This window comes from Rhincodon typus, chromosome 11, assembly GCF_021869965.1.
Source record: "Rhincodon typus isolate 14 chromosome 11, sRhiTyp1.1, whole genome shotgun sequence".
In the NCBI taxonomy this organism is placed as follows: domain Eukaryota; kingdom Metazoa; phylum Chordata; class Chondrichthyes; order Orectolobiformes; family Rhincodontidae; genus Rhincodon; species Rhincodon typus.
In genome coordinates this window covers 7,758,423-7,830,511 of record NC_063342.1, presented here as the reverse complement: position 1 = coordinate 7,830,511, position 72,089 = coordinate 7,758,423, and the positions used below count along the sequence as shown (strand labels likewise).

General features: G+C 43.1%; 1 long non-coding RNA gene across 2 annotated transcripts; it reads right to left on the bottom strand.

Moving 5' to 3' along the window:
- Window positions 1-24,889: 24,889 nt before the first annotated feature.
- On the bottom strand, window positions 24,890-64,795 carry LOC125484430. Of its 2 annotated transcripts, none has more exons than XR_007263253.1 (2): window positions 64,694-64,795; window positions 24,890-27,240 (listed from the first exon to the last, which is right to left on the bottom strand). It is a non-coding gene; the product is annotated as an uncharacterized LOC125484430 (long non-coding RNA). The 2 variants fall into 2 exon arrangements; XR_007263252.1 differs by lacking the exon at window positions 64,694-64,795 and adding an exon at window positions 31,937-33,983.
- Window positions 64,796-72,089: the final 7,294 nt, after the last annotated feature.

The following is a 72,089-nucleotide window of genomic DNA, read 5'->3' as shown; positions in this document are numbered from 1 at the left end:
CAGAAGAGGTTTACCAGGATGTTGCCTGGATTGGAGAGTATTAGCTATAAGGAGAGGTTGGACAAACTTGGATTGTTTTTGCTACAGAGTTGCAGACTGAGGGGCGATCTGATAGAAGTATATAAAATAATGAGAGGCATGAACAGGGTAGAACGTTGGAGTCTTTTTCCCAGAGTAGAAATTTCAAATACTGGGGAGAATAGGTTTAAGGTAAGAGGGGAAAAAGTTTAAAGGAGATGTATGATCAAAGTTTTTACACAGTGGATGTTAATGCCTGGAACACACTGCCATTGGAGGTGGTAGAAGCAAGTAGGTTAGCAAAGTTTAAGATGCATTTAGACAGACACATAAACAGGCAAGGAGTGGAAGGATACAGACCATGTGCAGGCAGTTAAGATTAGGTTAGAATGGCATCGTGGTCAGCACAGACCTGGTGGGCCAAAGGGCCTGTTTCTGCACTGTATGGTTCCACGCTCTATGTACAGTCTCTTATTTAGAGAGAGGAGACAGAAAAAGAAGTATTGGAATAGAAGAAGGATCAAAAAAGAAATGGAACATAAACAGGCTTGAAATTGAGGAAAAATTAAGCAAAATAGAATTTAAGAAGCTGGAACTACAATTTCAGGAGACAGAATTCTACCCTCGGGTGACTGTGTCACAGCACCAGAGATCAGGGTTTGATTCCAGCCTTGGGCGACTGTCTGTGTGGAGTTTGCACATTCTCCCCAGGTCTGTGTGGGTTTCTCTGGGTGTTCCGTTTTCCTCCCACAATCACAGAAGTGCAGGTTAGGTTGATTGGCCATGCTAAATTTCCCCATAGTGTCCAGGATAGTGCAGGTTGGGTGGATTAGCCTTGAGAAATGCAGGGTCACAGGCAGGGGGCAGGGGTAGGGGGCAGATCTGCTCTTCAGAGGGTTGGTGTTATTTAAATTTATGCAGGTGCTACCAAACATTGAGGAAAGAGATGTCGAGATTTTCTTTAAATAAAACTGAAAGAACTGCAGATGCTGTAAATCAGAAACAAAAACAGAAATTGCTGAAAAAGCTCAGCAGGTCTGGTACATCTGTGGAGAGAAATCAGAATTAATAACTTGTGTCCAGTGACAGTCACTAGACCCAAAACATTAACTCTGATTTCTCTCCACAGATGCTGCCAGACCTACTTAACTTTTCCAGCAATTTCTGCTTCTGTGTTCAGAATTTCTCTATTATCTTTGTGAAGTTGGCAAAATAAATGAAATGGTCGAACAAAAACAGTTCATGTAGAGCAGGTTGTCAGGAAGAGTACATGCAATTTATGCACCACTTTTCAGAGGAGGCTTACGGCATTGTTAAAAAAAGGTTACTCTAGCTGTGTGTGATATAATTCCTGAGACATACAGGCAGAACTTTTGAAACGTAGGGAAACAGCATGGGCAGAATCTGGAAGGATAAAACGAAGTAATTTTGAGTGTTGGATAAATGCATTAGGAATAAGTGTCATGTACAAAGCTGTGAAATAAATTATTCTCTGAGAAAAAGTTAAAAATTCACTTCCTCTATTTAATGAGCCTGCCTGTTGAAGATCAGAGAGTCAACAGCTAGACAGGCAGCAGAGATGGCTGATGGTTATGAGCTGATCCATAAAATAAAACCTTTTCTCCATAAATCCGAGAAGGATGAAAGGTGGGAGGGTAGAAGGAAGGCATGTAACCAGCTTCAGGATGGGATACCTGTGAATGCCCCAAGAATTCCTCTTCAGACTGGAATGTATTGAGGATGGAAACCCAAAGGCCTAAGTGCTTCTGTTGCAATAAAGTGGTACTTTGTTTTTTTCAGAATGTTCAAAGTTGCATGGGAAACCCATGGGACTTATTGGGGTTTATAAGAGTAATTCCAAAACAGGACCCAGATTAAAAACACAACAGGTCAAATTGCAGCTTTAACTACAACCCTGAGACTGAAGGCAAACACGAAAGTGTGTGCAGGAGTGGTGAATAAGATAGATGAGAAATATAAAGCATGTTTTCAACAGAAAATACCTTATTCCTCAAATGATACAGCTATATTAAGATAACTAGAATGGTAACGATATTAAGTCATACAGAAGATACTCAATATCTTTTGCTGGAAAATTGTAATAGGTTTGGGGAAGAGACTGGGAGGAATGTGAAAGAGTTTCACATCATTGTGAAGCAGACTGGGAGGAGTGTGAAGTAGATCAACATCACTGTGAAGCAGACTGGGAGAGCAGACCTGTGTGAAAAGGGCAGTGGTGGTAGGAGATAAAAATCAATGGCAGAAAATCTCTTTAACCTTTTTCTTCTTGTTAGAGCTGACATTTACATCACAGGAAAGCAGGTAGGCGATTTCTGGGTATTTCATCTGTTTTGATTGGCAAAGTGGTTTAACTCAGGAGACATTATTACAACTTAAGGGTACAGTTAGGAATTTCACTTCTAAAATGGCTAACATCCAAATTAATAAATTAAATTGAATAGAAATGGCTGGAAAACAGATGTGTTGCAGCTCCAGTATGTTGGGTCCGGTGGACACTGATGTGGTCCACAGTGAACACATCTGCAATAAGTGTTGGATGCTCAAGGAACGTTGGCTCAGAGTTGATAAGCTGGAACCTGATCTATGAGCACCACGACACATCAGGGAGGGGGAGAGTTATCTGGACATTGTGTTTCAGGAGACAGTGAAGGTCCTAGAATAATTTCATAAACTTTGGTCCGTGGTTGGGCACAGGAGGGTTTGACTGCAAGTGAGATGATTATTATGTTTTAGAACTTAGCTTTGGAGGTTTTTTCAGCCAGTGTCCTTGTTCAAAAGGCATGATGTTCCTGTTCCTAATGTGGACAAAGACTGCAGGGAGAATGAATAAACTGACCACAGCACCATGGTCCCAAGCACCAACTGGGGGTGAAAAGTGAACTTTCTATTTAAACTCCTACAGTGTGGAAGTGGGCAAGTACAAAGCGACTTTCCAAAGATTATCCCACCCAGACACCCTCCTCCACCCTATCCCTCTAACACTATATTTTCCATGGATGATCCACCTAGCCAGCACATCCCTGGACACTTTGGAATGGCCAATCCACCTAACCTGCATATTTTTGGACTGTAGGAGGAAACCAGAGCACCCAGAGGAACCCATACAGACACGGGGAGAATGTGCAAACTCCACACAGACAGTCACCCAAAGGTGGATTTGAACACAGATCCCTGGTGCTGTTTTTTTCTCCTCTTTATTCATTCGCAGGATGAGGGCGTCGCTGGCTAGGCATTTATTGCCCAACCCTTATTGCCCAGAGGGCAGTTAAGAGTCAACCACATTGCTGTGGGTCTGGAGTCACATGTAGACCAGACAAGGTAAGGATGGCAGTTTCCTTCCCTAAAGGACATTAGTAAATCAGATGGGGTTTTCCAATAATCGGCAATGGATTCAAGGTCATCATTGGATTCTTAATTCCAGATATTTATTGAATTCAAATATTACCATCTACCATGGCGGGATTCGAAATCAGGTTCCCAGAACATTTTCTGGGTCTCTGAATTAACAGTCCAGCGATAATACCATTAGGCCATTGCCTACCCCTAGGTAGCAGGGCTAACCACTGAGCTACCATGTCAGCCTGTGTCTGAAATGGAGCAGAAATAGGGGATAGCACAGTTAGGGGAATACCTACTGTTTTCTGTAACAAAGACAGAGAGCCCTGACGTTTGTGTTGCCTACATAGCACCAAGGCTAAGAACATCTCTAACGGGCTGGAGAGGAACTTGGAAACAGAGCGGAAGGCTTTGGTTGCTGTGGTTCCATGTCAGTACCAGATAGAAATAGAAAATAAGTTCTGCTGAGGGATTACAAGCAGCTCCGGGATCAATAAAAAAGGCTTAACATAAACGTATAGAAAGGTATCAGGCAGACTAGAGAGGGAGGTAAAAGGGGTGGAGGAATTGCATTACTGGTCAAAGAGGATATCACAGCTGTGCTGAAGGAGGGCACTATGGAGGACTCGAGCAGTGAGGCAGTATGGGCAGAGCTCAGAAATAGGAAGGGTGCGGTGACAATGTTGGGGCTGTAATACAGGCCTCCCAACAGCGAGCGTGAGATAGAGGTACAAATATGTAGACAGATTATGGAAAGATGTAGGAGCAACAGGGTGGTGGTGATGGGAGATTTTAATTTTCCCAGCATTGACTGGGATTCACTTAGTGTTAGGGGTTTAGATGGAGCAAAATTTGTAAGGAGCATCCAGGATGGTTTTCTAGAGCAGTATGTAAATAGTCCAACTCGGGAAGGGGCCACACTGGACCTGGTGTTGGGGAATGAGCCCGGCCAGGTGGTTGAAGTTTCAGTAGGGAATTACTTTGGGAATAGTGATCACAATTCCGTAAGTTTTAGAATACTGATGGACAAAGACGAGAGTGGTCCTAAAAGAAGAGTGCTGAATTGGGGGAAGGCCAACTATAGCAAAATTCGGTAGGAGCTGGGGAATGTGGATTGGGAGCAGCTGTTTGAGGGTAAATCCACATTTGATATGTGAGAGGCTTTTAAAGAGAGGTTGATTAGAGTGCAGGACAGACACGTCCCTGTGAAAATGAGGGATAGAAAGGGCAAGATTAGGGAACCATGGATGACAGGTGAAATTATGAGACTAGCAAAGAGGAAAAAGAAAGCATACATAAGGTCTAGGCGACTGAAAACAGCCGAAGCTTTGGAAGAATATTGGGAAAGTAGAACCAATCTGAAATGAGGAATTAAGACAGCTTAAAGGGGTCACAAAATATCTTTAGCAAACAGGGTTAAGGAAAATCCCAAAGCCTTTTATTCATACATAAGGAGCAAGAGGGTAACTAGAGAAAGGGTTGGCCCACTCAAGGACAAAGGAGGGAAGTTATGCGAGGAGTCAGAAAATGAGTGAGATTCTTAATGAGTACTTTGCGTCAGTATTCACTGAGGAGATGGACATGACGGATGTTAGGTTAGGGATAGATGTTTGATTACTCTAGGTCAAGTCAGCATAAGGAGGGGGGAAGTGTTGGGTATTCTAAAAGGCATTAGGGTGGAGAAGTCCCCAGGTCCAGATGGGATCTATCCCAGGTTGCTGAGGGAAGCGAGAGAGGAAATAGCTGGGGCCTTAACAGATATCTTTGCAGCATCCTTGAGCACGGGTGATGTCCCGGAGGACTGGAGAATTGCTAATGTTGTCCCCTTGTTTAAGAAGGGTAGCAAGGATAATCCAGGTAATTACAGACCGGTGAGCCTGACGTCAGTGGTGGGGAAGCTGCTGGAGAAGGTACTGAGGGATGGGATCTATTTACATTTGGAAGAAAATGGGCTTATTAGTGATAGGCAGCATGGTTTTGTGCAGGGAAGGCCATGTCTTACCAACTTGATAGAATTCTTTGAGGAAGTGAGAAAGTTGATAGTTGAGGGAAGGGCTGTAGATGTCACATGCATGGACTTCAGTAAGGCGTTTGATAAGGTTCCCCATGGTAGGCTGATGGAGAAAGTGAAGTTGCATGGGGTCCAGGGTATACTAGCTAGATGGATAGAGAACTGGCTGGGCAACAGGAGACAGAGAGTTGTAGTGGAAAGTAGTTTCTCAAAATGGAGAACTGTGACCAGTGGTGTTCCACAGGGATCCATGTTGGGACCACTGTTGTTTGTGATATACATAAATGATCTGGAGGAAGGTATAGTTGGTCTGATTAGCAAGTTTGCAGATGACACTAAGATTGGTGGAGTAGCAGATAGTGAAGGGGACTGTCGGAGAATGCAGCAGAATATAGATAGATTAGAGAGTTGCCGGAGAAATGGCAGATGGAGTTCAATCCAGGCAAATGCGAGGTGATGCATTTTGGAAGATCCAATTCAAGAGCGAACTATATGGTAAATGGAAAAGCCCTGGGGAAAATTGATGCACAGAGAGTTCTGGGTGTTCAGGTCCATTGTATCCTGAAGGAGGCAACGCAGGTCGATAGAGTGGTCAAGAAGGCATACAGCATGCTTTCGTTCATCGGACGGGCTATTGAGTACAAGAGTTGGCAGGTCATGTTACAGTTGTATAGGACTTTGGTTCGACCACATTTGGAATACTGCGTACAGTTCTGGTCACCACATTACCAAAAGGATGTGGATGCTTTGGAGAGGGTGCAGAGGAGGTTCACCAGGATGTTGCCTGGTATGGAGGGCGCTAGCTATGAAGAGAGGTTGAGTAGATTAGGATTATTTACATTAGAAAGACGGAGGTTGAGGGGGGACCTGATTGAGGTCTACAAAATCATGAGAGGGATAGACAGGGTGGATAGCAAGAAGCTTTTTCCCAGAGTGGGGGACTTAATTACTAGGGGTCATGATTTCAAGGTGAGAGGGGAAAAGTTTAAGGGAGATATGCGTGGAAAGTTCTTTAAGCAGAGGGTGGTGGGTGCCTGGAACGTGTTGCCAGCGGAGGTGGTAGAGGCGGGCACGATAGCGTCATTTAAGATGTATCTAGACAGATACATGAATGGGCAGGGAGCAGAGGGATACAGATCCTTGGAAAATAGGCGACAGGTTTAGATAGAGGATCTGGATCGGCGCAGGCTTGGAGGGCTGAAGGGCCTGTTCCTGTGCTGTAATTTTCTTTGTTCTTTGTTCTTCGTATTTTTTTTCTTTCATTCATTTACGGCATGAGGGTGTTTCTGGCTAGGCAGCATTTATTGCCCATCCCTAATTTCCCAGAGGCCAGTTAAGAGTCAACCACATTGCTGTGGGTCTGGAGTCACATGCAGGCCAGACCAGGTAAGGATGGCAGTTTCCTTCCCTAAAGGACATTAGTGAACCAGATGAGTTTTTCTGACAATCAACAATGGGTTCATGGTCATCATTAGATTGTTAATTCCAGATATTTACTGAATTCACATTCTACCATCTGCTGTGGTGGGATTTGAACCCAGGCCCCAGAATATTATCTGGGTCTCTGGATTAACAGTCCAGCAATAATACCACGAGGCCATCGCCTCCCCAATCTCAGGACTACTACTTGAGCTATGTATAAAATTGTGGAAGGTAATAAAGATTAGACAGGTAAATATTGGTGTGGGAGAAATGGGTTCTGATTTATGGGGCACTGAGACTAATACTGGGGAAAGAGAAAAATACTTTTCTCTTGTGACGGACTTCAACTGAATCTTGCTGTGTCCTTTGTCTTGGTAAATCATATAAATAAGGTTGTAGATAAGTGCTTTAAATTAATTAATGGTGGGGATGGTACAATTGAAGGGGAGTTTAAAAAATCAAAAAGAAACATAGGAGCAGAGCACAGGATAGTAAAGTGGTGAACAATAATGGAACTGTAACAGGAAGGGACAGAATATAAGTAAACAAGAGCCAAAATAAGTAATAATGTTAAAATGTAAAAACTTAAGGCTCTTTATATAAATGTACACAGTGTTTGTAACAAAATAAATGAGTTGACAACATAAACGGAAATAAATGAATATGTCTTGACAACCTTTACAGAGATGTGGTTGCACAGTGACCAGGATTGGGAACTGAATATTGAAGGCTATTTGATATTCCAGAAGAATAGGCAAAAAGGTAAAAGTGGTGGGGGGGCTTTGTTCATAAATGACAGTATCAACCCAGTGGTGAATAGTGACATGGATGCAATAGATTGTGAAGTGAAATCAGTTTGGATGACATAAAGGAATAACAAGGGAAAGTATCATTTACAGGCTCCCAAAGTGTTGCCTCCCTTTAGGAGAAATTATAAAGCAGGAAAAAAAAGAGGTATATAAGGAGGGCACTCCCGTAGTCATAGATAATTTTAGGGTACATTGGGGAATTTTTCATACAGCAATACTTTGCACAACCTACTCAGGGATAGGCTATTTTCAATCTGGTAATGTATAAGAGGTAGAACTAGTAAGAGATTTTGTGGTTAAGGATCCTCTAGTGGGTAGTGATAACAATATAGTAGGATTTCAAATTCAGTTGTCCAAAGCTGGGGAAATAGACTAAGGGAAGGGCAGTAGATGAGCAGTGGCAGACAGTTAGGTAGCTATTTTGTAATGCTCAGCAAAATTGTATTCTGGTCAAAACGAAAGACTTAATGAGAAAGGTGAACCTCACTATGTTGTTAACTAAAATGGTCAAGGAAAGTATGCAATCAAAAACCAGGGCATACACTTGAAAATTAAAGGTAGGCCAGAGGATTGGGATTTTCTTTCAGGAATCAACAGCAGAGTGAATAAAATCACATAAAAGAAGAAAAAAATGAGTGTCATTATAAGTTGCAATGAAATATAAAAGGTATTCCGAAAGAAAGAAACTAACTAAAGTGAGTGTGGATCCCTCAGAGGATGTGATTGGGAACTGATAATGGGGAATTGGGAATTGGCACATAATTTAAGCCAATATTTTGCATCAGTCTTTACAGTGCAGGACACTAAAAATATATCAAAGATCTTGTAACAGAACCTATCACAAGGGAAAAAGTATTTAACGAACTAATGGAACCAAAGGCAACTAAGTCACCATGATCTGATGGCCTGAATCAAAGAGTTTTGAAGAAAGTGACTGCAAAGATAATGGAGACAATGGTCAAAATATTCCAGATCTCACTGGATTCCAGGAGGTTTCCAGTAGTTTGGAAAATTATTAACGTGGTGCCCCATTCAAGAAAAGAAGGAGACAGAAAGCATAAAACCAAAGGGCAGTTAGCTTAACATGTCTCATTGCGAAAACGCTACAGGCTATTATTAAGGAAGAAATACTGAGACATTTTGCAAAGCTTAACACAAGCAGACAGAATCATGGAATGCCTACAGTGTGGAAGCAAGCCGATCGATCCATCTAGTCCACACTGAACCTCTGAAGAGAATTCCACCCAGCCCCACCCGCCTATTCTATCCCTGTAACCCTGCATTTCCCATGGCTGACCCACCTAGCCTGCACATTGTGGAAACTATGGACAATTTAGCATGGCCAATCCACGTAAACTGCACATCTTTTGGACTTTTGTGAGAGAGTTATTATGTTTGACAAATTTGTTAGACTCCATTGAGGAAGACGCAGAATTGTAAAGGGAAATAATAAATAGAGTGTATTGGCTAATTACGAATGAGCAATAAATGCAACCTCTACACGCTGTGAACAAATGAAAAATAAGACAGCATTGTCATGTGTTTGCAGAAGCAGCCACTAGCAGCTCGTGAAAACCGAAAGAACTGCGGATGCTGTAAATCAGGAACAAAAACAGAAGTTGCTGGAAAAGCTCAGAACTGTTCTGAGGTAGGGTAACCGGGCCGGAAACGTTAACTCTGACTTTTTCTTCACAGATGTTGCCAGACCTGCTGAGCTTTTCCAGCAACATCTGTTCTTGTTACTGGCAGCTTGTGGTTGGGGGAGAGCACTGCAACCACCAATCCTGCTTCTTACACTGAGTCGCAGGGCCTATTTGGTTAACAATGGTAGAGGATGAACCACCCATGAGTCTTAACAAGAAGAGGCATTTTTCTTAATAAGATTTGTACATTGCATGATAGCAAATTGCAAAAGCTACATTGGCTAATTAGACATAATTACTAAAACTATCAGGAGCTAGAAATGACATTCCATCAAAATTGAGAGCTGGACTCCCCCATTCTCTAACCAAGGCTGTGTGACATTATCAGATCAGGGGGAGTCTCATGCAGTTTTCTTCAGTAACTCTTTCATAACCACAAGCTTATATCAAACTTAGAACAAATACAAAAAAATAAAAAACAAAAAAACACAATGCAGGAATGTGTTTCAACCCGGCTCATGTCTACACTTAGCGACAAGCACCACCCAAACTAGAAACTAAGCAAATTGCTTTGAGTGCAGAAAAGCTGTATCAGGTTGAAATACGGAGATGGACACTCAAGATCGTTTATTGATGTACCCAATTCACTCTTTTAGGAACACCATCTTATTGAAGATGTCCTTTACAATCAATTTCAACATCTTGCATTGATATAGTATCTTTATTGTCAGAAAATATTTGAAGGTGCTTCACAAGAGTGTCATTAGTCAGACTTGTCTAAAAGATATGAGATATTAAGGCAGATGACAAAAACTGTGGTCAAAGAGGCAGGTTTAAGAAGGGTTTATAAAGGAAAAAGTAACAGTTACTGAGACACAGAGAGAATTCCAAAGCTTAGGGCCTAGATAACTGTAGAGACGGCTGCCTAGACTGGAACAAAGGAAATGTGTGATGTTACAAGGGCCAAAACTTGAAGAGGATTAACACAATTTGGCATTTTTCAGTGATTCAAATAGACTCTGAGCACTGTTCAAAAAAGAAGCAGTGAGTTCTCCCAATCTCCTGACCCACATTTCATTTGCAGTCAGCTGCATGAAAAATAATAATGAAATTCCATCTACTAATCTTGCAATTGTTTGGCAAACCTCACAGTAACAAAATGCCTGCTGTGTTTACACGCAAGTAGCCTCTCCAAAAATACAGAAGTAAAATACTGTAATGTTTAGTTGTTTGCTGTTTGATTTTGCACGTCTCTTGAATCTTCTCTGTCCTGTGTCTTGGCATGATCACTTAGAAAAATAGAAACAACACAGGCTGCTGAAAGCAAGAAAGAGCAGGTATTCTGAAGTCTGTGTTATAACCGATATTGGGGATTGCACTGTCCCACCATTCCACTCATCATGACACACATTTAACTGCTTTACCCTTGCACCAATATGGCCAATTATATACATTACCTATCTATCTTAAGTTTAGAATTAGTTTTCTTCAATAAACAAACAATTATTGATTTATTATGAAAGCAATGTTACTTGGCAAAGGTGTTTAAGCTGATTAACACATAGTTTGCAATTGGAGAGATTAAATATTTAACCTTCTAAATAAACTCCAACAAACACATGCCAATTCAAATTAATAGAAATAAAGAACTTTCTCTGCAGAGATTAATTTTTAAAACATCACTTTGGCCAATAACTTAGCTTTTGAAGGACGAAAGGATATGTACAAAACATTTAAGATAAAGTTACAAAGATGCTCAATATTTCTTGGATGTCTTAGATTTTGAAGGAAATACCTGTAGTGATTTCTTCAGAATATGTTGTTGAAAGGTCACTGTCAGTATTACAGATTTGTTTTTATAAAAGGCTTCCTTGAAATTACAAGACTGCTAATAACTGCTTCCTTTGCTGTATACCCGTGCTGAAGCTGTTTTGGATGCAGAATGTTTTGGTATCTGAAATTATTGGGAAACGAGAAGCCTATGAGGAATGGCTGCCCGGCTGATCTCTCCTATTTCTGGAAAGAACCCTCTTGTTGAGTTTGGAGTGAAAGCTATTTGGTCTTCTGTAGGAGTGATAGAAGGAACATCTCAATGTTGTATTTCTTGTGCAAGTTGTGTCTTCCAAGAGTAACTGACAGTCATGTTCAATTAGTGACTTGATTACACATGCCAGAACATCAGAATGACAGACTTTGGAACGTTTTATGTCTTGTTCTTTTTATCTTCAAGAGTATCTCATTGGCCAAAGTGTTTTTCTTAAAGCCTATCTTTGTAGAGAAATCTGTATTCTTTTTCTTTTACCTGGTGGGTTTTTTGGAAGTATTCAAGGGATGAAGATGGATACCTTTGTTTTACTATGTATGTTAATCCAATATTGTATCCTTATCGAAAAAGTTTTGTTTTGAAAATACACAAATGATGTGTTTATTGAAGAAAGGTGATCCATAGATTCTTTGTTTAAAATGCGATATAGATAAAGTATTTAATTTGGTATCTTGGTAATGAGGAAAAGCATTTCTATTTTCTCTTGTAACTTTTAGAACAACAGGGATTGTGCATTATTCCAACATTAGACATAATGATGAGTTTCCATTGGTAGTCTGGCACCTGTAGATAGATGTCACTAAAACAGACTGTTGTCACCGGGACTGCGTGGATGCAAAGTCAGGAATTCAGGAATTCAGGAATCATCGTGAATTCAGAGGTTTTTCAGGTTTTGCACCAAATTCTGCAGAAGAAAAGGAAATGATTGCAATGTCCTTTTAGTAACCTCCTTTTTAAAAATAAGTTCAAGTATTTCTTTAGCACTTCAAATGAACGACCGTCCACAATCGTTTGAACATGACATTCGTTAGGCCACTTTTGGAATACTGTGTTCAGTTCTAGTCTCTCTGGTATAGGCAAGATGTTGTTAAATTTGAACGGGTTCAGAAAAGATTTACAAGGACGTTGCCAGGATTGGAGGGAGAGGCTGTATAGGCTGGGACTATTTTCCCTGGATAATCAGAAGCTAAGGGGTTGACCTTATGGAGGTTTATAAAATCATGAGGGGCATGGACAAGGTGAATAGCCAAGGTTTTTTCTCCAGGGTAGGGCAGTCCAAAAAACTAGAGGGCATAGGTTTAAGGCAAAATGGGAAAGATTTGAAGGGGACCTAAGGGGCGGCTTTTTCACACAGAGAGTGGTGAATGTATGGAATGAGCTGCCAGAGGAGGTGGTGGAGGATGGTACAATTACAACATTTAAAAGGATTCTGAATGGGTATATGAATAGGAGGGATTTAGAAGGATATGGGCCTAATGCTGGCAAACGGGACTAACCTAATTTAGGATATCTGGTTGCCATGGACAAGTTGGATTGAAGGATCTGGTTCTGTGCTGTACGGCTCTATGACTCTAGGAAACCTCAAGAAAGAAATGATAAAGCATCTTCAAACCACATTGAACGAGGCTTCTGCTCCGTGCACAGAAGCTGGTGTACAATCTCTTTTTTTTGATACGTAAAACAGAACAATCAGAAATTAAAACAAAAAAGTGCTGAAAATACTCATCAAGTCTGCAGCATTAGCAGAGAGAGAAACAAAGTTAACATTTCACTTCTGTGACCTTTCGTCAGAACACCAAACTACAGATTGGGTAACAGGCTCTTCTTAAATACTAGTACGAGTCATGTTTCACAAACAAGTGTCTTTCATCTTATTGCATTTATGTTAAAATGCATAAGCACTTAAATGAAACAATTTACAGGAGCAGTTACTCATTTCAACTCTGAAGTGACAAATTATTCATGGAAAGTTATTCAAAGATATAATTGATTAAAATTATAAATTAACCCTGAAGTCAAGTGTGAACTGTTCTCTTTGCCCCATTTATCTTCAAGAGCATAAGGATCATGATCTTAATGCATCTGCAAAGCCCTTGAGATCTCTTCATATTTGAAAATTTCTACTTAACTGTAATTTTTTTGTTGACTCTGTTGCAGAGATAGGTGCAAGGACATGACTGACCATGAAAAGGCCTCATCATTAATCCATATAAACTAAATCCCACCCACTCCACCTCACCCTATCTGTGCTTTCTATAATCCTCTTAAATGATCCTTTGACAGCACTTTTCAAACTCACAGCCACTACTATCTAGAAGGACATGGCCAGTGGATACACTAGGGCACCACCATTTACAAGTTTCCCTTCTAAGCCACACACTAGTATAACCTGGAAATATATTGCCATTCCTTCAGTGTCACTGGGCCAAAATCCTGGAACTCCCTTCCTAACAGCACTGAGGGTGTAAACACACCTCATCATTTTGAGGAAGACGCAGAGAGCAGACCTCAGCATGGTGCTCAGTGGTTAGCACTGCTGCCTCTCGGGGACCTGCGTTTGATTCCACCCTCAGGCGACTGTCGGTGTGAAATTTGCACATTCTCCTTGCTTCATGTGGGTTTCCCCCGAGTGCTCTCGTTTCTTCCCTCAGTCCAAAGCTGTGCAAGTTAGGCGAATTGGTGTGGTAAATTGCCCATAGTGTCCAGGGATGTGTAGGCTAGGTGGAATCGCCATGGAAGATGCAAGGTTACAGGGATAGGTTGGGGGGCAGGACTGGTTGGGAAGCTCTTCGATGGATTGAATTGGCTGAATGGCCTGCTTCCACACTGTCGAGATTCTCTGGTCAGTTATCCTTCCATGTGACAAGCCCATGAAAGATCAACATAGTGATGGTCGTTAAAGCATTCCTCATATTGACCCTTATAGATCTGTACATCCAAATACAGCATCTCCAACCATGTGTTAATTTCCATTATTAATACTTATACATTTGTGTACATAATCAGCTTTACTATGCCATTCAGCCCCAAGTCTCATCCTGAATTCAGGTGCTTTGGTGCTTTCACAGTTCTTCCAGACATTGTTTTCTTTGGACTTGGAAGATTCAAACATTGCTGAAGGAGGACATGAAGTTAAAACTTTTCGTCTTACACTCATCTAGACCAGGATGCAAGAAACACATTTGATAAAGGGAACACAATTTCTACAGCACAAGGGAGGGTGTTAATTGATCGGGCTATCATTGGTTTGGAGATGCAGTGAGAACAGTCAACTGTCAATTGTAATTCTCAGATCAAGCAAGTAGATTTTGATTGGTCAGGGTGTGGCATGGAATTCAGCAGTGATCACTAGCTTCCATGGTCCTGTTCTCAATAGAAGATGTCTATATATGCAGAAGCAATTTGTGCATGCATATATAGACAAGGTCCTATGTAGGTTCTAGAATGTGCAAATGTATCACAATGCAAACCTGACTGATTATCTTAGGTTGACTTCTGGTATAAGTTTTACTGCAGTCTAGATTATTTAATAAATGAGGTCCAAGTGCAGAATCACATCAAATAGTGGATATGCTGTCCTGAGGCTTGTAAGCTGATTGAGCATGTTCAACATTGCTGCTCACTACAAATAGTCAGTGGAGCATGTAGGATGTTGTTTCATTGGGACAGAATCCTCTACGTTGACATGCAGAGGGTGTGCAGGGTTAAAAGTGTTGGGGTTTGGGTTAAGTGACAGTGAATGAAGGAAGATGTTGCATTTGCTGGAAAGCGTGGTAGACCATCAGCCTTGCGGTAAATAGGTACAGTAGCAGAGAGAGAGTGATGTGAGCTATCAGACAAAAGATGGTGGCAGTTAAACTGGCAGAGTGGAGGAGATCATTGACATTCTTTCTACAGTGCTGGGCATTTCACTAGATGGCTAAGACTGCACTTACCTGAGTTGTAACATTGTACCAGGCTGGCATGGTCTGCTAATGTGGTCTCCTGAGCTGGTCCTGTGGGAAGAAGATGTCCCATCTCTGTACCAGCCTGTCTAGTAGAACCTTCAGATCACTGCCCACAAGTCAGATGCCAATTTTCCCTTCTTTTCTGTGTCTGGGGCAAATGATAGGAACCGGCTAGAAACTAGGCTCTGATGCCAAGAATATTAGTCTATTCCAGGATATCCTGTCAATGGAGAGTAGCTTCAGGCATGACATGTGATAGAATGGATCTAGAATCAGATATCGGGGCATCAGAGGGGCAGTGGACAGTTAATGAGGTGAGTTTGGTAAGATACAGTGAGAAAACTTGATAGACCTTGCAGGGAGAAACCCTACATATATAAAGCCCTTGTTAGGCCGCATTTAGAGTATTGTGTGCAGTTTTGGTCGCCACATTGCCAGAAGGGTAATGAAAGCTTTGGAGAGAGTGCAGTGAAGGTTCACCAGCGTGTTGCCCGGTCTCGAGAGCATTGATTATGAGGAAAGGTTAAAAAGACTAGGATTGTTTTCACTGGAAAGACGGCGGCTGAGAGGACACCTAATAGAGGTCTACAAAATTATGAGAGGCATAGATAGAGTGGATAGTCAGAGGCTTTTTCCCAGGGTTGAAGTTTCAATTACAAGAGGGCACAAGTTCAAGATGAGAGGGCAAAAGTTTAAGGGAGATGTGCGGGGAAAGTTTATAACGCAGAGAGTAGTAGGAGCCTGGAATGCATTGCCAGAGGAGGTGGTGGAAGCAGGCAGGTTAGTGACATTTAAGAGGCATCTGGATGATTCCATGATTAGGGAGGGACTAGAGGGATACAGACTGAATATGGGCAGAAGGTTTTTTTTCAGTCTAGTCAGGGCATGATAGTCTGCACAGGCTTGGAGAGCTGAAAGGCCTGTTCGTGTGCTGTACATCTCTTTTGTTCTTTGTTCTACATCAAACTCAACAAAAGAAAAACCAAAGAACTCTGAATGCTGAAAAATCCGAACTTAAAACAGAAACTGCTGGAGAAACTCAGCAAGTCTGGCAGCTTCTGTGGGGAGAGAGTTCACATTTCGGGTGCAGTGACCCTTTATTAGAACGGGAACTCGACAAAACTGACACATAAGAACACAAGAAATAGGAGCAGGATTTGGCTATTCAAGCCCTCAAATATGCATCTGGCCACCACCCACCTCCCCCACCACCAACTCTGTAAGGTCCTCACAGGAGTACGAGGCAGCCCAATGCAGTCATCAGTATAGCAGAGGAAGAGGTGAGGAATGGTCCTACAAAGAGGCAGGCATAGCTAAGGGTCTGCACGCAACATCCAACCCAACCTTCCAGTTACCATCCATTTTAATTCCCACTCCCACTCCCCTGATGACATGTCCAGCCTTGGCCTCCTCCACTGTCAGAGGGAGGGCAAACATAACCTTCAGGAACAACACCTGATATTTCGCCTTGGAAGCTTATAGCCCAATGGCCTTAACATTGACTTCACCAGCTTCAAAATCCCTTCACCCCCAGCCTTATCCCATGTCCAGTCTTCCCCCTCCTGACCTGACCCAACTTGTCCATCTTCCTACTCACCTATCTGCTCCACCCTTCCCACAGACCACAAATAACCCTCTACCTAATCTACCTATCACCATCTCTCCTACCCTTCCACCAGCCCCACCCCCTCCGCTCTATTTATTTCTGGGCTCCCCTGCCCCTCCCCAGTCCTGACAAAGGATTTCAGCCCAAAATGTTGACTTTCCTGCTCCTCGGATGCTGTCTGGCCTGCTGTGGTTTTCCAGCCTCTTCTTCAAGATGATGGCCATGAGATTATATTTCTGTCTATCTGAGAAGTTACAAGAAGGCCCATGTGTGGCATTTCATGTGGAAGAGAGCACATAAACACATACGAAATAGGATCAAATGCAGATCATTGGGGACCTTCAACCTACTCTGCCATTCAAGAAAATTTTTAAAATTCATTCGTGGGATGTGGGTGTCACTGGCTGCCAAGCATTTATTGCCCATCCCTAGTTGCCCTCTGAGAAGGCGGCGGTGAGCTTCCTTCTTGAGCCACTGCAGTCCACCTGCTGTGGGTTAACCCATAATGCCCTTAAGGAGGGAATTCCAGGATTTTAACACAGTGACAGTGAAGGAATGGTGATATATTTCCAAGTCAGGATGGTGAGTGACTTGGAGGGTGACTTGCAGTGGCTGCTTTATTCTGGATGGTGTCATGCTTCAAGTGTGTTGTTGGAGCTGCATTTATCCAGGCAAATGGAGAGTATTCCATCACACTCTTGACTTGTGCCTTGTAGATGGTTGATATGCTTTGGGGAGTCAGGAGGTGAGCAAGTTACTCACTGTAAGATTCGTAGTCTCTGACCTGCCCTTGTAACCAAGACAGGAAGACAAATGCAATGTTAGCATTTGTTTCAAGAGGACTAGAATACAAGAGCAGAAAATACTACTGAGTCTGTGTAAGGATCTGGTCAGACCACATTTGGAATATTGTGAGCAGTTTTGGATCCTGTATCTAAGCAAGGATGTGCTGGTATTGGAGGGAGTCCAGATGAGGTTTACAAGAAAGGGTTATCATATGAGGAGCAGTTGAGGGCTCTGGGTCCGTACTCAATGGACTTTGGAAGGATGAAGGGGGATCTGGTTGAAACTTACAGAATATTGAGAGGCCTGGATAGCGTGGTCGTGGAGAGGATTTTTCCACAAGTAGGAGAGACTAGGACCTGAAGGCACAGCCTCAGAGGAAGAGACGACCCTTGAGAATGGAGTTGAAGAGAAATTTCTTCAGCCAGAGGGTGGTTAATCTGTGGAACTCATTGCTGCTGTGGAGGCCAAGTCAGAGTGTGTTTAAGACAGAGATAGGTTCTTGATCAGTAAGGGGGTCAAAGGTTAGGGGGAGAAAAAAAAAAAAGGATGGGGTTGAGAAGAATATCAGCCATGATCAAATGGTGGAGCAGACTCAATGGACTGCATGGCCTAATTCTGTTCCTATATCCTATGGTCTTTTGGTGTTATTTACATGGTGAATCTAGTTCAGTTTCTGGTCAGTGGCTACCACCAGGATTTTGATAGCAAGGGAAGTCAGTGATGGTAACATAATCGAATGTCAAGGGAGGATGGTTAGATTCTGTCTTATTGGAGACAAAAAGCAAAGTAGATGAAGGAAAACATGTAGATGTGGTAAACATGATATCTAAAACGTGTTAATAAGATCAAGAGCACATGGTTTAGGGGAATAATGTATTAACATCTATAAAGGATTGGTTAGCTAACTGGAAGCAGAGATTATGGATAGATGTATCTTTTTTAGGGTTGTAATCCTATAGCTAGTGGAATGCCACAGCAATCGGTGCTGGGGCCTCAAATATTTGCAAACTACATTGATGGCTTCGATGAAAGGGCAGCATGTATGGTTGCTAAATTTCCTGACGGCATAAAAATAGGTTGAAAGGTAAATTGTGAAGAGGACATAAGGAGACTGTCAAGGAATAAAGTCGTAGATAAACTGAATGGACATACATTGGCAGATGCAATATAATGTGAAAAAATGTGGACTTTGCAAAGAAGGATAGAAAGCAGTGTAATATTTAAATGGAGAAGGATTGCAAAACACAGAAATGGAGACAGATTTGGCTGTCCTTGTTGAAGACTTAAAAATGTTAATGCTAAGGTACAGCACATAATTAGGAAAGCAAATAGAATGTTGACATTTAATATAAGGGGAATGCTATATAAAAGGAAGTAAGATTTACTGCAATTGCACAGGGCCTTAAGGAGACCACTCCTATTTCAGGAGTAGGTTTAAGGATCCAAAAGGCCTAATCCTGTTCCTAAATCCTGTGTTCCTATTAATAAAGCTTGGCTTAACAGCTAGCCATTCATCTAACAGCTTCTGTTGGCTTCAGAACAGATCAGAGCAATGGGATATATATCAGGTGAGTGGAACAATTTATAAGTTTATATGTTAGATGATTAGACAGCTTCAATCTTTTTGTAACTAATGTGCTCTAGGAATCTTTGATTGGGACAATGTAGAAGGAGCTCTACTCTTTATCTAACCCTATGCTGTACAGTGTCTGTTAGGGACAGTGTAGAGGGAGCTTTAAACTGTATCTAACCCCATGATGTCCCTGTCCTGAGAGTGGTTGATGGGAAGAGTGTCGAGGAAATTGTACTTTCAGTTTAAAATAGTAAAGGAACCTTTACTTCCCGTTTAAGAGTGTAGAGCTAGCTTTACTCTGTATTTAACTGTAGTAATTGGAATCAGGTGGATCTTGTTGACTATGAGATCCTTGATTGGGATTGTTAACCTGGGCCAATCAGGAAAGCCTGGGCTGATCAATATTAACAGGAGATTTAGCATCCTCTCAGTTCAGGCACTGACTCTGACCTGGCTGGCTATAAGCCAGTGTACTGTGCATGAGTAAATAAAGGGTAACTCAATGATGGGATACCTGCCTCTGTGCAGTTATTTCACTAACCCTGTCCTGGGAGTGTTTGATAAGGACAGTGTCAAGAGAGCTTTAGTTTCAGTTTAAGAGAGTAGAGGAAGCTTTACCCTGTGTCTAACCCCATATTGTGTCTATGCTAGAAGTGTTTGATGGAAACAGTGTACAGAAAGTTTTACTCTGTACCTAACCCTGTGCTTTCCCTTTTAGCGAAAGGGGGTAGCATAGTGGTAATGTCACTAGACTGACAAATGCAATCCCTAGGCTAATGTTCTGGGGACATGGGTTCAAATCTCACAAGAGCAGATGGTGAAGTTTGAATTCAATTTGGGGTACAGATGCTATAGAAGAGAAAGGGGAGTGGAATTTTTGATTAGAGAAAATATCACAGTAGTACTTAGCAAGGATATTCCTGAGGGATCATCCAGTGAGGCTACATGGTTGCAACTGACAAATAAGTTTGATAGATGAAGGAAAAGTGGTAGATGTTGTCTACATCGACTTGGGCAAGATCTTTGATAAGGATTGGTAGACTGGTCAGTAAGGTTAGCTCACATGGGATCCAGGGAAAGCTAGCCAACTGGATACAAAATTGGCTTGATGGTAGGAGACAGAGGGTGGTGGTAGTGGGTTGTTTTTCAGACTGGAGCTTTGTGGCCAATGTTGTGTGCTAGGATTGATGCTAGGTCCACTGTTGGTCATCATCTATGTAAACGATTTGGATGAGAATATAGGAGGCAATAGTTAGTAAGTTTGCAGATGACACCAAAATAGGTGGTATACTGGACAGAGAAGAAGGTTTTCCAAGAGTACAACAGGATCTTGATCAACTGGACCAAAGAATGGCAGATGAAGTTTAATTTAGATAAATGTGAGGTGTTGCATTTTGGTTAAAAACCAAAAGCAGGACTTAGAGAGTTAATGGTAGGGCCCTAGGGAGTGTTGTTGAATGGAAGGATCTAGGGGTGCAGGAACATAGTTCCCTGAAAGTGGCATCATAGGTAGACAGGGCGATGAATGGCACACTTGCCTTCATTGGTGGGGGCATGAGTACAGGAGTTGGGATGTCATGTTACAACTGTACAAGACATTGGTAAGGCCACATTTGGAGTACTGCATTCAATTCTGGCCTCCTTGCTATAAGAAATATGTTATTAAACTGGAAAGGGTGCAAAAAAAAGATTTACAAGTATGTTACCAAGAATGGAAAGTTTGAGTTATAAGGAGGAGCTGGATAGGCTGGCATGTTTTCTCTGGAACGTAGGAGGCTGAGGAGTGACCTTATAGAGGTTTATAAAATCATGAAAGGCATAAATAAGGTTAATAGCCAAGATCTTTCCTCCAGAGTAGGGGAGTCCAAACTACAGGGCATAAGGTGACAGGGGTACGATTTAAAAGGGAGCTGAGGGGCAACATTTTCACACAGAGGGTGGTGTGTATATGGAACGAGCTGCCAGAGGAAATGATAGAAGTGGGTACAATTACAACATTTAAAATACATTTGGACAGCTACATGGATTAGAAAGATTTAGAGGGATAGGGACCAAATGCAGGCAAATGGGACTAGTTCAGTTTAGGAAACCTGGTCAGCATGGATGAGTTGGGCCAAAGGGCCTGCTTCCGTGCTGTATGCCTCTATGCTGTACCTGTCCTCAAGAGTGTTTGATGGGGACAGTGCATGTGAAACTTTATTCTGTATCTAACCTGTGCTGTACCTGTCCTAGAAGTCTTTTATGAGGACAGTATAGAGGGAGCTTTACTCGTACTTAACCCCATGCTGTTCCTGCCCCGCGAGTGTTTGATGGGGACAGTGTAGATGGAAATTTACTCAGTTTCTAACCTTGTCCTGTACCTATCCTGGAAGTGTTTGATGGGGACACTGTAGGGGTTGCTTTATTCTGAATCTACCTCATTGCTTTACCTGTGCTGGGGATGTTTTTTGAGGACAGTGTAGAGGGTGCTTCATTCTGTACCTGATCCTGTGTCACACCTGTCCTGCGAGTGCCTGATGAGGACAGCGTAGAGAGAGCTTCACTCTGTATCTAACCCTGTAATGTACCTGTCCTGCGAGTGTTTGGTGAAAACATTGTTGAGGAGGCTTTACCCTGCATCTAACTCCATGATGTACTTGTCCTTGGACTGTTCAATGGGGACAGTGTCGTTGGGACTTTACTCTGTATCTAACCTGTGCCATTCCTGCCCTGGGAGTGATTGATGGTGACAATGTAGAGAGAGTTTTATACTGTATCTAACCCTGTGCTTTTCTAGACTGGTCTTTCTGTCCATAGCGCTGGATATTCACAATGGGAAGGTTTCATTACCCAGGGTTCTCTTACCTTCATGAGTTCAGAAATCTGCTGGCCTTGACTATCATTTAATTTCTCCGTTACATATTAGCTTCCAGAAAATACAACTGACGTAGAAATCTTCGTTTAGAATATCACTGTGGATTGGGCCAAAGGGATCGCCATTTCGATCTTTAATTCAAAAACGCCCATAGCACGTTGACAATGCTCAGACGAATGGCATTCACAGGTCGACTTGACAGTTTCCATGGTAACCGAGCAGCCGCTGACTCTTCACAACTCCTTCGGGTGAGATGCCTTGTGGCTGTTTCACATCCTGAACCGATGCGCAGCACAGATTTCAGTGGAAACTGCACGGTAACACTCAGGGCTGTGCAGCTGCTTTCTGCAGTCATGACATAAATTACAGGATCAAACGCTTCCCCCCCCTTAGATGTAAGGGTGCTTGAATGGGGCTGCTGTGCTGTGGCTGAGCTGGTGGCAGGTCAAAGTGGGAAGTTGTTTCAGAGATAGTAGGAATTGCAGATGCTGGAGAATCTGGAGGAGGCCCAGCATGGACATGTCGTCTGAGGAATGGGAGGGGGAGTTGAAATGGTTCGCGACTGGGAGGTGCAGTTGTTTAGTGCGAACCGAGCATAGGTGTTCTGCAAAGTGGTCCCCAAACCTCCGCTTGGTTTCCCCGATGTAGAGGAGGCCACAACGGGAACAGCGGATACAGTATACCACATTAGCAGATGTGCAGGTGGGGAGGGAAAAATGTCTTTGGTGGTGGGGTCGGATTGCAGATGGCGGAAGTGTCGCAGGATGATGCGTTGCATCCAGAGGTTGGTGGGGTGGTAAGTGAGGATGAGGGGGATTCTGTTTTGGACTCACCTTTACTGGCTCCATCCCCGCCTCTTTGACCTGTCTGTCTCCTCTCCACCTATCTTCTCCTCTTTCCATCTTCTATCCTCCTCCCTCTCTCTCCCTATTTATTTCAGAACCCCCTTCCCCTCCCCCATTTCTGAAGAAGGGTCTAGGCCCGAAACATCAGCCTTCCTGCTCCTCTGATGCTGCTTGGCCTGCTGTGTTCATCCAGCTCTACACCTTGTTATCTCAAAGTGGGAAGTGCCTGCTTCTCCCTATTCCAATTATCCAGGAGAGGGGCAATGGCACCATGGTCAGTGAGACTGGGTTTGAATAGTGCGGCTCAAATCTCACTACAGGTCTAGAGCAGAACCAATTGTACATCACTCATTGAGCTAAATATTGAAACTCTTGAATTAGGAAATAGGAGCAGGGGTACGCCATTCGGCCCTTCCAGACTGTTGCTCCATTCAATATGATCATGGTTGACTCAGTCCCCTGTTCACGCTTTCTCCACATACCCTTTGATCCCTTTAGCCCAAGGAACTATGTCTAACTCCTTCTCAAAACAGTCAATGTTTTGGCCTCAAGCAAAATTTTCTGTGGCAGACAATTCCATAGGCTCACCACTCTTTCGGTGAAGACATTTCTCCCTATCTCAGTCCTAAATGGCCTATCCTGTATCCTTAGACTGTGACATAACCAAGGGGGTGCCAAATTGTTAAAGGTGCCATTTCTCGGTTGCATTTCTTGAGATTGGCATTTCTTGCCTAATTGGTTGTGGGGTTCAGCTTCGAACTTCCCTGGCATCCCATGCCTCAGCTTCATGCTCTCTCCATAATAGGCCTTTAGGAAAATGCGTGCTCTCCAGACTTGATGAACCGTGTGTGGAACAGTTCATGTGGAAAATGAGCAGCAGTTCCACAGCGAGGCGCACAGTGAACTTCTGACCCTGACTCTCTCAGTTGGGACATGCTGAAGTCAGGAATTTTGCTGCAAATCCCTTTATTCCATTGGCAATTTCCTTTCTCAGGACGTATTAAAACAAACAGATAAATCACTCAATAAGTGGGTCAGTATTGTTTTGCTATGAAGCATTAGATTTCCTGCTTTCAGTTAATACTCATGGCCGCCATTGCAGAATTATAATTCATCGCAGCAACTTCCAGCCACAAAATAATAACATTCCTCATTATAATATTTAATATTCAAAAGTTCGGATTATGTTTTAAAGTGATTTATCATGGTTTATCTGTGTGCTGAAGATAATTAGGGCCTCAGTTTACAGATAAGTAACCACAAAGCTTTTTTTGGTTAATGTAATGATCTGCCATGAGGGCTGGGGGAACATGGATGGATTATCCCACCGCAGTGGATCAAAACAAAATGATCGCCAATCGACCACCAGAATTATTCCCATTCACCCAATTTACACCCAGCCCAATCTGCTCCAGAGTCAAAGAGAAAGCTGCAGGTGATTGGCTAGAGTTCCCTATGGAAACCCCTCATTTTTGGGTGTTATATAGGCATAGCATTGACTGCAAAAGACCCCCTTCCCCCTATGTCAAATAGCCTGTGCACATTCACAGCAAAGACTCAGAAATGATTGGTGGCTGGTTGGACTAGGTGTTGGATCCAAAATTGCAACTCATTTGAGAGTAATGTACATACATATGAATATATGAATTACAGACATGAATAGACCATTTAGCTCATTGGCTCTGCTGCAATTCAATGGCTGATCTGATTGTGGCTTTAATTCTATATTCTTGCCCAACTCCACTGACTCCCTTGCTAGTAAATAACCTGACTAGCCCTGTCTTTAAAGTATTACACAGTACGAGCCTCTCGCATGTTAATGATATCACAGTAAGAGCTCCATAGTTCCTGAGCGCTGCAATTTCCTCCGTAAGCTTCTCTACTTCTTTGTCCCCTTTATGTAAAACCTGCCCCTTTGTTCAGCTGATAACCTATGTCATAGTTTGCCAGATTGTGTTTGATACCAACCCTGTAAATCCTCTTGAAGAGGTCTTACTACATAAAGATGCTACATCAGTGTAAATTCCTGTTGGAGTGAATACAAACCAGCTCCTTTATCGTGTACACATATCCCTCTGTCCTATACATCCTGTGCCTTTTTCTGGTAGATTTAATTAATCCGCACAAACATACAGAAATAATTGATACATGTTCAATGGGTCCTAGTATTCTCAATGAAACAGAGAGACAATGGATACTGATAGCAAGAAAAACAGTTTATTTGAAATAAAGTTTTTTTTAACATTGGCATGAATAATGTATTTACATTAGCATAGTATTAGGAATAAAGTCACCATAGTCCCATAGAGTGGGTGTCTCAAAGTCAACCGGTGGTGAGTTTAACCTGAGGGTCACCACGCCTCAGGTGAGAATAGAGGGTGAGAAGATAGGACCTTGATGGTAATCTCAGCTGGTGTGTGAACTGAACCCATGCTATTGTGTCACTCTGCATTACATTCCAGCCAAATGAACTAACCAACCCCCAACATTAGGAATCAGGCAACTCTGAAATCACAGCTAAATGGAGGACAGGAGGCGGTATTGGATAATTCAAAGCGATCCCAGTAAAAATAAACACACTTAATTCTCATTATCAGGCATTGTACAGAAACTCCACCAACATTGAAATTTGAATTGTTAAACTACACAGATAAAGGGTTTCATCAATAACAGCCATTTCCACGCTGCATTAACAAATCTCAATTGTGTTCATGATGTGGGTGTTGTAACTAATTTACAGCCCTGAGTTAGTGATGGGAGGAGTCAGCCAGTGTTTAGATCATAAATCATAGAATCCCGACAATGTGGAAACAGGCCCTTCAGCCCAACAAGTTCACAGAGCATCCCACCCAGATCCATCCCTCATAACCCACCTAATCTACACATCCCTGAACACTATGGGCAAGTTAGCATGGCCAATCCACCTAACCTGCACATCTTTGGACTCGTGAAGACTTTTCCCAACTAGTGAGCACTGAATAGGAAGTGCAGATCGGGATTGAGACAGAAGGAGGCTCAGCTGTGAATCTCCCACAGTCAAATAGTCTCCCACTAACACTTACTGTTAAGAGCCAACTGTTGAGAGGAGCACCGACATGGAAGACACTGAGAGTATGGTGACACATTATTTAGATGTTCCGACACATTAGTTCATGGAGTGATATGGTCATGTGTTTGTGACTCCCCCTCTTCCTGCGCAATAGGGGCAACTCCAAATCCCTGCTACCCTAACGCGAAGGCAGAAGTGGAGATCAAATCAAAAGGTCCTGCATTCTCCCCTCTCATCCACCCTTACCATTACCCTCTAAGAAACATCCAAGAAGCAGATCATCCCAGTGGGTGCATGCTGTAGTATAGAAAGTACTTTACCACGAATCATGAAAGAGACACTTACACATGATCCCATTTTGCCACTCTCCACCCCAGGTGGCGATGAACAAGTAAAACAAATTGAAATTTCAACTTACGGGAAGAAATGAGTAGTTCATACAAGTAACAAAACAACTAAGCACGATAAAATGTGTATTTGACTTGAAATATCTGGTGAAGTATGTATTGAAGAATAAAATGATTCATCAAAAACTGCTTGAAATTGGAAAAACTGCATTCGGTTGCAACTTCAAAACAGAACTGAATAAAGTGACAAGAAGGAAAAGACTTCGTGGCTACGAGGAACAAGTAGGAAAAGTGGAGCTAATTGGAAAGTACTTTCAAAGGGCTGGCATAGACATGAATGAGTTGAATGGCCTCATTCTGTGCTGTATTGTTCTATGATTCTGAGTCAATGTGTTCTAGAGACAAGGAGAGATAATTGGCAAAAACAAAAAAGTAAATGGGAAAAATGTAAAAAGGATATTTGAGAAGGCTAGAATACAAGAGCAGGGATGTACTGCTGAGGCTGTATAAAGCTGCATTTGGAATATTATGAGCAGTTTGGACCCGATCCAAGGAAGAATGTGCTGGCCTTGGAGAGGGTATGCAGGAGGTTTACAAGAATGATCATGGGGCTGAAGGGTTTGTCCTGTAAGGAGCAGTTAAGGACTCTGGAGTTTAGAAGGATGGGGGAGTCTGATTGAAACTTACAGAATACTGAGACGCCTGAATAGAGTGCACATGGAGAAGATAAAGTCACAAGGGCACAGCCTCAGACTGAAGTAACATCCCTTTAGAAATGAGATGAGGAGGCATTTCTTCAGCCAGAGGGTGGTGAATCTGTGGAACTCCAATTGCTACAGGAGGCTGTTGAGACCACGTCATTGAGTGTATTTATGACAGCAACAGGTAGGCTCTTGATTAGTGAGGGGGTTACAGGGAGAAGGCAGGAGAATGGTGTTGAGAAACATATCAGCCACGATCGAGTGGTGGTTAGAATCAAAGGGCTGAATGGCCTAATTCTGCTCCTTTACATCTTATGGTCTAAGAAAAACAAACCTCCTGTTGATGCCCCTGACTGGTCTCACAAGTGAAGTGCAGGTCAGTCGGATGAATTATCAGATGAATATAGTCCAATGGAAGTCTCCACTAGCAACAGTCCTTTCCTTGAGCTGAGGAAGAAAGGGACAAAGCAGTTACCTTGTACCAATACACTCAACATCCACGTAACTTAGAAATGAACAAAGGGAAAACATCGACAATCTTACCATGAATACCTGTGTTTTTGTTCTGACTTACAAGTTTCATGGCTCATCTGCTTTCAGTTTCAATGGTATCCCTTCTGTCTGTCTTTTGGAGATGTTGGGGGGTCTGTGGCGGTGGTGGAGGAGGGGAACTTGTGGCTGATTCAGGATAGAGGGTTGGAGGTGGCTTAAAGTACTGTTGGGTACTGCAGGTGGTGGGAAACCTGAACACTGCTGTGTCTGCCTCAGAGATGGTACAGGCTGCAGTTTATCCTCACAGTTGATGCATTAAATTTAACAAGAGTAGGAGACTCATTTGGGTAAGGTGTTGCTCTATCTCTCTCTCGCAGTGGAGATCTCCAGAAAGTTAATTGTCAGGACTTCCAATTACTGCAGATGCAGACAGAGGAAAAACGCTTCAAAATAAAAGGTGTTGCTGAGTGAGAAATTAAAACCTGTCAATTCTAAAACATGGACAAGCTAAAGCAAAGCAATATAAAGGGTGACCGAAACATAATCAAATATGCAGATATTGAAATTTCAGCGCAGATAATGGAATAGCGACATCAGCAACATCACACAAAAAATTATATTTCTTTCAATCATTGAATAAATTGCAAAATCAAAAGCTAAGTATCACCATCTTTCTTCTATTTTGCTAATTTACCAGTTTGCTTTGGTGCTTCCAATGTTGGATGCGTAGAAATTTCCTCCAATGAAATACTGGGAAGACAGAAGCCATTGTTTTTCTTTCCTTGCTCCAAATTCTGTTCCCCACCCATTTCCCTGAGTGACAGACTGAGACTATTGAACCTGTTGACAACCTTGGTGTCTTATTCAGTCACAGAATGAGCTTCCAGCCACATGTCCATACCATCACCAAATCCACCTATTTCCATTCCCTTAATGCCACCAGACTCTACCCACACCTTGGCTGATCCACTGCTGAAATCCTCATCTGTGCCGTTGTTACCTCTGGACTCAATCACTCCAATAAACTCCTGACTCGTCTCACACGGTCTACCCTCCACACTAATGCAAATTTGGGATCATGCAGAACTCTGCCACCTGTGTCTCAACTCACCCCAAATCCCATTCTCCTAACACCCCTATTCTTACTGATCTACTTTTGACGCCTGGTCTTGTTTTGAAAATTCTCTTCCTCGGTTTCAAATCTCTCTGTGGCCTCATTGTTCCCTAACTCTGTAATCTCCTTTAGCACCCATAAAACAGAAGCAGTCCAGAAAAGATTATGAGACTAATAGGTGGAACTGGCAGTTTGTCTTGTGTTGGAGAGGTTGGACAGGCTCCTGCATCTACTGGAGTTTAGAAAAGTAAGACAGGACTCGATTGAAATTTATCAGATCTGCAGGGCTCTTGACAGGATAGATGTGAAAAGGAATTTTTCTTCTTGTGGGAGAATCTAGAACTAAGGGTGACTGTTTCAATATAACGGTTCTCCCATTTAAGACAGATAAGCTGAACAGTTTCGCAGCCAAAGGGTTGTGAGTTTTTGTAACGCTGTCAAAAGGTGACAGAGGCAGAGTCCTTGAATATTTTCAAGATGTTTGAAAAACAAAAGGTGAAAGGTTATCGAGAATAAGGAAAGATGTGGAATAATCCAATCAGCCATGATCTTCTTGAATGGCAGAGCACAGCAGGTTTGAGGGGCTGAAGGGCCATATGGCCTACTACTGCTCCTAATTCATATGTATATAACCCTCCAGAAAAATTGCATTCATCTAAATCTGGTCTCTTTTACATTTTCAGCAATAATTCACCATTGGTGGCCATGCTTTCAGTTGTTTTGCTTCTATAACTCTCTGCCTCTCTCTCCTGTTTTATAACACTTCTTAAAATCAACCTCTTTGACCAGAGATAACAAGGTGTAGAGCTGGATGAACACAGCAGGCCAAGCAGCATCAGAGGAGCAGGAAAGCTGATGTTTCGGGTCTGGGCCCTTCTTCAGAAAAGGGGGAGGGGAAGGGGATTCTGAAATAAATAGGGAGAGAGAGGGAGGCGGATGGAAGATGGATAAAGGAGCAGATAGATGGAGAGGAGGCAGACAGGGCAAAGAGGCGGAGATGGAGCTAGTAAAGGTGAGTGTAGGTATGGAGTTTGGGTGGGGATAGGTCAGTCCAGGGAGGACGGACAGGTTAAGGAGGCGGGATGAGGTAGGAGGTGGGGGTGGGGCTTGAGGTGGGAGGAAGGATGGACAGGTTAGGGAGGCGGGGACGAGCTGGGCTGGTGACCAGGTTCTTGGCCATTTGAGCAACCTCCTAAGGCTAGATAGATACATTTGTCCTTTTATAATTCTTTTGGAAAGAACCTGGGATTATTTTTGCATTAAAGCAAAATTACTACATAATTGCTACATAAATATAAAGGAGCCATATGAATATAACGGTGCCTTATGAATATAAAATTTCTCTTGTTAAGTACACAGTATCGCTGTGATCTAAATTCCTTCCAAACCTAATTCTCCTGCAAGCATCACTTGACAGCGATAGTAGGAACTGCAGATGCTGGAGAATCTGAGGTAACAAGGTGTAGAGCTAAATGAACACAGCAGGCCAAGCAGCATCACAGGAGCAGGAAGGCTGACGTTTCTTCTGATGAAGGGTCTAGGCCCGAAACGTCAGCCTTCCTGCTCCTATGATGCTGTTTGGCCTGCTGTGTTCATCCAGCTCTACACCTTGTTATCACTTGACAGCATTTGGAATACTCCCTACTTGCCTGGATGAGTGCAGCCCCCAACAACATTTAAGAAGCTTGACACCATCCAGGACAAAGCAGCCCGCTTGATTGGCACCACATTCACAAACATCCACTCCCCCCACCACCGATGCTCAGTAGCAGCAGTGTGTACCATCTACAAGATGCACTGCAGAAATTCACCAAAGATCCCCAGACAACACCTTCCAAACCCACAACTAGTTCCATCTAGAGGCACAAAGGCAACAGAAACATGGGAACACCACCAACTGCAAGTGCCCCTCCAAGCCACTCACCATTCTGACTTGGAAATATGTTCCTTCAGTGTTGTTGTATCAAAATTCTAGAATTCCCCCCCTAATGACATGGACTGCAGCAGTTCACCACCACTTTCTCAAGAGCAACAAGGCATTAAATGCTGGCTCAGCAGCAATGGCCATGTCCCACGAGTGAATTAGAAAAGGTCAGAAATCTCACATCAGGTTATAGTCCAACAGGTTTATTTGAAAACACAAGCTTTCGGAGCCTCACTCCTTCTTCAGGTGTTAGTGAGAGAGATATGGAATTTATAAGTAAAAGATCAAACAGTCATGCCACTGCTGAGGATGTATTAAACAAACCTAAGATGCTGTTAAATCTCTAATCAGTTAGAAGGTTTTAATTCCTTACTAGTCACTGCCCTGAGAGAACTAAAGGTTTTAACAGTGTAAAGAAGAGGTGATATTTGTCTGACCTAAAATATCATGTCTTTTTTACAATGATAAAACCGTTAGTTCTCTCAGGGCAGTGACTAGTAAGGAATTCAGGGAATTACATATACATATTCATCAACTAAAACCTTCTAACTGATTAAAGATTTAACAGCATCTGAGGTTTGTTTAGTACATCCTCATCAGTGGTGTGACCTTTTGATCTTTTACTTATAAATTCTGTGTCTCATTCTACCTCTCTCACTAACACCTGAAGAAGGAATGAGGCTCTGAAAGCTTGTGTTTTCAAATAAACCTATTGGACTATAACCTGGTGTTGTGTGATTTCTGACCTTGTCCAGCCCAGTCCAACACCGGCACCTCCACATCATGAATTAGAAAAAGCTATGAATGGCAAATCTTTTCACAGTCTCATGCCTCCTTAACTCCATAACCCATTCCAATCCAACTCCTTTCATTTCTTCCAATTCCTGCCTATTTCTCATTCCCCATGCCGTCCACCCTACCATCCAGAGTCTCTGTTTAGACCTCTGCTGCAAGATTGTGTGTAATTCTGGGCAGAGGACAGTTAAGAATAAATCACATTGTTGTGGGTCTAGAGTCACATGCAGACCAGGTAAGGATAGCAGTTGCCTTCCCTCAAGGGCATTAGTGAACCAAATGTATTTTCCCAAACAACTGTCAACGTTAGACTTTTAGTTCCAGATTTTTATTGAATTCCAATACCTGCGATGGTGGGATTTGAACCCAGGTCCCAAGAATATTCCCCAGGACTCTGGATTAATAGTCTAGTAGTAATACCAATACGCTATCACCTTTGTGAACAGCAGGTACTATTGGTGATATGGACGTTTATGGCAGCTGATCCATGCACAGGGAGATCCCACAAATAGAATTCAATTTTTAGTCAGGTTGGTTGAGGGATATTTAATACCCTGAAGCACTGAGGATGACTCTCCAGGCTTCTCTTTGAAATAACAGCACAGAATCTCTAATCCTGTCGTAATGGTGGAAGCTCCTCAAACCTCAGTGGTAAGGTGCTGCTTTCTATTTGAAGTGATTCATGAGACCCGAATGTTGTGAATTTATTATTTTTAACTGAGGTGCGATATTCATGTTTTGGGAGGGAACCATGGAATGGGGCATGAGATGTACAGAATATCCATTATCCTGTAACACCGGGAGACAGAGGTACACACCCCAGGGTGCCTGGTGAAACTGTGGCACTGCAGTGAGCCCCTCACTGACTGACAAGCCAATTTTCATCTGGACTCTTCAGGCAAGTGAGCAGGAGGCCAGTAACCATGGCAACGCCAGAACACCCGCACGGCAGTGCTGCAAAACGAAGAGAAAATTAGTTATTTTTAAAAGAGAAAAAGACGAGGTCTCAAGGTACATTTAATCGGTGGTTTGTCACTGCTGACATTTCACAGGAGTGTGTGAACAGATGAAAAGCGTCCTTCAAATAGGGGACAAGATTAAATTCAGGGTTTTCTGGGATTTTGCAAATAAAATAGATTTTTATTCAGTGAGACAGTTTTTGCAGATGCTAAGGTGTCAGTCCTGTGATTCATTTGGCACACACTGCTAATCCTCAGGTGACTGCTGGAATATTTGACTGTCACATCTGCTTGACAATCAGTGTTCTTCAGCAGTGAGAATATTCCTTCATCAGCATTAACCAGATAATTACATTAACCTTCAATATTCTCCTGACTGTTTATGGCTGTGGATGGGTAGAGTCTACTGAAACTCTTTTCCAACTTCTAGGAGAGATGCAGAGTGAAACTCACTCTATATGCTCCCAGGAAAATACTCTCAAGGTAGGCACAGCATGGCGCTAGATGCAGTGTAAAGCTACCCCTCTATTCTTTTAAACTGAAAGTAAATCCTCCTTGACACATCAAACATCAAGACAAGGACAGCATGGGGCTAGGTACACAGTAAAGCTTGCTCTACTCTTTTAAAATGTAAGTATCGCTCCCTCAACACTGTCCCCATCAAGGAGGTACAGCATGGGGTTAGATAAAGCTCCCTGTACTCATTCAAACTTAAAGTAAAGCTCTTTCTACAAGCATTCCCAGGACAGTTATAGCACAGGGTTACATACTGACTAAATCTCCCTCTCCTCTTTTAAGCTGAAAGTAAAGCTGCCTCTACTCTTTTAAACTGAAAATAAAGCTTCCTTGACACTGGCCCCATCAAATACCGCCAGGACATGGTCAGCACGGGGTTAGATATAGAATAAAGCTTCTTCTACTCTTTTAAAGAGTAAGTAAAGTTTCCTCAACACAGTCCTCATCAAACACTTTCAGGACAGAGACTGCACAGGGTTAGATACAGAGTAAAGCTCTCCCTACATGAGATAATTTCAAATTTCCAGGCCATGTTCAGCATGGAGTTAGATATTCATTAAATCATCCTCAACACTGTCCCTATTAAACACTCCAGAAGCAGATATAGCACAGGGTCAGGTATGGGCTAAATCCCCTCTACTCTTTTAATCTGAATGTAAACTGAAAATAAAGCTCCCTTTACACTGTCCCCATCAAATACTCCCAGAACAGGGACAGCATGGAGTTAGCTACTATATAAAGCTCCCTCTACTTTTTTAAAGTGAAAGTAAACTGTAAGTAAAGCTCCCCCTGCTATTCCTACCAACACTGCTAGGGCAGTATAAAGCCCAAATCTCCACTATTTGCTTCACCTCATCAAACACTGCTGGGATCTTGTACCTGACTTTGATTTAATATCTTATCCTTAAGTCCCCCATACCGGGAGGGTGGGGTCGGGTCAGGTAGGATGGAGAAAAACACCCTCGATACTACACTTGGACAATCAGTTTGGATTAGGGGTTCAAGTCTCTGGAGAGCAACTTGAATCTTTCGACTCAGAGACTGAAGAGTTATCCAAGCCTGTGATTGCATTTTGCCAATAAAGTTGGCTTGTGATACCCTCCAGACAAACAATCTGTTGGTGCTCACTGGAATGGAGTGAATGGTATCTCTGGAATCTACAGTCAATGAACAGAGTAGAAAAAAGACACAGAAAAGACTGGTGTTCCTCACTCACACCAAATAAGCTTGTTGAAATATCACAATGTTTAGACTTAGATCTTGTTGTCTCTGGATGGCTGGAGAATGGATGTATCCCCAAAGGTACACACCAGGGCTCCTCAGTAGTCTCATCATGCTGGGAATCTGATATACTGATTCTAGGGAAATTGCTTAGGCATATCTTTTAAACACCTGATGATGATTCTGCAACTTCCCTGGACTTTGCATCATCTTCTCCATCTAAGTTAGACTTGGAGACATAGCAGAACTTAGGAGACTTACAAATATCCTAACCATTCAGAATTGTGCCTGAGTAGCTCCCCAGGAAATGTTAGACAGATGAAAAACACGTGTAGCTCCTGGGGAACTATACAACTGACACCCTCCTCTCCTCACAGGGGTGCGTAGATTATATGGGTTATAGGGAAATGGGTCTGGGTGGGATGCTGTAAGGGTCAGTGTGGACTTGTTGGGTCAAAGGGCCTGTTTCCACACTGTAGGGATTCTATGATCTATGATCACACACACAGACTCGCTCGCACGCACACACACAGACTCCTGCTGATCGCTGATCACACATCCTCCCCTCTGCAAACACTGTGACCATCTTCCTTGGTTCGCCGATTCCCCACCCAAAATCCCTGCAGTGCCAACCCCATGACCCAACCTGCCCTGACCGCATCAATCTGAATCACCCCGACCCTTTCATCTATCTCTGAACCCGTGACACCTTCCCTGATTACTGACTTTCCCAAGCCCTCCTGGCTCCTGCCTCAACCCCCACCCCCCACCCCACCCGCAGCCCCCCTTGCCACCCCATCCACTTATCACCTTGCTACCTAACCTAATGACCCAATATTCTAATTAGATGCCATGCTAGCTCCTCCCTTACCTTGCCCACTTTTGCCCCTAACCCTCTTCACTCACCACCTTATACACTCACACACTCACACCTTCACTCATGCGCTCACACTAACATGCTGCAAAGTTCTGGAACTTATTGGACTACAGCAGACAGTGCCATAAAAAGGAGGCACGACTTCAGCACATATTCTCTCTGAGTGCAAAAGGGCATCTGAAGATCAGCCATAAAAATCAGAGGAAGGCAACTTGTTCATTTTTCTTGTTTGGTAAGCGTCGGAGAGAAAAGGGGCTCTAATGCTGACAGAAAGATTGGGCTCAGACTCCAATAAAAAAAACTTTGAACCACAATGTAAGAAAAAATCTGAGCGAACTCTCACCCAATTGAGAAACAAAAAAGTGCATCTGAGCACAATTTCAAACAAAACAAGCTCTGTTAACATTCCGAAGGAGTCTGGTGACTGGCCTTATCACCCCAACACATAGAAACATTCCCACTGCTTCGAATGACATCGAGGTTACTGAGAAGATTCAAATTCCTGAAGCATGTCACCAGCACAGACAGAGGGATGCTGTACCTCATCACTCTTTCACGCCATTCTTTCCCCTTCTCTTTGGCTTTACTGCTTTCTATTTCCTGCTCCCAAATTATTTTCATCCTGTTTTTTTTCTTTGTATATCCTTCACTGTTTCCTCTCTCCTCTTTTTATGATTCTACTTTCATTTTATTTTTCTTGGCCTTTCCCTCAGTTGATCCATCTTGCAACACCAGCTGCACAAGCAGCATTTGGTTATGTAAATTGAGGCTTGTCCTAATATTACTCCTAAGATGACTGTAAAACTAGACTCTAAACTGGTCTTTTATTTTCATTTCTGGACACCCCAGGATTCTCCCTTTCCCTTCCTCCTCCTATCTTTATTGTTCATTTCTTTGTCCCTTCACCTATCTTTCTTTTAACATTGTTTTGTCTTGCCCTTCTTACTCTGCTACCCTCTCCTCTTCTGTCACTCTTCTGCTTCTTCTTCATTCCTTCCTGCATCTCTCTGCCACCTCCTACTGGCCAACCAGCGCAATGGCAGTGGCTTGATAGCCACTTATGAATCAGATGGAAGTTGATGCTGAACAGTGAGGGAGAGACCCTTGTCGGTCTGCGGTTCCTCAAGTAGAGTTAACACACAAATAAAAATGGCTGAATGAGCATGCTGTTGGTACTCTTCCTTCTTAGCATATTTGACATTAGCTTGAGCTGGTGTAATTTAACATGGACCCTTCCCAGATAGGAAGTATGTAGGTAGGGTGTACACAGAGTCATATTAATATCTCATTCTACAGGTTACTCCATGTTTCACCTTCTTAGAAGATCTGGAACACAAAATACTATCACCACAAACTGAATCACTTTGGTCTGTATCAGCACCCAATGTTGACAAACCAGATTGCATCCAGCAAAATTAATTCAACTTTTCAACTTTCTGTGGTGTGAACAGGGTTCTGATTATTGGATTTATGTAAATAATTCATTGTGGCATTAGAACAAACAGTAATATCTAAGAGGTCAACATAGACACTAAACATTGGATGCATCAAATAGTAAGTGTTCAGCAATGTGCAGCTGACTGATATGGAACAGGGCCTTCTCATTATTGTCTTCACCCATTTCTCAGTCTGCTTCAGATATTCCTGATGCTCTCTTGGTCAGTCTCTCTATCTCCTCCACCCTCTTTGGACCTTAGCTTATCCAAAGCTCTGGCAGCCTGTATCCTATCTCACACCAAGTCTGACTTATCAGGTTCCCATGTACCTCATGGGACACCAACACCAGCTCCTGATCCAGCTTCAATCCCTTTACACCGTCAACCCTCCCTATCTCCCAGAAACTTCCACAGAACTCCACCTTTCTCCATCTGTAACTATTTGTGCACCATGTACTTCCTCCCACTGGAAACTTATTGAGACATCTCAAGGTGCTTCACAGAGGGACAATCTGATAACAACTGACATCAAACCAATGTGAAGAGGCTAGGATCAATAATGGACAGTGTAGTAGGTTCTAAGCAGCGTCATCAAACAGGACAGATGAGGTTGGGGTGGTAAAGAGATGGAGAGGTTTAAGGAAGGCATTTTGGCCTCAAGGCTTAAACAGGTGGTGGTACAATCGCCAATTGATGAGTGATGCAAAATCAGGGGTTTGCATCCAGAGGGACTACATGGTGGCCTCGTGGTCAGCACTACTGCCTCACAGCCACTAGGGACCTGGGTTCAATTCCAGCTTCAGGTGACTGTCTGTGTGGAGTTTGCATGTTCTCCCCACATCTGCTGGGTGCTCCAGTTTCCTCCAACAGCCCAAAGATGTGCAAGTTAGGTGGATCGGCCTTGCTAAATTACCCATAGAGTTCATGGACATGTAGGTTTGGTGCATTAGCTGTGGAAAATGCAGGGGTAGAGGGATAGGTCTGGGTGGGATGCTCTTTGGAGGGTTGGTGTGGACTTGTTGAACAACCCAATTATTGCAAATTGATTGATTTTTTTATAGAATCCCACATGCTGTGGAGATTCTATTAAAAAAATCAATTTGCAAGAACCCAGGATTCAAGGAACGCAGACATTTCAGATGATAGTAGGATAGTGTTGTCAATGTTCTAGGATTGGCTTGTAGTTTCCAGGAACTAAAGGTCAATATCCTACTCAATGGCTCCTGTATGCAACCCTGCAGGAAAATCACAGGGACATTAAAAAAAATCACTTCATTTGATGAAGGAGCAGTGCTCCAAAAGCTTGTGATTTTAAATAAATCTGTTGGACTATAATCTGGTGTTGCGTGACTTCTAACTTTGTTCACCCCAATCCGACACTAGCACCCCCACATCAATACTAGAGATGGTAGCTGTGTAATATCTAGAGACCAGGCTGATGCTCTGAGAACATGAAAGCACAGCAAATTCTAGAAATTAAATTCCATTTAAAGCTGGTCTCAGTAACATACAAAGAGGTCTCCCAGGCTAATTCCTGGGATGGTACAACTGATGTATGAAGACAGGCTGGATTGGTTAGGACTATATTTTGGAGTTTAGAAGAATGAGTGGGGATTTCAGAGAAAGCTACAAAATTCTAACAGGACTAGACAGGGTAAATGCAAGAAGGTTGTTCCCAGTAATTGGGGAGTTCGGAACCGGGGTCACAAGTTAAGGATACAGGGTAGGACATTTAGGACTGAGATGAGGAGACATTTCTTCACCAAGAGTGGTGAACCTGTGGAAGTCTCTACTATAGAAAGTGGTTGAGGCCAAAACATTGAATGTTTTCAAGAAGGAGTTATATATAGTTCTCAGGGTTAAAGAGATCAAAGGGTATGGAGGAGAAAGCGGGAACAGGGGACTGAGTTGGATGATCAGCCATGATCATGTTGAATGGCAGAGCAGGCTCGATGGGCTGAGTGGCCTACTCCTGCTCCTATTTTCTACATAATGGTGATTCATAGAATCCCTATAGTGCTGATAAAGGCCATTGGGCCTATTGAGTCTGCCTGAACCCTCCAAAGATCTTCCCACCCAGACCCAGCCTAACATTGTAACTCTGCATTCCCCATGGCTAAACCACCTAACCTGTACATCCCGGCACACCACAGAGCAATTTAGCATGGGAAATCCACCTAGCCTGCACATCTTTGGGCTGTCGGAGGAAGCCAGAGCACCCAGAGGAAACTCACAGTCATGGTGTGCAAACTGCACACAGGCAATTGCCCAAGGCTGCAACTGAGCCCAGATCCCTGGTGCTGTGAGGCAGCAGTGCTAACACTGAGCCACCGTGCCACCTCCATTTGATAGATGGGGTTTGTCACAGGAACTTGTGAATGAATTCCTGTATATTCCTTAATCTCATATGTGTCAGTCACTCTGGATCAGGAAGCGAGGTTCTGACCTTTCTTCATTAAGGAGATGTGTGCTTTGCTAGCTGTGAAATCATTTATTGCCTAACCCTAGCTGCCCTCGAGAAAGTGATGGTGAGCTGCCACCTTAATCACTGCAGTCTATTACAGAGTAGATATACCCACAAAGCTGGTCAGGAGGGAGGTCTAAGAGTTTGACTCAGTGACACTGATGGGACTAAACTAAAAACCTTTTGCCTCTGTGTGGTCCATATCTCTCTATTCCCTGTCTATTCATATATCTGTCAAGATGTCTCTTAACTGTTGCTATTGTATCTGTTTCTACCACCTGTTCTGGCAGTGCATTCCAGGCACTTACCACCCTCTGTCTAAAAAACTTGCCTCTCACTTCTTTAAACTTTCCCCCTTTTACCTTAAACCTATGTTCCCTAGTAATTGACATTCCTACCCTGGGAAAAAGACTCTGACTATCCATTCTATCCACGCCTCATATTATTTTGTAAACGTCTACCAGATCATCCTTTGGCCTCCATCACTCAAGTGAAAATAAACCAAGTTTGCTCAATCTAACCTGATAGCTAACACCCTCCAAAACCAGGCAACGTCCTGGTAAGCCTTTCCTGTACCCTCTCCAAAGCCTCCACATCCTTCTGGTAGTCTGGCAAACAGAACTGCATGTAATATTCCAAATGTGGCTTAACTAAAGTTCAATATATTTGCAACATGACTTGCTAATTTTTATACTCTATGCCTCAACTGATGAAGGCAAGCATGCCACATGCTTGCTTGACCATCTTATCCACTTGTGATTTCCTATCAGGATACGAGTGGCTTGGAGGGTTACTTGCAGGTGGTGGTATTCCCAGTTATCTACTGCCTTTGTCCTTCTAGACAGAAGTGGCCATGGGTTGGATGGTGCTGTCTAAGGATCTTTGGTGAACTTCCGCAGTACATCTTGGAGCCAGTACACACTTCTACTACCGAGCGTTAGTAGTGGTAGGACTGAATGTGCCTAAAAAGCGGCTGCTTTGTCCTGAATGGTGTCAATTTTCCCGAGTCTTGCTGGAGCTACACTCATCCAAGCAAGTACTCCATCACATTGTGTCTTGTAGATAATGGACAGGACTTGGGGCATCAGGAAGTGAATTTATCACAAAGGAGCCTCTGACCTTCTCTTGTAGCCACTAAATTAAATGCATATGTATAGATATTATACATAATGGTGCCTGTTAGTCATAGTCAGCAGGAGGTTTCCATACTCACATGTGAGCTGTTGCCGTGAGAGTTCATGGAGTTAGAAAAGTTGAGGACTCCCAGGCTAACTCTCTCTGGAATTAATAATGGAGAAGCAGGAAACGGCAGAGGAGTTGAATAAATGCTTTGCATGAGTCTTCACATTAGAAGACACTAACAGCATTCCAAAATTACTAAATAATGAAGCGGCAAAAGGAGGAGAGGAAATAAATACAACAACTATCAGTCGAGAAAAGTTGCTAGGAAAACTAATGGGGACTAAAGAACGAAGAGTTCCCTGGACCTGATGGGATGCATCCTGAGATATTAAAGAAAGTAGCAACAGAGATAATAAATGCATTGGGACCAATCGTCCAAAATTCCTTCAATTCTGGAAAAATCCCAGAGGATTGGAAAACTGCCAGTGTGACACTTTTAATTAAAAAGGAAGTAGACAAAAAATGGGCCAATTAGCTTAACATCTGTTATTGGGAAAACGTTAGCCTCTATTATAAAGAATGCAATAGCAGAGAATTTAGAAATCCATTATATGATTGAGCAGGGTCCGTACAGCTTCACAAAGGGGAAGTCATGCCTGACAAGTTTAAAGGAATCCTTTGAGGAGATAACAAGCAGGCTTGTGAGGTTACGCACTTTGGCAGGAAGAACAGAGAAGACAAGTGGGATTAACAAAGGGAGAACAGCAGATGTAATATATTTCGATATACAGAAGGAATTTGAAAAGGTACCACACAGGTAACTTAATACGATAAGAGCCCATGGTTTTGGAGGTAGTACATCAACATTGATAGAGGATTGACCAACTAATACAAGACAAACAGGAATAAGGGCAGCATTTTCAGGATGGCAATCTGAAACCAGTGGAGTCCCACAGGGATCAGAGCTGGGGCCATGATTATTTGCAAAATATATTAATGCCTTGGATGAGGAAAGTGAATGCACTATAGCCAAGTTTGCAGCTGACACAAAAATAGGTGAGAATGACACAGAATCTGCAGGGGGATACAGACAGATTAAGAGGGCAAAAACTTGGCAGATGATCCATAATATGGGAAAATGTGAGGTAATGCACTGTGGCAGGAAGAACAGAGGAGCTGTATATTATTTAAATGGAAAAAGACTGCAGAGAGCTGCAGAACAGAGGAATGTGGGACTCCTTGTACATAAATCGCTAAAATTTTGTACCCAAGTTCAGCAGATAAAGCAATGTTGGCTCTTATTTCAAAGGGAATGGAGTATAAAAGCAGTGAGGTTTCTCTAAAATTGTACAAAGCACTAGTCAGACCACAGCTGGAATGCTGTGAACAGTTTTGGACTCATTATCTAAGGAAAGATATACTGACATTGGAGGCAGTCCAGAGAAGGTTCACTTGGCTGATACCATGTCTGGAGGGACTGCCTTATGAGGACAGGCTGTGTAAGTTGAGCATGTACTCAGTGGAATTTAGAAGAATGAGAGGTGACCTTATTGAAACGTACAAGATTCTTAGCGGACTTGAGGCAGACTCAGAAAGGAAGCTACCCATTGTGGGAGAGTCTAGGGCCAGAGGGCATTAGCTCAGAATACCGATTTGTGTATTTAAGACAGGGGTGAGAAGGAATTTCTTCTCTTAGTGGGTAGTGAATCTGCGGAGTTCTTTGCTGTAAAGGGCTGTACTTGGTCGTTAAGTATAATCAAGGCTGAGACAGACATGTTTAATTAGGATGGGAATCAAGGGTTATCAGGAAAAGGGAGGAAAGTGGAGTTGAGGGAGCACCATGATTATAATGAGATATTAGATATAGCGATGTGACTTCGGCTTTAAATATTGACCAGGACACCTCCCTTACTATTCTCTGAACTAGTGCAATTTACTGTGTTTCCCATTGAGACATGCTTGCCCCAAGGAGTGGATCCACTCTTCCAGGTGAGGTTGAGAGATGGAGGAAATTGGAACGGATGATCGAATCCTGGTTTAAAGAGGTAACATCCTCAAGAGGACACATCTTTCATGGAACTTTTGTTGTTTGTCTAACCAAACCTTCCAATTCAAAAAGCAGGACTGGGGTAAAGCATCCATTATAAAAGGTGAAGTTAAGTAGCTATATTCTTACTGGACCATAGGACTGCTCTCCTATTAAAGACAGACAACTGTGCTGGTTTAACCTGATGGTCACCATGCCTTAGGCAAGGGAAGAGGTTGAGAAGGACAGTACTTCATGGTAACCTCAGTGTGGCAATTGAAACCCCCATGCTGTCGGCATCACTTTGCATCGTAAACCAGCAATCCAATCAACTAAGCTAACCAACAACCCTGCTACATGATAATGGTTATCCTCCTCGCAACAGAGACTGAATATCAAATGCCTTTAAGAGCAGTATGGGTTAATCCAAACCAAATACGGAAATCTATACAATCAACAGAAGCAAGAGAAAATCTATTCAAACATTTAAAAAACAGACACTCCCACTGATACTGATTCAGGGCAATAAAACAATTTTTCTAAAAAAAAGCTGGGGTTTTATTTTAATCTATTGAATATATAAATCTGGGGTGTGTGTTACTGCTCCATTGATACCTCAGTACCACTGCAGTGGGGACTCAGTTCATAGCTTCAGACGCCTGTTAATGAATTCGTCTGGTTCAGTCTGGTTTTCCTACCAGTGATGACTTGATAACACAGCTAATCTCTCTCCCGCTTTGTATTCATTGCATCCCTCACCCTTTCTCTCATGCTTCCTCCCACCACTCCCCACCCCCCCCACCCCCGCAACCTTCTCGTCTCACCAAAGGGCTGATTTGCTCGTTAGATGGTTCAAATGTGGATATCCTTCTTGAATTATAAAGAATAGTAAATAGGAGTTCAGCTCGGAAATAATTCGATTTCTCTTTGGATTGGGAAGGGGTGGGAGTGTGGAGAGGAAAGGTTGATGGACAGCAGGAGGTAGGAAGTCGGTATTCTGATATCTGCGGGTAAAATCAGGTTAGCGACGCCTCTAAAGGCGCAGGGATGAATTTTATTTTACAAAATGTATGAGCAACACGATTTGGAAAGAAATGGGACAAATGACTGCATCGTCAACCTATTAATCTTCCCAGGCTTTTCTTCCTTCAAAGATCTCTGTCTCCCTAGTGCATGCTTTCAGCAAATATGTCTGATCCTTTCTGGGACCTGGAGGTGCTTGCTGCAGAGATGGCCCTGCATTCCAATGAGGGTGGAACAGTAGCGGTGTTCCAGTCGGAATGTCTATTAGCCATTTTTCCTTCCTTATTTCTTTTGTCTCGTATCTCATGTTTTTCTCCGAGCTGTGACTGAGCTGTTATGTGACCACAGCAGTCAGATGCTCTGATTGATTTAGAGAGGACCCACCCCAAAGGATCGGAAAGAAACTCACAGGCCTCCTGACACCTGATCTGACAACACCTTGATTTTAAAAATTCTTGTCAGAATTTTCAATCCTCATTCCCTCCCTAACTCTATGATCTGTTCCAGCCCTACAATCAGGTGAGGCGATGGCCTCCAAAAACCCAGATAATACCCAGGTTCAAATCCTGCCATGGCAGGTGGTGGCATTTGAATTCAAGGGAGATAAAACAAAAAATCTGGAATTAAGGATCTAATGATGACCATGAATCAATTGTCAGGAAAAACCCATCTGGTTCACTAATGCCCTTCAGGGAGGGAAACTGCCATTCTTACCTGGTCTCCCCTACATGTGACTCCAAACTCAAAGCAGCTGCCCTCTGGGTAATTAGGAATGCTAGCCTAGCAAGCGATGCCCTCATCCCATTAATGAATGAAAAAAACAGTGGTGTGTCTGGACTCCTCCAATTCAAATTCAATTGACCTGAATTCCTCCATCCTGCCACCCTGTGGAAATTACAAAACTATGGAATTCCCTTCCTAAACTTCTCTGACACTTTAACTGTCTTTCATTCTCTAAGACCCTCCTTAACATTTACCACTCTGACCAAGTTTTAGGTCACTTGTCTAAATGTTTCAGTGTCAACTATTGTTGGCTAAACCTGCCTGCAAAGTGCCTTGGCAGGTTGTATAATGTCAAAGGCACTATATAAATGCAAAGACTTGCTTTTGTTATAAGGCACAGCTTTGTTTGCAGTCATGGAACATGACAACCCAACAATTTTGATCCAATGTTATCACATCAGAAACTGGTTCACAGCTACTCTGATGTTCTCCCCCTTTAATTACCTACATTTGACATGATCTCTAAGTCACGCTCTTGTTTTTGATGGGACAGTGTACAGGGAGCCTTCTCTGTGTCTAACCGCAAGCTGTATCTGTCCTTGGGGTGTTTGATGGGCCAGTGTGGAAGGAGCTTTAATTTCAGTTTAAAACAGTAGAGGATGCTTTACTCTGTATTTAACCCTGTGCTGTACCTGCCCTGGGAATGTTTGATGAGGACAGGGTAAAGGGAGCTTTACTCTCTATCTAATTCCATGCTGCACCTGTAGGGGAAGTGTTTGATGGGTACAATGTAGAGGAACCTTTACTCTGTATCTAACCCTGAGCTGTACCTATCCTACGAGTTTTGGATGGGCACATCACAAAGAGAGCTTTACTCTGGAACTGTGCTGTACCTGGTCTTTATAGAAACCTGAATCACAGAAGGAGACATTTATTTTGTATCATTAATAAAGCATTTGTGCTTAGTCTTACAATCCCTTGTATCTTTCATGAAGACTTATTAAAATAATCTGGCATTGTTATGACTGATTTAAAGTTGACGTGACTCCCTATCCAGCTATCCAAGTTACACACGCTTTCCTGAGCTCGTCCCGGAGTCAACCATTCAGCACTCTGTAATCCAAAAGCATTACGTATATGACATAGCTGTTACACACAGTGGCTCAAGAAGGCTCAAGGCCAGCTTCTCAATGGACGGCATTAACTAGGGGATGGCACATCCAGTGACGGTCACATCCCAATAAGCTATTCAATGTTGAGATCTTAGGAAGACCATGTCTCCCTTCTTTTCAATTCACTACCCCTCCTCCCACTCCCGATCACCCAGCATCAACTGGTTACAAAGCAAAATTAGGATTAATGATGGGGGTTCTGATTATGCCCATGTCTGGGGAGATGTTGATGGAGGGGGGTGGGGTATAGGTCAAGTGTGAAGGTAATTGGTATGCAGAGGCAGAGGTGAACGCTGGAACAGTGCACAGGCGTGACAGGAGACTTTGTTCCCCACGACATGCTCATTCTAATCCTATTCTGAGAAGCTGACCATGCAATATGATCACTGACTCTTGTCAGTACGTGTGGCCATTAATGGGAAAGAATTCCTTTGATGTATTCTAACAATGTTGAGAGTGAGTGAGAGAGAGAGCTAGTTTAGTGAACAGACAATAAGTTTGATACTGGTTGGTATGCTTACATGACCTACCAATCCACAATGACCTCAGATAGCCACTGTGAAGTGAGTGTGTGATGGCTGACATTGTATTCTTTACTTAGTTGGCACGAGGAAAATAAGTTAAAGAGTAAAACAAAGGGTGACATTTTTGATTACTGGTCTAGGCAGTGGTTCTGAAGGAATATGTCTATAAAAAGGAGTTTGACTAAAAATGCCTTCATTCATAAACGATTCCATTCAGCTCCTTCTCAGGTATCTAGCTAATACATTAGTCCCCTCTCAGACCACAAGGCCCCAGGTTCGATCTGTTGGAGCCAGCTGGTTTCTGCCAGGACTCCCAACTTTCCTTGTGGCCCCTAACCACCTAAGTGCCATTCTGAAAACCTCCCACCAGAGTGGTACTAGAATTAACGAGCAGGGCATCTATTAATGCCCCTCTTTCTGGCCAGATTGGAGAGTGGGGAAAGATTGGGGAGGGGTAGTGTGGGTGACACTTGAGGGCAATCAGTACTTGGAGGGAACAGTGAAAGTTGGAATTGAGCACAGGAAGATTTACTTACCCATGCAGCTTTACAAAATAAAATGGAACCGTTTGATAGTCTGAGCCAAATTGTACAAACTATTGTTGAGACAAATAAACAAAAACAAGGAAAGTTGGAATTCTCTCACCCTTTATACATCCTCAAGATATTGTACAACATTTTACAGGTAAAGAAGCACTTTCGAAGTGTTGCAATGTAGAAAATATGACAGCCAACTGATCACAGGAAGATCCCACAAATAGCAATGTGATAAATGGCAAGGTGATTGGATGCAGTGAAGTTAGTGGAGGGAGTCAGGAGACCATGGAGACCTCCCTGCTCATCTTTAAAATGTTGATATTAACAGGACATCAGCAAGACAAAAGAATTCTGAGATGAATTTAATGGAAGCAGAACCTATGTTCCAAACATAAGTAACAATAAGACGCTTGGAAGAAGTTTAAAACCTGCAAACCTGGGCGTACTAGTCAAAAGGTAAAAGAAAATCTTCCTTAGTGATGAATTATTCATTTGTACCTGAGTATCAGTGAGGTTACTTTTGAGGTGAATATAGGGGAGCACTGAGGGGCAAGTGCAGAATTATTAGTCCAAATGGGCCTAGTCTATGATGAACAAAAACAGAAGTTGCTGAAAAAGCTCAACAGCTCTGGCAGCATCTGTGAAGAAAAATCAGAGTTAATGTTTCAGGTCCAGTGACCCAGTGACTCAGATCTGATGGTAGCTAGGAAAATGTTGGTTTATATGCAGAAGATAGGGTGGGGGATGGGGGTAAGGAGTAAACGATAGGTGGAGATGGAGCCCAAAGAGAGAAAGACCAGTTGGACAGACAAAGGAGTTGATAATGATCTGGCTAGGAGGGTGAATAGCTGTCAATGGAGACTGTTAGTGACTAGCAACAGGGGGTGTGTAATGTCAGGCTATATGGTAACAAGGCCTGATGTGTGGGGTAGGGGGCTGGGACATGGGAGAGTTTAGGCCCTAAAATTATTGAACTCGTTATTGAGTCCAGAGGACTGCAGGGTCACCAAGCGGAAAATGAGGTGTTGTTCTTCCAGCTTGCGCTGAGCTTCGCTGGAACACTACAGCAAGCCAGAGACAGAGATGTTGGCCAGGGTGCAGCCCTCCGAAATCAATGTTGAGTTCAATAATTTTAGGACCTGAACTCTTCCGTGTCCTTGCCCCTACCCCACACACCAGGCCTTGTTGTCACATAGTATGCCTTACACACGTCCTATTGTTAATCACCAACTATCTCCATGAACTGCTATTCACCATCCTAGCCAGATCGTTATCAACTCCTTTGTCTATCCAACTGCTCTTCTCTCTCTTTGGCCTCTATCCCCACCTATTGTTTATTACTTACCCCCTCCCCCCCCCACCCTATCTTCTGCATATAAGCCAACATTTTCTTTGTTACCATCAGTTCTGAGGAAGGGTCACCGGACCCGAAACCTTAACTCTGATTTTTCTTCACAGATGCTGCCAGACCTGCTGAGCTTTACCAGCAACTTCTGTTTTTGTTCCTGATTTACAGCATCCAGGGTTCTTTCAGTTTTTATTTAGTCTATAATGAACCAGGTTTTCCCAGTAAATTAAAGTAGCAACATTTTTGCATCCAGGGCTCCTTTGGTGCACTGCTAGTGTCCTCACTTCTGAGTTAGGAGTCCTAAGTTCATATCCTTCCTGCTCCAGAGTTGTGTAATGACATCTCCAAACAGGCTGATTACAAAATATCATCTGTTTAAACTTGTGCAATGACAATGCCCCTGCTACTGAACCAGGAGGCTTTCATTCAAGTCCCAAGTGCTCCAGAGATGTCTAACAACATCTCCCTGAACAGTTTTGATTAGCAATATCCAATGTTCACATTCATAAGAGTGATTGAAAGATTTGGACCCTGTTTAGTTAATGAAATTTTAGTTTCGGTTGTTCTTTCCAAGCCTGGATAACACCAGCTATTTCTCAGCAACTGATTGTCCCATTTGCCAATGAGCCTGCTCCCTCCTCCTCTGCCAACAGCCTGGCACCATAGAAGCTGTACAAAGGCCCTTCCTCAATCTCAATGACTGGCTTCACAACAGAATGGGAATGCCTTACAAAATTCAACCTCATTCACAGCTGCTCCATCAAAATAAAAGGTACCGCTGGGTTTAAAATGGGCATCCCCTCTACAATCTCAGTTGTCCTCCTTCAGCCCCATTCATGAAGCATCATTCACATGGGGAATGCATGAGGAGGTTTAGAAGGATTTCATGAAGTGATTTTTCACAGTGGTGGGATTAAAAGTGGATGGAGGTGGGGTGGTGATGTGGTGGGGCGGCACAATTTTCTTCATCACGATGTTTCTTCGTGTCAAGAGGTGGGAGGGAGGGAGAGGGACCTCACTCAGCACCCCCCTCCATCCCACCTTGGAAATAAGGTTGACAGTGCCCTCCGCCCAGATCCCAAGAACCTAACTTGTGATATTTAAAAGAAGACGGACTCACAAGTTAGGGTCTCAGGGACTGGGAGAAGTTCCTCCATCGTCTTCAGCCCTTCTCCTGGGCTAGTCCCGAGCGAGCTGTTCAGCGAGTCTCAGGCATGGCACCCTACCTGGCCAAGCGCCTCCTCACATTCCCTGCTGCTATCCGCCTCTCCAGCCAACTCTGCAACCCCTTACAGTTGGGATGGTACAGGTCCAGCCCACTGAGAACAACTCGAAAATGAGGGGGGAATAAACTTGTCTTCTCCAGCCCACCCCACATTAACTCCCTCCCTCCCTCCCCCACAGCTTCGCCAGATCCAGCTAGCAAAGGTACAGTCCATTCTTTAATATTTAATCAGAGCAAATTGATAAGGAGGGGCAGTGCACCCTGTCCTTGTGTAACAGGCTGCACAGTTCCTAAGGCAGAGTTTCTGGTTTCACCCTGACCCCCATCCTCTTCCTCCCGCTGAGAATGCAGGTGTCTTTGACACTGAACCACAACTCCTTCTGCAGCCCCCTCGCCCTCCAGCCCAGCGTCCGGCACTGCCTTCGCTCTGGTTTCTGATCCAGATACTTGGCTGGGTGCGGACCGCACTGTCATTTCTCACACAGCATCCAGCCCTCACTCTTCAGCAGCGGAGAGCGGCAGGTGGATTTACACAAACACAGACAGACACCCTCATCAACAGCGAGCAAGTCGCAGAAGAAACTCGCAAGGCGCTACCCAGGCGCATCCTGTCTCAAACAGCGGCCAACTGATCCGATGTGGAGCAGAAAGGCGATCGCTTGTGCCCTTCCTCAGGGCGAGAAAGGCAGAGGCAGGCAGGCAGAGAGACAGATACAGAGAAAGAGAGAGACAGACAAAGAGAGACAGAGATAGAAAGAGAGAGATGGAAGGAGAAAGTCAAAAAGAGAGAAAGCGATGGAAAGAGACAGAGATAGAGAAACAGTCAGAAATAGAAAGAGACAGAGAGGCGGACAAAGACAGACAGAGAGAAAGAGAAAGGTATGAAGGGACAGACAGATAGATACAGACAGAAATGGAAAAGAAGCAAACATAGAGAGGCAGACAGACAGGTGGAAAGAGACAGACAGCCAAAAACATTGACAAAAATAGACAGAGATAGAGAGAAGGAAGACACAGGCAAAGATGGAAAGAGAGAGAGACACAAAAAGAGAGACGGACAAACAGAGACAGAGGCAGCGATAGAGATGGATAGAGACACACAGGCAGAGACAGAGGCAGACAGATAGAGAGACAGAGATAGAAGGAGGCAGACAGAATGTATCACTGCAGTATTGTGCCTGAGAGGCAGCCCTGGGGAATCTCGCTCAGGTTTTGCTGAGATCATTAGTCTGTCTGCCGATGCATTATAGATCAATATTCGCTGCTATTTTATCCTTTACGTCGGAGACAGAGAAACAACGAAAAAAATAAACACACACACATTCCGGTGACAGTAGAAACCAGAGCCTTAAGAAAATGAGGCTTCCCCCCTCCCCTCCTTTTGTCCCTCTTCCTCAGCGCATCTTGGGGTTTCTGTTTTGGCCATGGAACAGAGAAATGAAAGCTTGTCTGTCACTGCGTCTCCTCACTGAGATTACCAACAAAACACACATGCCCCCGAAAAGACCGCATTGCAAACCGGCTCAGTCCCAGCCCTATCCTCGCCCTTGCTTTGTTCCGACGCTTCTGTACCGTAACATGGAGAAAGCATACAGCACCGTCTGTTTCAGAACAGCGCTCTGCTTCCGAGAGAGAGAAAAAAAATTGGCGTCGTGAGAATAATTCAAAAGATGTTTAGCAAAGCATTTAATTATTGTTTCTCTTTTTTTAAAGCAGCGCTTTCTCCAGCCTCTGTGAAGCAAGAAGTAGTGAGCTGTGAAATAAAATGCATTTTAAAGGAATTTTTCTTTCCCCCCTGTTGCAATGTAAATGTGATCTTAATCAAATGCTTCCTGTCTTACTCTCTCCCACCCCCCCCCCCCCCCCCCCCAACTCCCCATGGGAATCGATCTCATGCTCCACAGATTTAAAATCAGGCACATATCATTTCCAACATACCTTGTTGCTGACTAGAACGCTGAGGATCAGGGAGGATGCTGACTCACACTGGCTCTGTGTGAGTCTATGGGGTGGGGAGGAGGGGAGGGGGGGGGAACAGTATAATCGGCTGGTTATTTTGACTGTCTCATCATTAACTCTCAGACTTAGCATCAATCCGCCCGCTCAAAGCCACTGGGACTGTTAGTTTTTCAGCGCAAGAGTTGGAAAGCTTCTACCTTTGCAGGTTACACACACACACACACACACAGCCACGCACAAACTCGCACACACAGACATACGCAGCACAAAAACACACACACAGACATACATAGAGGCATGCATACTGGACTGACATAACTGCACACATACATAAACATTAACACGTATGCAAACACACGTTCACACAGGTAGGTGAATACAGATGCATTCTGTCACACACGTACACAATTAGGCAGGCATATATTACAAAGGAAAAATAACAATCCCTCTTTTCTCTTTCATTCCCAAATTCCCTCTCTTTTCCTTTCACTCTTTCTTGGCTGTTGGCTTCTCAGACTGGATATACATCTAATCCCTGTCCCATACAAGGACAGAGGGAGTGCTGTGTATCATGTTGACAAGTTGACACTCCCCAACACCCCCCCGACTCATCGCTGCCTCCTTCCCATTTCTGCACTCAGCACTTCCCCCCCTTTAAACCCCTAGCATTCCTCCCACACTTCTCACCCACTTCGTCCTTTCTCACATCTCTTCCACCTCAGCCATGCCCACTCACCAACTCCTTCACATTCCCCCCGCTCCCCCCATACCCATCTTCCACTCTGCGGTGCCCCCATTCTGTAGACCACTTACTTGGCACATTTCACATCCCATCTCACAGAACACGATCCTCCTGCCCTCCAACTCCCCATTTCCGAAAGACACAGATTACCTCTATCCTCACCCACCCCATCCCCGCTTTCACATCCTCCTCTCTCCAGTCTTGTCTACTTACTGCCCTGTGTCCCCACTCCATAATCTTCCCCAACACTACCCCCTTGCCCCATGTTCCAGCCCCTCTTCTATGCCCTGATGCCCAACTGGCACCATCGACATTTAACTCCCTTTTGATCAAAATGATGGATCTCCAAATAAATTCTTTCGAGCTAGGCTTGTTGAATACAGAAACCCATTCATCCTTTTCATTTTTGCTTCAGCAATATCAAATGGTGCAGAAACAGAAGATGCCTGTAGATGCTCACATTTACAAATCATGAGCAATTTAACATTCTCTGTCAAAACTATGTTCAGAATCCCTGTCTGACTCTATCTATCTCATTTCTCTCTCTCTTCATTTATCTGTCTATCTGTACTGATCCCAAGAGACTGAATGACTAACTTGGATTCCCTCCAAAAATCCTGTCGCTGACTGTCTTTCCCAGTCTCCATCTTCCTTTCCTATACCATTCCCTCTTCCTAGCTTACTGCACACTTCTCCTTTGTCTCCATTCAATTTCCCCTTTCTCTACCTCTCCCTGTCTGCTTCCATCTCTGCCTTACTCCTTATGTCCTCTCTCCCGTTCCAGCTGGCTGGCTGTCGCTACCTTTTTTTTATTTATCCCTCCATTTATCCCCTTCTGTCTCCTCTCTCTGTCTTGAGTGTCTCTCTTTTCCCTTTGTCTCTTCCCATGTGATCATTGCCTCTCTTCATGGTTTCCCATATCTTCTCCCAGTTAATTTCTCTTTTATTTATCTCTCTATCTCACTAGAATTATTTTTCTTTGCCCCTTTCTTTAGCATTCACTATTTCTATTACTTGACCTCTGAATTTCTGTCTCACTATTTATTTTCCTTTCCACTCACTCCATTCCTTCGCATTGCATTCTAGCTCTTCAGGTATCTCTCTATCCCTTCCACCTTGTATCTCCCTATCCCTTCCTCCCTGTATCTCTCTATCCCTTCATTGCAATTTATTTCTCTTGTTTTGATCTCATACAATCCCGTTTTGATTTGCACACTAGATTTACACACTTGATAACAGACATTTTAAATATTGGAATTTTAAGTTCCACGAGCTTCTGTGTCCTGTCCTATCCTATCGATCCCAATTTCCTGTTTAAGTTATTAAAGGCTGATATAGTTTTGAGGTACAATTATTCGTGCGAGATTAGAATGAGGATTTTCTTTCCAGATTCACGCCAAGACACATTGTTAAATCCAAACATGCAGTGCTGCACTGCAGTTAGCTACCCTGACAGAAAATTACGAATCTTTGGCCATGTTGCCCATGGTGAGAATATGAGCACCACAAAGATTGTATTTTCTGCAGACACCGCTATTTCTTCCCCAGATCCCAGTCACAATCTTGCCCTCATTCTCACAGTGCTGTAGAAGCCACATTGATCAATCTCCACAGAAACAACCCATTCACCAGATTAAAAATAAAAAAAAAGTCAGACAGACAGGGAGGGAGCAAGGGAAAGGCTAAAATGAGCGAAAGGCTGAAAGAAAGTGGGAGAGAGGGAAAGAAAGACAGGAAGAGAGCAAGAGAGAGAACAAAAGAGACAGAAAAAGAGCAAGACAGAGGAAGACAGAGTTAAAAAAAAGCAAGAAAAAGATAAAAAGAAAAAAGCAAGAGACAGACAGAACAAGAGGCAGAATGAGAGAGAAATAGAGACAGGCAGAGAGAAACTGAGAGTAAATGAAGAAAGACAGCAAGACAGAGACTGAGAGAAATAGAGAGACAAATGGACGAGAGATGGAAACAGTGAAAAACAGAGAATTGAAAAAAGAAAATCTAAAGAGAAATAGAAGAAAGGCAGAGAGCGAAATATAGAGGGGTATATAATGTCCAATAGAGAGAAAGTCAGAAAGAAAAAGACAGAGATAAGAACGAAGGACAGAGGAAGCAAGGGAGAGGCAGAAGAATGAAAGGGATGAAGACAGAGAACAAGACAGAGTCAGATGAGAAAGAGCAAGACAAACACAGACGGAGATGTCGAGAGGAAGCGAAGCAGAGAGACAGTAAGATGTCCAGACAGATGCCAGGCTACAAAAAGGAAACAGAATGAAAATATAGAGAAAATAAAGGTAGAGACTAAAGACAGAGGGAAATATATCAGTGATACATAGAGAGAACACAAAATAGAGCCAGAGAGAAAGAGCAGAGAGAGGGAAGCCCATAAAAAGAAATGGAGTTAGACAGACAGTCTGGAGACACAGCCAAAAACATCTGAGAGACAAAAATAGACAGAGAGAAAAGACAGAGGAAGAGCGCCAGGGCGAGAAGAAGATGCTGGCAAAACTAAAATAAAATACAAAGCACGAGTAACATGCAACAAGAAATGCACGGTGAAATCAAATCATTAACCCTTACCCTGCTGGATTAATCAGGAGCTTCGCACAGTGCAGACTGGCAAGATGCTGAGCTGCTTTTGTTTTGAACCGTTAGATTCTTCTGACAATTTTTTTTTAAAAAAGGTCGCTATTTAACAAAAAAAATGAAAGGAGCAGCAAAGCCGCTGGTCTAATCACTGAATTGCGTTGCATTTGGAGCAATGGGTTCTGTCTCCTGGCTGTTACCTACGCCTCGCACAGACTCCCATCAGCCTGGTCCACTCCTGAACTCAGACGACCCACTCAGTTAAACCGTTCCGATATACTTGGCCTTTCTATCTCTTCAATGCATTTTTCTCCCTTCCCTCACCCTACCCACAATGCCCCAGACAAATTGGGGTCGTGACCTCAGTCTGGCTATCATGATAAGTAAATAAATAAGTTTAAAAAAACCACACGGATAAGAATTGTTCGTTTCAAGGTAACCACCCGACCTAATCTGTCCCTGCCTTGCTTGCAGGGCTGCCTCCCTCAGCCATAATGTGCGTTCTTCAAAGCAGAGTCAAGGAGAGGTAAGTGAACAAACCTGTTTCTCTTTAAAAGGGAAGAGAGCTGGATTGCTTAACATGGCACGGACACCTTACTGCAGTCGCATATAATGTAAAACAAAAGAAATAAAAGGCAAATTAAATGAACCAAAGTCAATATCAGGTGTCAAAATAACGAGAAAGAGAGAGAGAGATAAAGAGTGTCGACCTGTAATGGTGGCCAGGTTCAAGTCTGCTGCCTCCTTTTTGGAACACTGAGTCCCGTTGGGAATGCAGACCAGATAGAATCAATATAAGATGGAATTGCAGATGCTGTAATCAATCTGCTCTATTACTACTGTCAAGAAAGCCCAAGGAGAGGGTCCCTTCACTTGCAGTACATCTTTCATTTCAAACAAAGACCCACAGACTTAACACTTGGAAGAACCAAACCATTGTAATCTCCTGCAACGTACTTACAGCATTCAGCCTACATAAAATATACATACGTACAAAATGCACATATAACTCACAGATATAGATATTCATTCACATATCATTTATATAGACAAACAGACAGATATCGACATACAAAATCATATACATATATACGCACACAAACACACACACACACACACACACACACATATATTAGAGACACACACAAAACTGGGTTCCTGAATTGGATGTTCAGTCGCTGATCCAGGATTCCTCTGTGGATTATTTTCTTCCTCCAACACCAGCACCCTCTCCCTCATACCCACTCCTCCCCCTCTCTTTTTTTGTGAAGAAATCAATGGCATTGATCTCGTGTGGGGGTCCAGCGTCTGCACCTTCATCAAGCAGTGAAGAAAGCTTGTGACACAGTGTAAGGGAAGCTGCCAGTACCAGACAGATCGATTAGCTCCCTAACTGCAGAGACTGAAGCTCCTGTGAATTGATGACTGCATCTGCTGTGGTAGCAAAAAAAAACCTTCCATCGCGCAATTGCTACAGGAATAAAATTCTTCTCCTTGCCTTTGACAATTTTCCCCTCATTTGTCTCTCCTGGTGGCACTGGGTACCCCTGGGATATGTGGTCACAGACACTATTCTACTGGAGAGGTCATTCTGTGGCTGAGAAACCCAGATGTCAATTGTTGGCTGGAGGTGGGGAGGGTCAGGGGAGTTGGCGGAGTCATGGGAGATGGCACCTTCCCAGTGAAATTCACTGGATAGCAATCTAAGGAAGCTATCTTTCCAGGGTCACAGCCTGGCTCTGGTATGGATTGGCTCACATGGCGTAGACTTGTAGCTAAACCGAGGAAAGCTGGGCAGAGGTCACCTGAGCCCGGCCAATTTTTGGGTGCTATCACTGCATTTAGTGCTGGTTGTTCAGGGAGAGGAGATGGATTGGGGGCTTTGTTGTGACACAGATAGCCACCCATTTGGAAAGTGCACATATGTGGATTCACGAGAAGTTAGAAAATGCTCTTCCTGCGAAGGGCCAGAAAAGTGGACTTTTGCTTGTCAAGAGATTTACGGGATATATATGAGTTAAAACACAAATCAGCCATGATCTCTGAATTGTGGAACAGAGTTAAGAGGCTGAATGGCCACTATCTGATTTTGATGTCTTGCACCAATGGCAGAGTTCAGTTTGGTTATCTGTAGTATGCAGGTGGTACAGAAAGCAAGGGCTTTGATCTGGAGCTTCAGTAGAGAGGGCAAGTAATTGGGAATTGGGTTATGAACACATCCAAGTCCAAAGGCAATGAAGACTCCTTGGAGCGAAATGGAGGTAGTTTCCCAAAGCCATGTTGGTCGAGCTCGAAACACAACCATGCAAAAGATGACGCTGAAAGAACAACAGCAAAAATGGACCAACCCAGCAAATCCTGGGACAAAAGATGAGCCAATGGATAGTGGGGTAGAGAGGTGTGATAATACATAGGTAGCCCATTTGGATGAGGTCACAGGAGGTAGTGAAGTCAGACTGAGAAGCATCCTTTAGAGGTCAGCAGTAAGGTGAGAAAGGCTTGCATTTCCATAGCACCTATCACAACTTCAGGACACCACAAAACCTTTTACACCTAGCAAATAACTTCTGAAGCGCAATTGCTATTGTAATATAGTGAACACAGCCACCAAGCTAAGTGCAGTAAGTTCTTACAACAGCAGGGAAGTAATGAGCAAACCATCTGCTTTCGTGATGCTCCTTGAGGGATGAATGAGGAGACATTTGTGGACATCCTTGCACTTCTTCACATGGTGCTGTAAAATCTTTCATATCCACCTGAGTGGGCAGGCTGAGGCTCTGTCTCATCTGAAGGATTGGAACTGGAAAGGTGCCACACTCCTTCACGATTAGAAAAGTCAGTCTGGAGTGTAGTGATCAAGGCCCTGGTGCACGGCTTGAAACCCAGCTTTCAGACACAGAGGCATGAATCAGCCATGACGAATATGAACAGTGAATGAGTGATTAGAACAGTCCAATCCTTCAAGCGTTTACATGAAGACCAATGAAGGCAACTGGTATCAAAACAGGTTTTTAACGTAATGTTTCCAGCCTCTGCTAAACGCCTCCAACCCCTGGTCAACAAAGATCCATTTATTACACTTCTCAAATCTCACAATAAACTTTTCAACCGTCACATCAGGGGAAGCACAGTTGTAATCAATGACTTGCATTAAAAATGGGTCTTTGCCAGTTGGATCTACTTTGGCTGAGGCAGCATGATGTTTTGCATTGTTCAGTTCTTGTACATCTGGAGAAGGTATTTGCTGGTTCAAAGGTGAATGAACGCCTGTTTGGATTTGGAGGGGCCTTCCCTTCTGACCACTCCTCACCAGGGGGTTTGGTAGCCCCTGAGGTGAGTGATTTTCTGAGAAGATGGTGCTGCATCTTAAGGACGGGTTTCACAATCGATGTGCTTTATGAATGTGCAGCAGTGATTTCTCAGCTGTTCTGAGCCCATTTTCCTCTCTTATCGTGATGAAGGGTTGTTTGAGGCTGACACCTTTATCAGCTGGAGGTGCATGCTTTGAAAATTGTGGAAAGCTCCACTATTAAACAATAGAATTCCCTTCCCCTTTGTCGGCTTCCTCCACAAGGTTACATGCAAACAACAAGCAGGAGTAGGCCATTTAGCCTCTCGAGCTGCTCCGCCATTAATAAGGTCATAGCTGATTTAATTGAAATATCAAATCCACATTCCCACCTATTAACCTTTAATGCCCTTGCTTAGCAAGAATCCAACTACTTCTGCCTCAAAAATATTCAACAGCTCAGCTTCCACTGCCTTTTCAGGAAGATAGGCTTTATCTTAAAGACTCATGGCTCTGAAAAAGAAAACCATTTAAAAAAACATTGGAGCAGGGCCATTCAGCCCCTCATGCCTGTTCTACCATTCAACATGATCATGTTTGATCGTCAAGCTCACCTTGAATTCACTTCATCTCTGTTTTAAATAGGACACCCCTGATTTTTAAACAGCAACTACTTAGTTATAGTTTCTTCCCCAAGAGGAAACAGTCTTTCTGCATCTCCCCTGTCAAGAACCCTCAGGATCTTATATGTTTCAATAAAGGTTTTCTCCCTGTAACAATTCATGCATTGGTATGTTTGCTCCCTGGTATTTTTTTGACTGGAGTGCCATGAGGTGTTGCTTGTTTGAGGTTTGACTAGCTTATGAGAGCATGGGCAGCTTCAAAAACCCTCACCTTGACAACATCAAAATAGCTGCTCCCTCCTGCAGGAATCACTGGAGAGTGATCAGGTGAAAGATGTGGGGATGGACTTTGACCTCTGAAGGCCAGCCGTATGGAGACACCAAGTACCACACTACCTAAGAAACGCAGAACCAATAAGGGCAGAGTCTTGCAGAATCCATTTTGACTGTAAGCTCCTTCGGTGGTTTGCAGAATTGCACACGTCAGTTCTGGAACATCTTTCATTTTCCCACTTGTTCATCTTAATGACCAAAAACACCTCCCCAGCAATAAATGCTGGCCAGCCAGTGACACCCACATCCCACAAATGAATAAATAAACAGAGAGAAAAAAAATCACCACCTGCCATGGCTGGATGTGAACGCAGGACCTCGGAACATTACCTTGGTTTTTGGATTAATGGTCTGGTGATAATATTAATGGTCCATCAACTCCTTTAGTTATCCTTGATTGCAATTAAGAGTCAACTACAACATTCCTGGAGGTTTAACGTGACATAGAGACCAAACAGGTTAAGGATGTCACAGTTCCTCCCATAAAGGGCAGTCGGGAACCAGGTAGGTTTTTACAACCATCGATGACAGTTTAATATTCTCATCACTACTGAGAATAGTTTTCAAATTCAGAATTTCTTTTTAAACAAGAATTGCATTTAAGTTCCACCAGCTGCCATGGTGCAACTTGAATCCAGGTCCTCAGAGCCATTACTAGAGTAGTGACATTATCGCTATGTAGATCCCTACAAAATACAATTATTCCCACTCCCACTGTGACGTTGAATCAGGACATCAACAATGAAAAGGGTGGCACGGTGGCTCAGTGGTTAGCACTGCGGCCTCACAGAACCAGGGACCCAGGTTCGATTCCACCCTGTGTTGACTGTCTGTGTGGAGTTTGCACATTCTCCCCGTGTCTGCGCGGGTTTCCTCCGGGTGCTCCAGTTTCCTCCCACAATCCAAAGATGTGCAGGCTAGGTGGATTGGCCATGCTAAATTGCCCTGTAGTGTTCAGCAATGTGTAGGTTAGGGGGTTGGGTCTGTGTGGGATGCTCCGAGGGTCAGTGTGGACTTGTTGGGCCGAAGGGCCTGTTTCCACACTGAAGGGATTCTATGATCATGCTCAGTGCGCTACACTTAAAAATGTGAGTTAATGAATGACCCATGATAAATCCATAGCAATTTCAGTCTCAAGAATTCCTGAGAACCTCCCATAACTAAACTATTAGCACAAATCTCCGTCGGACTAGACTTTCTGCACTCTGGGGATAGAACAATCCAGTATTTAGTTACGACCGTAGTGTAATGAAGCCTTCAGCTGACCTTCTGTCATTAGTTAATTGCACACAGCAAACCCTTAACTGTTCACCTTGACAATTCAGACTATAGGGATTTAATTATGAGAATACTTTATGATTAAAAGGAACTTGCTAGTTGTATTTTGAATGTAAAAGTAAAAGAATTCAGAATTGGAGTACGACCCTTGAGCACACTCAATAAGATCATGCTTTAATTTCTAGATTGACTCCACTTTCCATATCATTTGATTGTCAGAGGATCCAACTGACTTTTGGCTTATTTTGCACAGCCACTCACATAATCACTGTCAAGAATATCCGAGATTGGCAACCCTTTGAGAGAGATCTTCTCATCGCAGTCCCAAATGGCAGACTCTTTCTTGAGGCTATGACCCTGCGTTCCAGATTCCCCCACCATGGGTAACAGTCTGTTAGCGTCCTCTAATGACAGAGAAACTGCATATTGGTGTAATAATGGCAGATCGAATGGGGGAGATGGTGGCTTATAGACTAGTAATGCAGAGACCTATGCTAATACTCAGGAAAAAAGAGGTTCCCATCCCACCATGGTTGCTGAAATTTCACTTCAGTAAACTCTGAAAGGATTCAGAAAAGATTTACAAGGATGTTGCCAGGGTTGGAGGGTTTGAGCTGCAGGGAGAGGCTGAATAGGCTGGGGCTATTTTCCCTGGGGTGTTGGAGGCTGAGGGGTGACTTTATAGAGGTTTATAAAATCATGAGGAACATGGATAGGGTAAATAGAAAAGGTTTTTTTCCCCAAGGTAGGAGAGTCCAAAACGAGATGGCATAGGTTTAAGGTGAGAGGGGAAAGATTTAAATGGGACCTAAGGGGCAACTTTTTCATGCAGAGAATGGTGTGTGTATAGAATGAGCTGCCAGAGGAAGTAGTGGAGGCTGGTACAATTATAACATTTAAAAGGCATCGGGATGGGTATATGAATAGGAAGGGTTTAGAGGGATATGGGCCAAATGCTGGCAAAAGGGACTAGATTTATTTAGGATCTCTGGTCGGCATGGACGAGTTGGACTGAAGGATCTGTTTCCATGCTGTACATATCTATGACACCAAAAGCCAGCCTAATGGTAATCATGCAACAATTGCTGATTGTCACAAAAACCCAACTGGTGCTGTTTAGGGAAGGAAATCTGCCATCCTTACCTGGCCTGGCCTACGTGGTGACTCTAAATCAGAGAATCATCTATCCCATGGTTATAACCCAGATTTGAACATTGCGTTGCGAAGTAAATGGGTACTGTATAAATTCAAAAGGATTCATTTCCTTCTTTGACACTTTTCTTCCCAGCATTGTGGACATCAATACCTTCCCTTCTTTCAGGCCATTAAACCAAGAAATCTCACTTCAAGTCCACTGAGGATCACTACATGTGCCTTGTGGTATCATAACAGGTACGTCAAAGCCTCCAGAACTTCCTTAGTGGGTAACGATTGACCTACGTTGTTGGTGTTAGCCTGCAGCATACTCTAGCCACCTGTTCTGGAGAAGATTTTAGAATCAATCAAAAATTAAGGAAGCTACAGCTCAGCTTTTCATATAAAAACAAAGGAAATCAGGAAGAGTCTGCATGGCTTTGTGAAAGGAAAATTATGTTTAACCAATGCTTTGGAGTAATTTGAAGGAACAACATGGGGTGTGGATAATGGGGAGCTTGTAGACGTATTTTATTTGGATTTCCAAAGGCAGTTAACAAGGTCACCATAAAAAGTTATGACACAAAGTAAGAGTTCATGTTGCAGGGGGAAGATTGGCCAGCTAACAAAAAACAGACAGTATGCATTAATGAGTCTTTTTTGGATTGGCAGGATGTGACAAATGGAGTCCTGCAGAGGTCTGTGCTGAAGCCTCAGCATTTTATAATTCGCATCAATGACTTAGACATGGAGAGCCATGGTGTGGAGGTGCCAATGTTGGATTGGGGTGGATAAAGTCAGAAGTCACATGACGAAGGAGCAGCGCTCCGAAAGCTTGTGATTTCAAATAAACCTGTTGGACTGTAACCTGGTGTCACATGACTTCTGACTTAGATGAGGAGAGAGAAGGCATGGCAGCTAAATTTGCAGATGGCACAAGGGTAGGCAGGAAATTATGTTCTGAAGAGGACACAAGGAAGATGCAGATAGTTTGAGCAAGTCGGCAAAAGTCTGGCAGATGGACTGTAATGAGGGAAAATGTGAAATTGGTCACTTTGCCAGGAAGAATAATTTTTTTTTTTAAATTCATTCACAGGTTGAGGGTGTTGCTGGTTTGGCAGCATTTATTGCCCATCCTGAATTGCCCAGAGGGCAGTTAAGAATCAACCACATTGCTGCAGTCCTGGAGTCATATGTAGGCCAGACCAGGTAAGGATGGCAGCTTCTTTCCCTAAAGGACATTCGTGAACCAGGTGGGCTTTCCCCAACCATTGACAATGGATTCACAGTCATCATTAGATTCTTAATTCCACATTTTTATTGAATTCAAATTCCACCATCTGCTGTGGTGGGATTCAAACCTGGATCCCCAGAACATTATCTGGGTTTCTGAATTAACAGGCCATTGCCTTCTCCCAAAAATGATTAGTGTTATATGGTAAAGAAGGTATGTGGCATGCCTGCTTTCATTTCTCAGGACATTGAGTATAAAAGTTGGCAAATCATGTTGCAGCTGTATAAGACTTCAGTCAAGCCACATTTGGAGTATTGTGTGCAATTCTGGTTGCCGTGCAATAGGAAGGGTGTGGAGGCTTTGGAGAGGGTGTAAAGGACATTTACCAAGATGTTGCCTGGATTGGAATGTATCAGCTACAAGGAGATGTTGGCCAAACTTGGATTGCTTTCATGTGAATGGAGGCTGAGGGACGACCTGGAAATATCAGTGGACAGGTTTAAGATGAGAGGAGAGAAGTTTAAAAATGTGCGAGGAAAATTTTCTACACAGAGGGTGGTAGGTGTCTGAATGCACTACCAAGGAAGGTGGTAGAAGCAGATATGACAGCAACATTTAAGAGGCATTCAGCCAGACACATGAACAGGCAGGGAATAGAGGGAAAAGGTGTAAACCTACCCATCCTAGAATGACACAACACTGGAGGAGACCATTTGGCCTGTGCCAGCTTTTGAAAGTTCGCTCTTATTCATTCTATTTCTGAACTGTTTCCTTGTGATCTAGAGAACAATACATTTTCAATTGTTTATCCAAAGCGCTTATTACTACTGATTCCACTCCTACTGTCCTCTCAGTCAGTGAGTTCCACAATTTAACAATGCAGTGCGTTAAAAAAAAATCTCATCTTCCCATCTGGTTCTTTTGCCAATCATCTTAAATCATCCGTATCTTTCTGTTATTGACCCTACTTACGTGTCTACTGTATCAAACCGGTCATTAATTTGAACACCCATATTGAATAAGTTGGAACATTTCTTCTTAACCTTCTCTAAGGAGACATCATTCCAACTTCTCAGGTCTCTCCCCAAGTTTTGTGTTTGGGGAATCCTCGCCCTCATTGAGGTAAATTTCTTAGAATGCTTTGTAGCAGTCCTGGATGAACAATGAACAATTTAACGCGAGATGGCAAAGAGAAAAGCTGTCAAGACGCTTTACAACTTGGAAAGACAGACAATCTTCGTTCTACGACAAAGAATATTTTTGTTCTCACCTTATGAGGAATGGTTGCACAGTCTGCATCTGTACCTGTTGGAGTTTAGAAGAATGGGAGGTGATCTTACTAAAACATATAAGATCCTGAGGGGACTTGACAGGGTGGGTGCTGAAAGGATGTTTACTCTTCTGCTGGAAATTATAATTAGGGGAAGCAGTTTAAAAATTAGAAATTGCCCATGGAAGATGGAGAGGAAATGATTTGTTTTTTCTCTCAGAGGATCATTAGTCTGTGGATCGCTCTTACCAGAAAGTGATAGAGGCAGAGTCATTTAAAATTTTGAAGCAGAGGAAGATCGATTCTGGACTAACATAAGGAGTCAATGTTTTTGGGGGAGGGTCTGTGGGAATGTGGAGTCTATGCCACAATAAGATCTTATTGAATGGCAGAGGAGGTTACAGGGGCTAAATGGCCTAATTCTACACTGGATTTGTGTGTTTGCATTTAGCCCTAAACTAACATTATTTGTGAAAAAGATCTAGACATTATCACATTGCCGTTTGTGGGGTCTTGCTTTGTATAAATCTGCTGCTACATTACAACAGTGACTTCACTTCTGAAAATGCTTCATTGGCTGGAGAGTGCTTGGGACATCCTGAGGTTCTGAAACGCATTGCAGATGTAAACATTATTTCTTTCTTTGCTTTTCTTGATTGCTTCAATGAGAATGTTTCCCCAAAGGTTTCACGAGCAGTAAATAGTTTAGTGAGCGTCTCGGATCACAAAGGTAGGCAATAAAGTGTTCTCTTACCTACTTCCTCTTTTTAAGTCATTTGGCAGCCAACATTTAAATTAAGGCACTTGGTAGGAAGCCAAATACTCTTTAAAAAATAAGAGTCTAAATGGAGTAGGGGAATAGTGAGGTCGAGGAGCACAGGCTCATGAATCACTGAAAGTAGCAATGGAATTTAACAAAGCTTGAAAAAATATAAACAGAACACAGGGGTTCATGACTATGGACGAAATTGCAAAGCCACAAGTTACATTAATTTGTTCTGACAGTTGGTACAATTACACAAGGCACCAATCAGTACAGGACTTGGTTGTATAGATGGGGACATAGAGTTAGAATCATTGAATCCCTACAGAATGGAAGCAGGCTATTTGGCGCATCGAGCTCGCACTAATCCTACCCCTGTAACCCTGCATTTCTCTTGGCTAACCCACCTAGCCTGCACATCTAGGATGGCATGGTGGCACAGTGGTTAGCACTGCTGCCTCACAGCACCAGGGACCCAGGTTGGATTCCAGCCTTGGGCGACTATCTGTGTGGAGTTTGCACAATCTCCCCGTGTCTGCGTGGGTTTCCTCCGGGTGCTCTGGTTTCCTCCCACAGTCCAAAGATGTGCAGGTTAGGTGGATTGGCTATGCTAAATTGCCCATAGCGTTCAGGGAAGTGTAGATTAGGTGGGTTATAGGGGGATGGGTCTGGGTGGGATGCTCTGAGGTTTGGTGTGGACTTGTTGGGCCAAAGGGCCTGTTTCCACACTGTAGGGATTCTATAATTTACCCCTGAATGCTATGGGCAATTTATCATCTTTGGACTATGGGAGGAAACGGAGTACCCGGAGGAAACTCATGTAGACACGGGGAGAATGTGCAAATTCTACACAGACAGTCACCTGAGGGTGGAATAAAACCCGGCTCCTGGCCGTGTGAGGCAGCAGTGCTGACCACTTCGCTACCATGCAACCCTGGTCATTGAAGGTGGGTGTCCAGGTTTTCCCAGATGCTGTGGAGTTTTGACTCTGTCACAGAATGCACATTTTCTCATTAGGTTTCCCACCTACATGTGACACTCTTCGGAAGCCCTGGTCGCTGGTTGGTTCTGAAAACGCCTACAGCAGACTGCACATGAGGTAAGTAGACTGCAGCTTCTGGTAGGACAATGGTGTATCTCCAAACATCTGGGCAGCTTTAAGCCTTGACCCTGGGGGAACCCGGAATCAAACTCTCACCCTGTGGGACTTCTGCATGGGGGAAATGCTCTGACCACTCGGCAGACGGTCTAGGTTCTCTGAGTAAACATCCCTGCGTGATTCCTGGTCCTGGCCTTCTCCTCCAAGCGGTTCTCTCTTCAGCAGCTGGGTTTCCTGTGCTTCGGGAAACCTGACCAGCCAGGGTTAAACTTGCAAAAAAGAGAAAAGCAGCTTCAGTGTGAGACTGCCAGCTAGGCTGATTATAACATGCGAACTGCCAAACCGCCCCCCTTCCTGAAAGTAGGTTGACTGCCAACCCGTTTTCCCGCCTTGCCTAGAAACCAGAGAGCGGGCGCCTTGCGGGCAGATCAGGGTCCAGTTTGGTATTTTTGTACGACTTTATCATGTCACTCCATGCCAACTAACCTGCTTTTATGGGCTAAAATTCACCTCGTCGTGTACAGTGCTCTAGGTCAACAATCTAGAAAGGAAAAGGAACACGCAGATGCCAAAGAATCAAAAATGATTTCCAGTAGGTGATATCGGAATTGAGTGGTTATATTTATCAGGAGAAACTAAACGGGTGGAAGGTCATTTGTTCTGGAAATGAGAAGGCTGGGTGGAACTTATGACGGAGTTATATCGGAAAGACATAAAGAAGGTTTTCCTATTTTTAAGTATAAGATAATCGCTAATAAAAAAAATCTAGTAGAGTGAATGAGAGAAACTGTTTTACTCAGAGAGTAGGTAGAATGGGGAGCTTGCTTCCACAGGGAGTGGTTGGGGTGAACAGTCTAAGACCACAACAAGTCGGAGCAGATGTAGGCCATTCAGCCCATTGAGCTTTCTCCACCATTCAATGAAATCATGGCTGTTCCAGTAATCTTCAGCTCCACTTTTCTGCCCTTTCCCCATTTCCCGAGTTCCTTACTGATTAAAAATCTGTCTATCTCAGCCTCGAATATACTTAATGACTCAGTCTCAGCAGCCCTCTACAGCAAAGTATTCCATCGTTTCACAACCCTCTGAGAGCAGAAACACTTCCTCATTTCTGTTTAAATGTGCAAGTGCATTTAAGAAAAAGACTGATAAACATTTGAGGGGAAAAAAGGTTAGTTTCATAGGATGAGTTGAAGTACATTGAAAGAGACCCATCTTCACATGGAGGTCACTTTCCATTGTGTTACATTGCATTCCTGCCAGACTAAATGGAACATGAGGCACTGGGTAGGCTTAGCAGCAGAATTATAGAAAATAGAAGCATGAGTAAGCCATTTGGTCCATCAAACACAATCTGTAACCACATGATCTGGTATAACCCCCACTTTACTATTACCAACAAGCCAGGGGAATGGTCAGAGGGGGTGGGGGGGGGGGGGGGGGGATGGGAAGAATGCAGGAAGGCATGCCATACAACAAGGTGTCAATCTGCTGAGGCTACTACTAGACTATTTATGTGTCAAGCGTGCATACGATAGATGCTAAGAAATTCGACAGCCATCAGTTAAGGTCAATGCACTGCAGTCCTGCTGCATCCAATTGAGAAGGGTGATTGATAATTAAACAATGCACTGTAGAAGAAGGCTCCACAAATACCCCTGTCCTCTAGTGATGGGGAGGTATACAAATGAGGTGGAACAATAGGCCATTCGGCCCAATGAGCCTGCCATTTAATAAGATCGTGGCTGATCTGATTGTAACCTCCATCCCCTTAACCTTTCATCTACTTGATTACCAAGAATCCGCCTCTGCCTTAAAAGTATTCAAACACTCTTGTTTCCATTGCCTTTTCAGGAAGAGACTTCCATGGTCACATGGCCCTCTGGGAAACAAAACTGCACTATCACTTTTTTTAAATGACTGACTCCTTATTTTTAAACAATGACCGCTAGTTCTAGATTTTCCTGGAAGAGGAAACATTTACAAATCAATCTTTCCAGGTCCCATACGGGTCAATCACCTTTATTCTTCTAAACTCCAATGGATACAAACTTAGTCTGCACAAGCTTTTCACGTAAGACAACCCACCTATCTCAGGTATCAGTCTGATAAACTTTCTCTCAGCTGTTTTCAATGTATTTAAATTGAGCCTGCAGTTTCCTCCTTTCTCCTTCCCTCCCTCCTTTTTTGTCCAATGTAAAGAGACTTCCCCTGTATCAAGGGCATTTTGAAAAATTGAAGTCAATGCGTCAACTATCTCACTACTTGTAAGACCGTGGATGAGGTGCATCAGGACTTAACAAACCACAGCTCCAACTGTTTGCTCAGTACCACTTCATTCTCTCATTTCCTGTGCTCCTCCCTCCTTTCCATTGACTGATTTATTGCTGCTTCGGAGATGGTTACTGGTATCCTCTATAATGAAAATTGATGCAAAATACTTGTTCTATTCATCTGCCATCTCTTCATTTTGCATTATCAAACATCCAGGCTCACTTTCAATAGAACCAACACTCGCATTGCTAACACTACTTAAATATTTACAGAAACTTTTACTATCTGTTTTTATATTTCTGGTTAGCTTTCTCTTGTATTCCAACCTTTCCTCCCTTCTTATTTTTCAGTCTTTTTTTTATTCATTCACGGGATGAGGGCATCACTGGCTAGGCAGCGTTTAATTGCCCATCCCTTATTGCCCAGACGGCAGTTAAGAGTCAACCACATTGCTGTGGGTCTGGAGTCACATGTAGGTCAGACCAGGTAAGGATGGCAGTTTCCTCCCCTAAATGGCATTAGTCATTCTTTGTTGTTACTTAAATTCCATCCAATCTTCTGACCTGTCACCTGTCTTTGCACAACTAAATACATACTAGTTAATCCCGGATGGTGGGTCTGTTCCTTGGAATGTTTCTTATTGTGGAAATGTATCTATCGTGTATTCTGAAATATCTTCTTTAATGTCTGCCATTGCATGTCTATTGACCTATCCTTTAACATAATTTGACAATTCACATCATGCTCTCATAATGGCCCTTTATTTAAAGTAGTCCCAGATCCAATTCTCTATAACTCATATTAAATTTAAAACTCAGTCACATTATAGGACACCTTCACTATTAGATTTTTAATTATTTCTCTCTTGTTGCACAATGTCAGACCTATTATAGCCTGTTCCCTGACTGGCCCCATCAATCTACTCTTGGGGATCAACAAAGTGATGGAACAGGTCATCAACAGTACTATTAAGTGGCTCTTACTCTGCAATAAGCCGTTTATTGACATTTGGTTTAAGTCCTCCCAGGTTAACTCAGCTCCAGACCTCATTACAGCCATGGTTCAAACATGGACAACAGAGCTTAGCAGAGGTCAGAGTAACTGCCCTTGACAGCAATGCAGCATTTGACCAACTGTGGCAGCAAAGAATCCTAGTAACTCAAACTAGCTGCTTCAACAATGGCCTTCATTCCAGCATAAGGTCAGAAAAAATTCTGATGACTGCACAATTTTCAGCATCATCTGAAACTCCTCATATACACAGAGCAAATCATGAACAACCTTCAGGCTCAGACTGATGTGGCAAGCAACATTCATGTCTCTTAAGTATCAGGAAATGATTATCTCTAACAAGAGAGAATCTTGCCATCTCCCCGTGACGTTCAATTGCACTACCATGATTGAACACCCCATCATCAACATCCTGGGGATCACCATTAACCAGACACTGAACTGGACAAGTCATATAAATATGGTGACTACAAGATCAGGTCAGAATTGAGTAACTGGTCTCCTGACTCCCCAAAGCCCATCCACCATCTACAAAGCTTTAGTCAGGAATACTCCCCACTTTGCTTGAATGAGAGCACCCTCAACAACACTCAAGATGTTTGACCATCCCGGGTCAAAGCAGTCCAGTTGACTGCCACTCCAACCCTACCTCAAATATTAACTCCCTCCACCACTGACACACGGCGGCAGCAGTGTGCACAATCTTTGATCTCCCCAAGGGTTCTTTAACAGCAACTTCGAAACCATGACCTCTATCCCCTAGAAGGACACAGGCTGCAGGCATATGAAGTGCTAACACCAGCAAGTTCCCCTCCAAACCAGACAGCATCCTGACTTGGAAACATATCATTCCTTCACTACTGTTAGGTGAAAATCCTGGAACCATATTCCTTACAGCACTGTGCCTGTGCCTACATTCCAAGAACTACATCAGTTCAAGAAACCTGCTCACCATCACCCTCTCCAGTGCAATTAGCAATTGGCACCAAATGCTAGTCTTGCTAATGACACTCCCATCTTGTTACCAAATTGCAAAAAAGAAATGTTATACTGTGTAAACATCCGTCCACCAACAGTTACGGCAACAATCCTTTGCCACTAAATTGATTCTTAAGCATTCTGGTAACAGTAAGCATTACACGATGGACATTGGAAAGTTAGTTCCCATTTTACAAAGCAGACAAAGTTAAAAAAAGAGATATGTTACAGCAGCCTGGATTCATTACAAATCATGTTTTTCTCAGCTTCACCTCCCTTTACAGATAATATACACACTGGCACTTCAAAGTAAGCAAGACACTGCCCCAGTAGCATATAGTTCATGTGTGTTTCACCACTAATTCTTAAGGAAGCTGATTATGGGGAATTTCTCCGTCCTGTTTGGCTCTCTGTATCTGCCACTTTGGAAGAATTCAAGACAGCCGTTCATCACCACCATCTTGAGGCATTTATAGGTGGGCAACAAGTATTGACTTTGTCAGTAATGCCCATACCCAATGAACAAATAAAAGGTACTCCGACACATCTATGAGGTAACGTGGTGTATTCACACTTTACATGGTGATGACCTTGTTTTAGAAGAAGGCAAATTATGCTTGTGATCCAAGGAGCAGGTATCAATCAGTTTGGGATGATGCAGAGGGGTTGAGTAAAAATGGCCCAAGCCAATAGTTAGTTACTCCCTAATCCCTAGTGAATTTTGTGAAGATGAATGAAATGTTAAAAATAAGAACAGTCAAGCTTATAGCAAAAAAAAATCACAAAATGCTACGTTCATGTACAGCTCAGAAACCTGGACAATAAGATCTACAGAAGAAAATAGAAGCCCATGAAATGTGGATGCTAAAATGTACACTAAACGTTCCATATAAAGACCAGAGAAATGTACAGCCAGTTGAAATTGCAAGAGCAAGAATTTTTTTTCTCTTTATTCATTCACAGGATGAGGGCATCGCTGGCTAGGCAGCATTTATTGCCCATCCCTAATTGCCCAGAGGGCAGTTAAGAGTCAACCACATTGCTGTGGGTCTGGTGTCACATGTGGGCCAGACCAGGTAAGGATGTCCCTAAAGGACATTAGTGAACTCAGATGGGTTTTTCCTGACAATCAACAATGGATTCATAATCATCATTAGACTCTTAATTCCAGATTTTAAAAAAAATTGAATTCAATTACCACCATCTGCCATGGCAGAATTTGAACCTGGGTCCAGAGAACATAGATCCATAGAATCCCTACAGGGTGGAAACAGGCCCTTTGGCCCAACAAGTCCACACCGACCCTCAGAGCATCCCATTCCCCAAACCCACCTAATCTACACATCCCTGAAATACTATGGGCAATTTAGCATTGCTAGTCCACCTAACCTGCACATCTTTGCACTGTGGGAGAAAACTGGAGCACCCGGAGGAAATCCATGCAGACACAGGAGAATGTGCAAACTCCACACAGACAGTTGCCCGAGGGTAGAATCAAACCTGGGTCGCTGGCGCTGTGAGGCAGCAGTGCTAAGCATTGAGCCACCGTGCTGCCAACATTACCTGGGTCTCTTGAATAACAGTGCTAGTGATAATACCAATAGGCATTGCTCCCTGTTTAACACTTGAAAAGTGACATCCTAAAAAATAGTCAGTATTTTGGCTATTTGGTGAGAGCTGGAAGAGATCTCTGCTCGAGGGCAAAGTGGGATTTAGCAGGAAGATGGGTTGACCAAGGTGTAGATGAATGAAGGATATCACAGAGTGTCAGGTTAGCTACAGTGAATGTGTGAGGATGGTGCAGGACAGATGAACATGACATTCTATGATGGAAAATCTCCTGGTAGGAGGACATACAGGCAGCAGCAAGAGTGATCCCTACTGCATTTGAATTTAGATTTTCAAGCAAGGGTTCCCAGAACTCCAGGACTTTTCCAGAATCTCAAGCCATTGAAAATCCATCTCGGGGACACTCCTGAAAGCAAAGCTCTTAGAAATGTCACAGGAGTCACTGCAAAGTTGTGCTTTTTTTTAAAAACAATAAAAAGAGGCATTTATTTGTCAGTTACAATGATGGGGGAAATAGGATTCATCCAATCAGTTAACAAAGACTGTAGATTGTGGGATGGCAGTGTACAGTGAAGGATAGACTAATGGCAGGAATGGGAAAGCCGAGTATTCATGGCAGCAGATCAGTGCATAGGCCTCCAGAATATGTCCAACTAGAATTGGCAACATTAGTTCACTTCCTATCTTCCTAGAGTAGGAATCTTAGGAGTGTCCACGCAGAGAGAAGCTAAGGTGCCGGGAATACCAAGGTTGGGGAAACAAAAGTCTTACAACTGTGCTTTTGGCATGTTGTACAGAACATTTGACTGAAATGGTTGAACAGCAGTATTGTCAAAGGACAGGCAATATACAGGCCCACGCTAATGCTCTGGGACAAATACTCAATGGTTCAAATCCACCACAATAGTTGGTGGAATTTCAATTCAATTAATAAAATTGGGAACTGAAAGGTAGCCTCAGTAGAGGTGACTATGAAACTATCAAGAGTGTTATAAAACCCATCTGGTTTGCAACTGTCCTTTGAGGAAGAAAATCTGCTCTTTACTTGATCTAGCCTACTCATGACAACAATCTACTGCAATGCGGCTGACATGCAGTTGCCCTCTGAAATGGCCTAGCAAGTCACTCAGTTCAAGGGCAATTAAGCATGGGTAATAAAAGCTAGCCTTCTTGATAATGTCTACATGTTATGAAAAAGAAATTCTATTGAGTCAGAGCCATCATAACTGATACTGGCAGAATCAGGCCCTTGCCAAGATCACTCTGAGCAATATCTGTGACAAAATAACTTAACAGTAGTTTAGATTAACCTAAATCATGCAGAATAGTTGATCATATCTAATCTAAGCAATACGTGACCAAATTAGTTAATTAATCTCGCGCTGCTGACCAGCCCTACAACAGTTGCCAACACTCCAAGATTGGTCTGGAGACTCCAGGCATGATGGATTAAATCCAACAAGGAAAGAGAATCACAGAAACATTTCCAGAAAATATTGATTTTCTTTCATTTGTCAATTCTTTAAAGATTCAAGATAGGTAGAAAGATCAATTGGTAGGGCGTGGCAGTTAGAGGCAGGAGGTTATGTGATTAAAAACTTCAAGACTACTTCCAGCATGAAGAGTTGGCAAGATTTGGAATCCTGAGTTGTTTTTCAGAATC